Consider the following 71,056-nt stretch of genomic DNA (forward strand, 5'->3'; position numbering starts at 1 on the left):
TTTTTTTTTTAAATAGTTATCAATTCTAAAGAAAATAACAGAGGGAATCATTGGCAAGAAATATACATCACTAAAGTTATAGCCACCGGGGATTGGGGAGGTTTACATCTTCAATCTTCAACATGAGAAGCCAATTTTAATTTCGTCCATACCAGCAATTCTAAAAAACACAGAGAATCATTAATTCTAAAGAAACACAGGAACCATTAACGAAAAAGACATAACTAAAGTTCGGCCATGGATCTTCCCAAGTTAGGGTAGGCTTCCCATTTTTAAAAGTTTCTAAACAAATTTGTGAAAAAATATTGTGGGCAGTGTTTATCACACATACGTTTGCAACATGTTTTTCCCAAACATTATTTCTTATATCCTCGTGATGCCATTTGAGTATTAGTCAATGAGAATAGAAACTAAACAAGATCTTCAACATGAAGCCAAGTTTTATTACCTCACCTCACCAAACCAGAAATTCTAAAGAAACACAGGAAATCATTAATTCTAAAAACACACAAGGAGCTATCAAAAAAAAAGACTAAAGTTAGGCTACCTCTTCCAAGTTAAGGATGCTTCCCATTTCAAAGTTTCAAACCCTACCATTGAATTAGAGTTCCTAAAAATCATCCTTGTAATATTTCAAAGTATTTGAATAAAACAATAATATATATAGCATTAAAATTTATATAAAAAAAAGTTATCAATTCTAAAGAAATTAACATAGGGAATCATCAGCGAGAAAAATCACTAAAGTTATAGCCACCTCTTCCAATTTGGGGATAGGGGAGGTTTCTGTTAGGTTCTAAAAGTTTAGAACAATTGGCAAATTGTGAATACAAACTTGTCTAGATATAAATCTCAAAGTTTATAAGTATTATTAGACAATGCTCAAGGTGATTCAAGTCAAGATTCAAGAACATACAAGCTGCAGGAAGAAAATTTCATAATATATCTGGTTCGATCGATTGAAAGTCGTATCTGCAGAATTTTAATTAAACCCAAACAGCAGTTCAAGCCTATTAAGGATTAGGGTTTCAGATCTACTTCTTCTACTATATAAAGGAAACTCTAAGCACATTTTTATAAGGCTTTTTAGAGAGAGAAGAGAGTGCCTCTTTTGTATTTAAGGTTTTGTTCCTAAAAAGCTCTCTCATATCTTCTACCGGTGTTATTACTTGAAGAATCTCAAGATCCGGTATTGTAGAAGTTGCTGCCTTCTCTAGTCATCAAATGTGCTGATGATCTAAACCTTCAAGGGTAGTCTTGGAGTCACAAACAAGAGAGTTTGTGTTGCTAAACCTTTGAGTGGGATCTCAAAGCCACAAACGTGGGTATTTGTGTTTTGCAAAGGCCAAAGAAAGAAGGAGTCTGTAGTCTCGGAGCTTGCACGTGGTCGTGTCAGTAAGTTTCTACTGGTGGGTAACAATAAGATGTTAGTGATCTAAGTCGTTATTATATCGCTATTGTAAAACTTCAATTCTTTCTAGTGAATTTGCTTTTTACCTTAAGGATAGTTAGGTTAAATCCTCCCCAGGTTTTTTACCGGTTTGGTTTTCCTGGGTTATCATATCGTTGTATTTTTTATTTTCCGCTGCTATACATTGATATGATATATTTCTATCAACCTAGATTTGTTAATTTGACTAAGTAATCACTTAGCTAATTACCTAGGTTAATCTGATTGTGGTTTTAAGGGGTCTAAAAACTATCAGTCTCCATCTTCATTCTTTAACATGAGAAGCTAATGGTCCGTTTGAATTAAGGGGGAGTAGAGTAGATTTAGTCTAAAATTAGCCTATTTTCAGCCAACTCTATTCTACTCCCCTCCATCCAAATGGGCCCTAAGTTTAATTACCTCACCAAACTGGCAATAATAGTAAAAAATACAGGGAATCATTAGTTCTAAAGAAACACAGGAACCATTAACAAAAAACATTTGACTAAAGTTCAGCCACCGATCTTCCATGTTGGGGGGGAGACTTCTTATTTTTAAACAGACTTGTGAAGAAACATTATGGGCAGTGTCTACTCCATACATGCCTGCAACATGCTATTTTTCCCGAGCATTATTTCTTATATATATCCTCAAGACCCCACCTGAGTATTAGTCAACGAGATTAAAAATTGAACAAGACCTTCCTTAACACGAAGCCAAGTTTAATGACCTCACCTCACCAAGGGAATCATTAATTAATTCTAAAGAAACATAGGGAACCATCAAAAAAAAAAAATGACATGACTAAAGCTAGACCACCTCTTCCAAGTTAAGGAGTCTTCCCATTTTTAAAAGACTTGTGAAGAAACCTTATTTCTCATATCCTCAAAACCCTATCTAACTATTTAGTCTACATATACGAGTATAGATATGAAACAAGACCACCTTCAACATGAAGCCTAGTTTAATTATTCCAATTACCATACCAGCAGTAGGTAGCTAGGTGAATTGTCTCAGCCCAAACTTTGGGCCGTTATTATCCGTCTCTTCTCTTCCTCAGAATGTCTATTAAGATGTTCTCGTATTATGACAATATGACCATACGAGAGAGATGGTCTGGGACCATAATTAACTGCCTTGCCTTCCTGTGTTATATTTTCCTTAAATGCAATGTCTGTCCGAGGTGAAGAAAAAAATGGTAGATCAGTAGGTGGAGTGTCCATACTTGTGAATGGTACACCATCTAGTCAAACATTAATACAAGGCATTTAGGCCTTCTTTAGGACAAAATACTTTTTCCGCCAATCACCTCCAAGTTTCCTCTCTTTTTTCTTTTTTTTCCCTTCTTTTTTTTGTTATAAATCTTGTTTCTGTCTCTTTTTTTTTTTTTAATATCAATTTTTATAATTTCAAAAAATTTATTTAGTCCTAGGAAACAAAACATACATTGAGTGAGTTAAATTAGGATCACAATAAAAATTCATAAGCTAATATTTACATAGTACTTCACATTTGGGTCCATCATAATTTACAATTTAGAATTTGTATATCAATGGTTCTTTTATTTTTTTTATTTTTTGATAAATATAATAGATTTTCAACTAAATGCATCCGTTCCATGATTATTACTCTACATTATTGGGCCAAGAAATTAATTAGTTTTATGATATAGGTCAAGTCTAAACCTTAAAAACTCTTATTCAACGACAAATTTTTTATCAATTGAGTTAACTAAAACTTATATTTTGAGCTATTCATTCGTGAGTATCAAGAAAAATAAAGGAATATTGTTAAATTGTTCCGAATTGTTGTTGGTGAGGTTAGTTAAAAACATAAGTGGCTTATAAGAGAATATTGGAAACAGAAAGGAATAGAGAAAAGATCTCAAAATGTTAGGAGTCAACATGCAAACCAACTTCATGAATAAATGTGGCTCCATATCTACCACCGGTTAAAGTGCCTAACCCCAAAGCTCACGTGGATCACCAAATGGCCGTCCATTCAACCTACCTCATTCCGTCTTATATAAACTCTGCCTTTGCTCTTCTTGTCATCTCGTCCCCAAAAACCAAAACACAAACAAACTCTTTCAGAAAATTAATTTCAGTATCACAAGCATCACTTAGAGCTTAAAAAAGAAATTTTAGTCCGATCGAGTTCTTGGTTAACTCGGTCTTTGCTAGCTCTTTGAGAGAGACTAAGATCAAATTCAGGCTGTCACACATGGCTTCGTCTTTGGATGCAATCCGTAAGGCTCAGAGAGCAGAAGGTCCAGCCACCATTTTAGCCATTGGCACAGCCACTCCCTCCAACTGTGTCTCTCAGGCTGACTATCCAGATTATTACTTCCGAATCACCAAGAGCGAGCACATGACCGAGTTGAAGGAGAAGTTCAAACGCATGTGTATGTATTCGCATCTATCATATGTAATATTAGTAATTTAGTACGTACTAGTAATTTTTATGCATCCCACATGCATCCTAAATTATTGTGTAGCAAAGATGAACTAAATTAATTTTTTTTTTTTCATAATTTGATTGTTATAAGCGAGTAACTTAATACTTCATGCTTGTTAGTTATAAAATGCACCGTAGTGGTGCTATTTACTCTTACTAAACAAATCTCCACTTGAAATGGAGTTTATTAATTACTTCTTAGATTATATAAAAAATTTAAATAATTTGTTAGTTTTATACATTTATAGTCTGAAATCATGAAATAAATTAATTTAGAAAAAACCTTGTATAGATCTGGCGTATAAAATTTATGTGAGACTGATATGTAAGCCCACATGAGTTGTATACGCAAGACAAGACAAGACGTCTTATTCATTTCAAATTTAGATGATTTTTTTTTTTTCCTGTAAACTACTAATTTTTCCAATCCATGCACCATTTGTACTAATTACAGGTGACAAATCGATGATAAAGAAGCGTTATATGCACTTGAATGAGGAGATTTTGACTGAAAACCCAAAGATGTGTGAGTACATGGCTCCATCACTTGACGCACGTCAAGATATAGTAGTGGTGGAGGTTCCAAAGTTGGGAAAAGAAGCAGCAACAAAGGCAATCAAAGAGTGGGGGCAACCCAAATCCAAGATCACCCACCTTGTCTTCTGTACAACCTCAGGTGTAGACATGCCTGGTGCAGATTACCAACTCACCAAGCTCCTTGGCCTTCGACCCTCAGTGAAGAGGCTCATGATGTATCAACAAGGTTGCTTTGCTGGAGGGACTGTGCTTCGTCTTGCTAAGGATTTGGCTGAGAACAACAGGGGTGCTCGTGTTCTTGTGGTTTGCTCTGAGATCACAGCAGTTACTTTTCGTGGACCTTCTGATTCCCACTTGGACTCATTGGTGGGTCAAGCACTTTTTGGCGACGGTGCAGCTGCTGTGATTATTGGGGCTGACCCAGATACTAAAATTGAGCGTCCCCTGTTTCAACTTGTGTCGGCTGCACAGACAATTCTACCAGATTCTGATGGTGCAATCGATGGACATTTACGTGAAGTGGGTCTCACTTTTCACTTGCTAAAAGATGTACCTGGGATTATATCAAAGAACATAGAGAAAAGCTTGGTTGAAGCTTTTAATCCAATTGGTATAAGTGATTGGAACTCTCTGTTCTGGATTGCACACCCAGGCGGTCCTGCCATTCTTGACCAGGTTGAGATCAAGCTAGGACTCAAAGAAGAGAAACTTAGATCGACCCGTCACGTTCTGAGTGAGTATGGGAACATGTCTAGTGCATGTGTGTTGTTTATATTAGATGAAATGAGGAAGAGCTCTGCTGAAAATGGAAAAGCCACCACAGGTGAAGGGTTGGATTGGGGTGTTTTGTTTGGATTTGGACCTGGTTTGACTGTCGAGACAGTTGTGTTACACAGTGTCCCCGTGGAAACCAGTCACTGATGATCGATGATGAATATCTGTGTGTGCTCGTGATGAGTGAAATTGAAATTATCTCGATTGGGTTACAGGCAAAAAAATATGATCACTTTCCAATAAAGAGACCGTTACGCTGATTGGTGCTCCTTAGTAATAATATTCTTCTACTACATTATTGTTTGTAATTTGTATTAATTGTTTAGCATTTAAAAAATACAAATGGCCTCGTGACGGCCCAATGGGTTGTTTCACGTTCTTTCAACAACTAGTCAACTACCTTCAATTCTTGTTTTTATTTTATTTTTAATTTTCCTCTCCTTTTCTTTTCTTTTTTGGGTTTATTGTTAATCAATTTACTACTCTAAAAATCAGATCTACCCTTGAATCCATTTCTTCTTACGAATCTCAATATTTGTTGTATGTTTTTACTTTTGTTTATGTGCAGAAGGTTCTTCCACTTTTGGTCATTCGCTTGGTATTTAATTAGTTGAAAAATAAAAATAATAAATCATGACCGTATTTTTCTTGAATATAATGTATTAAATTACACTTTTTGCTTCTTAAAGTTTGGGGTTGTTTTTATTTTGGTTCTTGAAGTTTAAATTTTTTTTTTTTTTTTGGGTCCATCAACTTTTATCTTATTTTCAAAATGATCATCATGTCCATTAAATTAAATAACTAAATTATAGTTGAAATTATATTATTTGATTTAATTAAATAAAATGATTTTTTAAAGAACTTCTACAAATTTAGATTCATCAATCTTGTAATGTTAAAAATTATATATAATTTTACTTCAAAATGAATTATTTATATTATCAAAAAAGTTGACTATCAAATTGAAAAAATAATAATACTAGTGATTTTAGCGACAAACAACTTGAATATTGCTTTGTCTGAGCTGCCAATTCCTATGGGGGAAGATTTATGATTTTAGACTACTATTACTCACCTTCCATTTTAATTTAAAAAATAACAATGTCATGCTTAACATATATTTTAAACGAGATGGATTCAAGTTACATTTTATGTAACTTCAAAAGAGTTATACCTTTTTTGAACTATTATTTACTATTAGGTTTAAAGGTGAAAATATACTCATGGTAATATCATTATTATTTTTTAGAAATTAGTGATTTAGGCATTAACTACTCTTACTAATGAAAAAAAAAAGCATTAACCCTCACTCTCCACGCCATCATCTTTTTCCTTTCTCACATAATCTTCTAGCTCTCTTGCAAACAAATTGTAAGGAAGCAAGACAAATGTTGACTGTATATTTAGCTATTTAGGTTTGCCGTGACCTTCACTGTAGAATTTATTTTGGAGTATGGCAAGCATTAGAGATTGTAGGGCCATATCATGGAAGACATTAAGGTTCAACTCCAAAGTGGTGGTCCTTGGAGTGTTTGTTGGTTATACAAAGACAAATAACGCCATGAAATTAAGTGCTAACATATTTAGCTATAAACCATGATGCTTTGCATATATTGATGTAAGAGAGCCCATCTTTTTTAAGATCTTTCAAGGACCATGGTGGGAGATGATGATATGGCTAAGAGATAGTGTTACGTTGTTAGAGCACCAAATTTTTAAATTGACTTTGGCCATGAGTTCTTTTTATCTTTAGAAATACTCATCCTCAACAATTTTTCTCTAAAAACAATTGTGACTATTTCTAAAATTTTCTAGTACCTCAAGACAATATTGTTAAGAAATCAATGGTGGTGACCTGAAAGTACATAGTGCAAGAAAAAAAAAAGGGATGTGAAAGAGGATGAGAGGAAAAAAATGATGATGTGGAAAAGAGTGGGAGTCAATATTGTGTTTTTTTTTTTCCCTTTAATAAGAAGAGTTAATGCCTAAATCCCTAATTTTTAATTAGAGAATAATAATGACTTTAATGTGAGTGTATTTTCACCCTTAGATCTAATAATAATCAATAGTCCAAAAAAGATATAACTCTAAGTTACACCTAGTGTAACTTGAACTAGATTTAACCCATATTACTAAGCATCAATATACAATAGAGGGAACTGATAAGGATAAAAAATGGGCCTAGCCACGCGAAGCATAAAGCTGACGGATTTTTCGTGCACTCCTTCAGACATAAGCAGATGATGGTGTTATGGCTGACGGTCATAGGTCAGCTAGCTCCAAGGCTGACGGCACTACTAGACCAACGCCCAAAAAACTGAAGGAAGTAAATTGAAGCTGACGGACCGAACATAAGTTTACTTGCTACCCACGTTACGTATAAGGAACTGTCTTGCTTCCCATGCTAGATAATATTCAAGGGATCCCTATAAGGAAAAGATCCCGTAAAATACGCCCAAGAAGACTCCTATAAGGAAAAGACTTCTACTCCAAGGAAAAGAGGGGCAATCCTCGCTACTATAAAAACCCAAGCACCCTCACAAACCAAGGTACGCATAATTTACCCTCTCTAGCACTCTAGAGCAGTGAGAATAGTTCTGACTTAACCTTCGGAGGGTGTTTGGCCGGTACCACACCGGTACTCTCTACTAGGTTCTTCCTTTTCGTTGTGCAGGTGCCATTTGCGACGTGCGAGAAACGTGTGACTCACTGGTGGTATTTTCGGTATCATTAGTTGGCGCCGTCTGTAGGGAACGATCGAAGAATTTGAGTTATCACCTCCCGGACATAAGAGTCGTATGGTACTCACTCACTCAATGGCCACCACTAACAATGCTCAGGAAGACGAGCCACCGAGATCTACGGCATTAGAAAGGCAGGTCCAGACTCTCATGACAGCAGTAGAACGACTCACGAAGCAGAACCACGACCTGGAGAAGCAGCTACGCCAAAAGGACACAGGACCTAACCTTCAGGAGCAAAACCAAGAAGGTAACAGCGCCGAGCGAAGGGAGCAGGAGAGGCCTGAAGGCAGCAATGCCCCAAGCCGACCGAAGCGGAAAAATGTAAGCCTTCCGTCTCTCGTAGATTTCGCCCCACCACCTATCGTCGCGGAGATGCAGGTGATGAAGGAGCAAATGGAGGTCATGATGAATGCCCTCAAGGGACGGGTATCTTCTGATCTCGACGACTTGGTGAACAGAACCGACTCGCCATTCACCGCCACCGTTAACTCCTACCCCTACCGAGTAAGTTCCGCATGCCACAGATAGACAGTTACGACGGAGTCAAGGACCCTCTGGACCACCTGGAGACCTTCAAGACCCTAATGCACCTTTAGGGAGTAGCAAACGCAATCATGTGTAGGGCCTTCCCTACGACGCTGAAGGGCACAGCAAAAATTTGGTTCAGCCGACTGATACCGAACTCCATCAGCACCTTCAAAGAACTCAGTGCTCAATTTACCGCACATTTCATCGGAGGCCATCGGTACAAGAAGTCTACGACTTGCTTGATGAGTATAAAACAGCGAGAAGATGAAACTTTAAGAGCCTACATCTCCTGCTTCAACAAAGAGGCACTCTCGATCGACGAAGCCGACGATAAGATACTCGTTGCGGCATTCACGAATGGCTTGAAGAAGGGTAAGTTTTTGTTCTCCCTATACAAAAACGACCCAAAGATCATGTCGGAAATACTTTATCGTGCCACAAAGTATATGAACGCTGAAGATGCGTTGTTAGCTCGGGAAGAGAGGCTCAGGAAAAGAGAAAGGCAGGAAGACACTCGACAGGACCAAGGCCGAAAGAAGGCAAGAACAGGAGACCGAAGGGACGAGAGGCGCCCTAAACCCCTGGGGGGAAAATTCACGAGCTTCACTCCGCTGACAGCCCCGATAGATCAAGTCCTTATGCAAATGAAGGACGAGGAGGCTCTGACGTTCCCAGGAAAGCTGAAGAGTGACCCCAACAAACGTTCCCGGGATAAGTATTGCCGTTTCCACCGCGACCATGGTCACGACACGGCTGATTGCTATGACCTCAAGCAGCAGATTGAGGCCCTTATCAGACAAGGAAAGCTGCAGAGATTCGTTAGCAAGGAGAAAACAGATCCCCCCACACAAGACCAACACCCCCGACGGGATAATGAGCGACCAAGGCCCTCGATTGGGGACATAAGGATGATCGTAAGAGGAACAGCTGTCACCGGGTCATCCAAGAAAGCCCGCAAGACCTATCTTCGGATGGTACAAAATGTTCAGCTAACGGGAGTTGTGCCGAAGATAGCACAGAGAGAAGGCCCCGTAATCGGATTCTCAGAAGAGGATGCGCGACGCCTTCACCATCCACATGACGATGCGCTCGTCGTCAGCTTGCGGGTAGGAGACTACAACATGCACCAGGTGCTGGTCGACAATGGCAGTTCAGCAAATATTTTATACTACCCAGCATTCCAGCAGATAAGGATCGACAGGGAGTGATTGATCCCGACAAATGCCCCGCTTGTTGGCTTCGGCGAGAGCCGGGTATTCCCACTGGGCGCGGTCACATTATCCGTAATAGTGAGCGATTACCCTCAACAGATAGCCAAGGACGTGACATTCTTGGTAGTTGATTGCTCGTCTGCCTACAACGCTATCCTCAGGCGACCCACGCTCAACTCATGGAAAGCGGTAACTTCCACCTACCACCTGATGATAAAGTTCTCGACTGACTACGAAGTAGGGGAGCTGGGCGGAAGTCAGATGGCCGCGCGTGAATGCTACATAGCCATGATGGAAATGGAGGATCAGGTTCAGGCTTTAAGCATAGAAGAACACCGGACGGTAACGGAGCCGGTTGAGAAGTTAGAAGAGATACCCCTTGACAGTTCCAATCCTGGCCGAACAACCAAAATTGGAACGCTCGTTAACCCCACGATCCGTCAGGAGCTCATAACCTTCCTCAGATGCAATCGAGACGTATTCGCGTGGGGTCATGAAGATATGCCGGGAATAGATCCTTCAGTTATGGTGCACAGGTTGAATGTATCGCCCGCCTTTCCACCTATCAGACAAAAGAAGAGAGTGTTTGCCCCCGAGCGAGACCGAGCCATAGCAGAAGAAGTCAGAAAGCTACAGGAAGTGAGCTTCATTAGGGAAGTATACTATCTCGACTGGTTAGCAAACGTAGTGATGGTCAAAAAAGCGAGCGGGAAATGGCGGATATGTGTGGACTTCACCGACCTTAACAAGGCCTGCCCCAAGGATAGCTACCCCCTCCCGAGGGTCGATGTCCTAGTAGACTCTACGGCCCGACACCAGTTGCTGAGCTTCATGGATGCTTTTTCGGGGTACAACCAAATCCGAATGCACGAAGCCGATCAGGAAAAAACGTCGTTCGTGACCAGCCAAGGCCTCTTCTGTTACAAAGTGATGCCCTTCGGCTTGAAGAACGCAGGCGCAACGTACCAAAGACTCATGAACAAAATGTTCGCACAGCAGATTGGGAGGAATGTCCAGGTCTACGTGGACGACATGCTAGTAAAAAGCCGAAGGGAGGAAGATCATCTAGGAGATCTCAAAGAAACATTCGACACACTTCGCTCCTACAACATGAAGCTCAATCCAGGAAAATGTGCCTTTGGAGTAACGGCAGGAAAATTCTTAGGATTCATGGTGTCTCAAAGAGGAATCGAGGCAAACCCGGACAAGATCCGGGCCATTATGGATATGGCACCACCAAGAAATGTGAAGGAGGTGTAAAGCCTCAATGGAAAGATAGCGGCACTAAATAGGTTCGTGTTAAGGGCAACGGACAAGTGTTTGCCCTTCTTCCGAACATTGAAGAAATCCTTCGAGTGGACTGACGAATGCCAGCAAGCATTCGAGGAATTGAAGGCGTACCTCTCCTCCCCACCATTGTTGAGCCCGTCGCAGCCAGGAGAAGAGCTTTTTCTCTATCTAGCCGTCTCCCTCGCAGCCGTTAGCACGGCCTTGGTCAGAGAAGAAGAGAAAGTACAAAAGCCCGTGTACTACGCAAGCCGAGCGCTTCACGATGCCGAAGAAAGATACCCACCCATGGAAAAACTTACCTTTGCATTAGTTATGGCAGCCCGCAAACTCAAACTGTACTTCCAAGCTCATACGGTGAACGTCCTGACTGACAAGCCCTTATGGCGGGCAATGAGCAGTCCCGAGGCTGCGAGACGATTGGCGTTATGGGCTATAGAACTGAGCGAATTTGATATTCAGTACCGCCTGCGGACCGCCATCAAGGGACAGATCGTCACCGATTTTATAGCTGAATTCACTCATGACGAAGACAAGGGGGCAGCAAAGTCCCTTCAATGGAGCATATATATGGACGGATCGTCCAACAGACAAGCCGCAGGGGCCGGCATTGTGTTACTATCGCCCGAAGGAGACACCATTGAATGTATAGTCCGTCTCGACTTCCCTGCCACCAACAATGAATCAGAGTATGAGGCTCTGATAGTAGGGCTCGACCTCGCCAAAGCAGCAGGAGCTGCGAAGGTAGTCATCTACTACAATTCACAGGTCATCACTAACCAAATAAATGGAGACTACGAGTGCAAGGGCGAAAAGATGAAGAAGTACCTTGATGAAGTAAGGGCGAGAGTGGATGACCTAGAAGCCAAACTCGTCCAAATTCCCAGAGGAGAAAACGAGCGAGCCAACCGCCTCGCGAAGGCCGCTTCAGCAAAACAAATGGTCATCCCTGGTAACGTACTCTCTTTCGTGCAGCTTTCTCCGCTAATAGATCTCAGCAACGTGCAGGAAATATGCTCTGACAGTAGCTGGACAACGCCGTTAGTTTCATACCTGAAAGATGGGGTCTTACCAGACGAAAAGGAAGCCGCAAGGAAAATTAAGGTCCAGGCGGCAAGGTTCGTCCTGATAAAAGACGTCTTGTACAAAAGAGGTTTCTCCCGACCATATTTGAGATGCTTGGGTACGGAAGAGGCAGATTACGTCATGAGAGAGGTACATGAAGGAATCTGCGGAAACCACTCAGGGTCCAAATCGTTGGTACACAAGCTTGTGCGAGCAGGATACTATTGGCCCACCATGCAGAAGGACGCCGAAGCCTATGTCAAGGCCTGCGACAAATGCCAAAGGTTCAGCAACATTATTAGACAACCAACCGAAGAGCTGACCCCGATGACGGCCCCGTGGCCGTTCACACAATGGAGATTAGATATTATGGGACCATTCCCTACAGCCGCACGACAGCTGAAATTCCTAGTAGTGGGCATTGACTATTTCACGAAATGGGTGGAAGCTGAAGCTTTGGCCACGATTACAGAAAAGAACGTGCGAAGCTTTGTCTAGAGATGTATCATATGTAGGTTTGGCATTCCTAGAGTCTTTGTCTCGAACGGGAGGCAATTCCACAACGACCCCTTCTAGGATTTTTGCTCACAGTTAGGAATAAAGAACCACTACTCCTCCCCCGCCCACCCTCAAGCTAATGGCCAGGTCGAAGTCACGAACCGATCCTTGCTCAAGATTATCAAGACTCGGTTCGAGGGGGCAAAGGGTATATGGCCCGAAGAATTGCCAAGTATACTATGGGCATACAGGACGATGGCAAAAACACCCATAGGAGAAACACCATTCCGACTGACGTACGGAGGCGAAGCAGTCATTCCGGCCGAAGTTGGACTCGCACGCTACAGGGTGCACAACCATGATGAGAACAAAAACGATGAGGCTATGCGATTACAGCTCGACCTAGTGGACGAGATCAGAGCTGCAACAGAACAAAGGCTCGCTAGGTACCAAGACCGCATGGCCAAACACTACAACTCTCGGGTCCGACATAAAGACTTCCAAGTTGGAGACCTTGTTCTTAGAAAGGTCATGGGCGCCGCTAGGGACCCTACCCAAGGGAAACTCGACCCCAATTAAGAAGGACCTTACCGAGTTACGTCGTGGCAGAGAAAAGGTACTTACCACCTGGAGACGTTGGAAGGGCAGAAACTACCACACCCATGGAACATCGAGCACCTACGAAAGTATTACCAATAGGAGCGGTAGCATGAAGGCCAACCTCCTTTTTATTCCAGCAAATTTTAGTTTTACTCCTCAGATTTATCATTTACTTTATTTTTTTGCAACAATACTTTTTTTTTAGCCCAAAGGACAGGATTTGGTTTTAATTACTTTTATTTAAATGCATGGCAATAAGAGGAGTTTATTCAGAAATTGCTGAAGTATCTATTTTTTCTACGGTCCACTAAGTTCACAGCCAAAACGACTAAGTCCATAACACACAGACTAAAAAAGCTGACGGTCCAATAGATGAAGCTATCATCATATGGACAAAGTCCTAAAAAACTGACGGACCTACAAAGATGCCAAAGTCATCAAGGTTAAGGCTAAGAAAATGACGGTCCCACAAGGCTAAAGCTAAAAAGCTAACGGTCCAATAGATGAAGCTATCATCATATGGACAAAGTCCTAAAAAACTGACGGACCTACAAAGATGCCAAAGTCATCAAGGCTAAGGCTAAGAAAATGACGGTCCTGCATGGCTAAAGCTAAAAAGCTGACGGTCCAATAGATGATCATATGGACAAAGTCTTAAGAAACTGACGGACCAACAAAGATGTCAAAGACATCAAGGCTAAAGTTAAAAAGCTGACGGTCCAATAGATGAAGCTATCATCATATGGACAAGGTCCTAAAAACTGACGGACCAACAAAGATGTCAAAGACATCAAGGCTAAGGCTAAAAAAATGACGGTCCCGCAAGGTTAAAGCTAAAAAGCTGACGGTCCAATAGATGAAGCTATCGTCATATGGACCAGGTCCTAAAACCAACGGACCTACAAAGATGACAAAGTCATCAAGGCCAAAGATAAAAAGCTGACGGTTTGACCAAAAAATGAGACTTTACTCACAAACAAGGTTCTCAAACCAATGAGCCTGTAGAGATGACGAGCTCATCAAGAAAAAAGGCTAAGATCAAAAAGATAACGGTCTCATCAAATAAATGGGGCCATAAAAATTAGTCTATAAAGGAATGAAACAAAAACATCAGTGTGTACATGTTCAAAGCGACGGATACCAAGTGCCATAAAAAAGGGCAGAGGGGGTTACAAGTAAAAGCCCAATAAACACAAGGGCACTTAAAAACATTGTTCAAAAATTAAAATAAAAGGCCAGGACTAGGTGACAGGAACGTCCTTAGAGGCCCCGTCAGCTTTATCCTTGGCAGTTTGTGCTTTATTTGAAAACTCGGCAGGAGTATTGACGGCAAGCTAGGCTAAAACAACTCCGACATCATTAAGCAAAAGGTCCAGGTTGAGGGGTTCGTCAGCTTTGTCAGCAGCGGTGTCGCCAGTAGGAGTCATCGACACGGAGACATCCATGGTAATTCCAGATAGATCCAACTCCGGATAAACTGACGCTACTTGCTTCAGATAATCATTGAAACCAGTGCCATAATAATCAGCACAGGAATCAATGAATGACTGGGTTGTCTTGAATTTTTGGACCGCGTCAGTCCCAGCCGTCTCTACCTGCGCACGTAAGGACGAAAGTTCCTCCTCAAGCTTCTTCTGCTGATGCCTAGCCTCTCCTAACTTCTCCCTCACGTCCTTCAGATCAGCATTTAAAAGACGGACGGCTTCCTTATATTACGCCTGCTGATCCATCAGGTTGAAGTTATGCCTCCTAACCCGAGCGGCGACGCCCTCTTTGGCCACGCACCGGTCTTGGAGTGCTTTAACACAAACCAAGGCCTGAAGGAAGAACAATCGTCAGCTATTTAACCAAGGCAAGATCAGGATTATTCAAGGTAGGAAGCATACCCGCGCTATATCAAAGAAAGCTGGCGCTCCCAGGTCCTACGTCCCTAGCTGAGCACAAGGATCCAGATCCGTCTGTTTTATAAGAGATTCTACCCCTTCAACAGCATAATCCTTGTGAGTCAACAAGCAACGGGGCTCCTCAATGACGGGGTCGGAAGAGGTCATCACTCCTTTCCCAGCACCGTGACTAGACTTGGGGGACGACTTCTTGGAGGGCACATCCCTAAGACTGACGGCCACCTTCTTAGAGGGAGGATCATCCTTTCTGTCAACCTTCCTCTTAACTGAACCCTTAAAAGCAGAATGAGGGGTTGACGAGGACACTCCTTCCTTTCCCTTGGCCTTCTCTTCCTCTTTCTTATGAGCAGCGGTGACCCTCACCCTTTGCTTAATAGCTTCCATCTTTACGCAAAATAAACTGACAGATATCAGTAAAGCAGACGGAGTAAATAAGTCGACGGATTAAATGAGGCGTCCACTTATGTTTCCGGGAAAATTCTTCCAACTTCCGAGCTTCAGTCGTCGGCTCTGGACCCCCACAATACAGATGAAGAATGTCTAGGGTGATCAAATCCCTACACTTCCGTTGCTCAAGCGGGATGCCAAGTATCCGACGGATGAATTCCCTTTGTTCGTCAGATATTTCCGGGCGAGCGCTAACTAAAACAAAAGGGAATAGACGGTGTTAAAAAACTCCCTGATAAGTGAAAAGAGACGGCAGAAAGAAAGAGAAGGGGCGACCTGAATCCCTAATATGAGCCCAAGTGTTATCAAAATAACCACCGGGCAACGTATCCCACTCATCCAGACGGCACACCCAATCCGTCCCCTTAACAAAGAAAAATCTACTCTTCCAATTCCTATTTGAGTCTGGCATATCAGACACTAATCTTAAGCTCTTCTCACGAGGAGCAAAATGGTATGTCCCATTGGCAGATACTTTATGCTGGGGCCTGTAGCAATAAAGGAACTCGTCTAGCGAAAGGTAACAGTTCCCTCCACTCAATCGACCCCAAAGGATCTCAGCACCAATGAAGATCCTCCAGGCATTCGGAGCAATCTAGCTGACGGACAATCCCAAGAAATCCGCCAGCTGACGGTATAAAGCCGTCAGTGGTAATCTGAGGCCTGCTGCGAACATGGCATCGTACATCCCAACATCTGCAGTCCTCCCTGTATAACACCTCTCGTTTTTTCTAGGGAGACGGATAGGAATGTGATCTGGGATTTGGAAACGGGTACGTAACTCATTAAAAACTCTGTTGCTCATCTTTGGAAGGAATTTATTGACGGCCCACTCCTCCGGAAGAATGAAGGGACGGATACCTCCAGAACTCCCTGAAGTTCCCTCACAGGACTCTTCGTCACCTTCATCCCCATTCCTGTCACTACCAACCTCCTCGTCACCTTCATCCCCATTCCAGTCACTATCAACCTCCTCGTCACCTTCGTCCCCATTCCTGTCACTAACAATCTCCTCGTCTCCCCCCTCGACCTCAATCTCACTTAACACTTTCTCCCTAACTCCCTCAACATGGTCTTCTACGTCAATACTAGGGGATTGGGCTGACATTTCTTTTCCTGACGACTCAGAAAAGCCGTCGGACTCTTGACCTGAGCCAAAAAATTCATCGTAGCCCGCTCCATCGCGGACTGACGATTGGTCACTCGACGTGTCACTCGACGTGTCACTTGACATCTGACTACCTACAAGTAACGAATCCATTCTAAGTGCCTAGACTGACGTCCTTAATGAAAAATTGTTCAGGCAAAGTAAAAGAGCAAGGAAAAAGGGAAGAAGAACTTACAGGAAAAACAGATCTTGAATAGATAAAACAACCTTGGAAGTGACGATGTTGATAGCAGCTGACGGATCAAATCGGAAGTAAGGGCGACGGGTTCTCTCTTGAAAAGTCAGCAAGGATTGAATAGAGAAATGAGAAAAGGGACATGGTATATATATAAGAGGGAAAACGCACGGAAGGCGAGGCGACGCCCGTGCCCAGAAACGAGGCCAACAAAAGTGCGCCACGTATCCTTGCATTTAATGGCCCGCGGCTCGAGGAATCATTCATAATTGGTTTTCTCGCCTCTAAGAACCAAAAGATAGTTAAGTCATAAACTCCACATGCTGACGGTGTGAGGCGTCGAGCACGTAGAGTAGGGGGCAGCTGATGAGGATAAAAAATGAACCTAGCCACGCGGAGCATAAAGCTGACGGATTTTTAGTGCAATCCTTTAGACATAAGCAAACGATGGTGTTATGGCTGACGGTTATAGGTCAGCTGGCTCCAAGGCTGACGACACTACTAGACCGACGCCCAAAAAACTGAAGGAAGTAAATTGAAGCTGACGGACCGAACATAAGTTTACTTGCTACCCACGTTACGTATAAGGGACTGTCTTGCTTCCCACACTAGATAATATTCAAGGGATCCCTATAAGGAAAAGATCCCGTAAAATACGCCCAAGAAGACTCCTATAAGGAAAAGACTTCTACTCCAAGGAAAAGAGGGGCAATCCTCGCTACTATAAAAATCCAAGCACCCTCACAAACCAAGGTACGCATAATTTACCCTTTCTAGCACTCTAAAGCAGTGAGAATAGTTCTGACTTAACCTTTGGAGGGTGTTTGGCCGATACCACACCGATACTCTCTGCTAGGTTCTTCCTTTTCGTTGTGTAGGTGCCATTTGCGACGTGCGAGGAACGTGTGACTCACTGGTGGTATTTTCGGTATCATCAGGAATATTTGTTATGGGGACATCCTTTTCTTCCCATTCCCATAAATAATATGATATGCATAACCTATAATATAATATAATATTATATTTTAATGATTATGTTAATTATAATATCAATAGGATAATTAATTATTTGAGTTTTTTTCTTTCATATTCATCATTTAATATTTGCTCCTATGTTTACTGTTGACGATTCATTCAATTCCTATCATATACAAAAACAAAAACAAAAAACCACATAATTACTAAAATCTCAATTCCTGTTATATACAGATAAAACAAAAGGTATTAACAACATCATAGTAATTTTTTTTCTTTTTTGTCATACTTTTTTTGTAGCCAAAACACTCCCATAAACTTAAAACCATCAATTGAGGTCTCCTTTTCCGCCAACCAAACAAACTTTGTAACCAATTCACAATAAATAAAAATAAATCAACCCACTAAATCAAACTTTGCAACCAAAAAAAAGTAGAGAAGATTTAATTGACAATTACATATTTCCATTATGCTGAATGGGAAAGTAAGGATAACCCAATCCGGAACCAATATCACAATATTTCACTCTTATATTTTCTCACAAAACCAAAGAAACTCACATTAAAAAAAATTATAAAAATAAAAAATGAACCACAAAAAGGGATAATTACACTCCCCTTCCTTGAGGTTTGAGGGTGTGAGGACAAGCAAATCGAGCACGTTCATTGGGTTATGGGCCACATCCGAGAACAAGAAAACATCTGAGAATGGTCAAAAGGTCTATATAGGCCTAAGATAATGGGCCGAGGAGAAAGGAGGAGAATGACGAAGCCACTGAGGCTGTTGAGGAGCCAAGACATCTCAGAAGAGCTTTAGGGAGTTAACCATTTTGGGAAGATAAATTTCAGGGAAAGTAGTAGAACTGGGCCAACAACTCAAAAAGAAATATCTAAGAAGGAGGCTATCACCACCACATTAAATGCATTGCGCCAAATGAATTGGCCACATTTATAGAAGAATGACAGTTGAACAATATCATCCCAGCTCATATCTCCTCACAAAGCTTCCAGGAGGTCCTGATGGGACAAACGTCCAAGGGATTTCTTAAGAAATCAACAGGTGGAAGGCTAAGATGTAAAAAATGAGTGACTATATAAGGGAATAGCCACCACAAAAATGGGGCATGTAGTTAAAGAAGGAAGAAAAAAAAAGAGAATACACTGTACACAGATAAACTCAATCAAATATAAGAACTTCTCATCCTCGGACTTGACCGAGGACTGTTACTCCTATCAATTTGCGCACTATATCATGTTGACATGGATATTATTTGCTAAGGCCCATAACCAATTTGCTAGGAAGTTTTCTTGTTAAGCTCACTCTCTAACAAATTTGTGCAATTCAAGCTAGCCACCCACTAAGTTGATGCCTACAAAGTGTGCCACGACTAGATCTGCCCAAAACCTGATTGGACTACAACCCCAACCACTAGATCAACGCAACCTTGAGGGATTCACAGCCCTAGCCGCTAAATCAACACCCTCGACCACCATTGGTGCCCTTCAGTCGTGCTTAGAGCCTCTAGCCATGAATCGAAGTTTCATCACCACAATTTGCCAAAAGGCCCAAAACCCAACCACAATGAACTAGACTTCAAATACCATTGTGATCCATAATTGCATTGCAACGACCACCTTTCTGAGCAAGAGAGGAGTGGGAGATGTATGACAAGTGTTTAAAGGGGTGTGCGAGTTAGTCAAATTGTAAAATGTTTTACTAAGTTCTTTTTTGTTAAATTTTTTACAAACTTTTATAAAGGGGTTTTACTCTCAACGGAAGATGTTTTCAGCCTTAACCAACATTTTAAAAAAAAAAAAAAAAAAAAAACAAACAAACAATGTAAAATGCTTAAAATATTTTTCAAAAAATATTTTACAACGAAACAAACGGAACAGAGCAATAGATTCATCAATCTTATAATGTTGAAAATTATATATATTTTACTTCAAAATAAATTTTTTATATTATCAAAATAAATTATAATTAATAATTTAATATCTTATGAACTTATTTACGAACTTACTACATTCAATCTCAAATCTATATAAGTTTATTTTAAATATTTATACATATAAACATTTAATATTATATACACTTAAATAGAGTATCATATTCATGAGCTTGTTCTTAAGCACATTTTTATGTTTTGACATGGCTTATTTAAGGGTCAAGTCTAAAATTAGACTTGACTTATTTGCCAAATAAACAAATATAAACAAATTTTTTCTCAAGCCGGAGCCTACTAAACTTTTTTTCTAGTGATACGACCCCATTCATTTACAGCCCTAGTAATCCTTTACGAGCCCAAGCCTCTAAGAACAAACCACTGCATCCTTGATTTCTTCAATTGTTTGGATTTAGGGCCTATCATCGAACAGAAGAGCTACAACCTTTTGCTGAATGTTTTCAACGTCATACTATTTCCCTCAGCCAATTGGTGATTAATGTTTCGTACATGAAAATCTCTTTTGTGATATGATATTAGATATTTTTAATTTTGTTTGTTATTGAAACGACCAAGCCTCCATTTGGAAAACGCATTTTGAGCGTTTCTTAGCAGAAGCGTTTTTTTTTTTTTTTTTTTTTTTTTTTTTTTTTTTTTTTTTTTTTTGTCCTACTGTTCATGAGACCTACAAATACCTTTGTTCAACAACTTTTTCTTTAAAACTGAATTTCACGGCACTATTCACACATTTAAAAATTATTTTACTAATGTTTTCAGTTTTTAGCAATAAGCAATATCTAAACAAATCCCGAGTGCTTGTTTATTTGACAATCAAATTGAGTTTAAATTAATCATATTAGAAACATTTCTTTGCTAGGCAGAGAATGGTACGGTGGAAAGGGGAGGACACAAAAGAGCCATAATATTATACATTTCTTTGCTGCTGTTCGGTTCTCTTTGTCTCTTTAATCATGGAATGCGTCTAAAGAAGCGACTCAACCTCTCAATCTCTGTCCACTTCTTTCATTTGTTCACTTCATTTTTTTTACACATGTTTTTTAATGAGATTTTTTTTTTATATAACTTTTTTCATGATTTGGATTTTGGAATCAATATATTGGGATTCATGCAGAGCCACACAGTTTCTTTCCGTTATAAGAATAGATGAAACATTAATAGAATGTACTAAATTGGTGAAAAAAGTTCAGAAAGTCTGAACATAAAAATTACCCCCAACTAAGAAGAGTAATTTTAGAACTACACAATCTTTTACAACTATTTTATGTAATATATTATGATATTTTACATGAATTCACCATTATTTCTTCACTACTCATAGTTACGTCAAAGTTGTGACACAAAATAGTGACCCTAGATTTTTTTTTTTTTCTTAGAAAGGAAGCAAAAGGCTCCTCCGAATGAAAGATCAAAGAAGCTTGAAAATTTATTCCAAATGGCTTATGGGCCTTCTCAACAGCCCATTCATAGATCCGGTGGGTTAGTTTGAGCCTTCTTTGATAAAAGGCCACTTCTGTAGGCGGATATATATCTTGCAGCCCATTATAAATGCAAGCAACAAATTAATTACAATTCAAGTATATGTCGAGTCATTTTGGTATATGTGAAATCAACAAATTAATGGTATGTCCCCAATTTTTTTCAAGTCATTTTAGCATATTGTTGCTGAGGATGTAATAGCGGCTGACCTTCGAGCTTTGAATACAAGTAATGTTTCGGAATCCCTTAATACCACTTTTATCTCTCTAATACCCAAAATTAAAAATCTAAGGAAAATTTCAGATTTTAGGCCTATTAGCTTGTGCAATGTTATTTATAAATTAATTGCTAAAATGGTGGCTAACCGTTTAAAGAAGTTTTGGCTAAATCTATTCCAAATTCTCAAAGTGCTTTTCTGTCAGGTCGGTTAATTACAGATAATATTCTTATGGCTTTTGAAACCCTTCATTTCCTTAAGAGGAAGACAAAAGGGAGGTTAGGGTATATGGCACTTAAACTGGATATGAGCAAAACGTATGACCTAGTGGAATGGGAATTTCTAGAGAGATTAATGCATCATTTGGACATTGAGGAAAGGACAATAAAAATTATTATGTCTTGCCTACAATCTGTCTCTTATGCAGTCCTTCTTAATGGGCAGCTTGTGGGCAACATCGAACCAACAAGAGGGATTCGTCAAGGAGACCCTTTATCCCCTTACCTGTTCCTATTGTGTGCTATGGGGCTGCAAAGCTTGATGCAACAAGCTGAAGTGGATGGTCATATTTGGGGTGTTGCTATCTATAGAAATGGTCCTCAAGTTTCCCATTTATTCTTTGCAAATGATAGTGTATTGTTTTGCAGAGCAACAGAGACCGAGTGCAAAAAGATTATGGATATTTTGGCAATCTATGAAAGAGGTTCTGGTCAAAAATTAAATAGGGAGAAGACGAATATTTTCTTTAGTTCAAATACCTCGTACCCACTGCAGGCTCGGATTCAACATCTCTTAGGTGTACTAGCAATTCACCAATATGAAAAATATTTGGGATTGCCAACATTAGTTGGTCGAGCAAAAAAAAAAAAAAAAGCTGTGTATTTGAAAGAGAGAGTATGAAAGAAGCTACATGGGTGGAAAAAGAAGTTACTGTCACAAGTTGGCAAGGAAATTCTCATCAAGTCTTTTATCCAAGCTATCCCAACCTGTACCATGAGTTGCTTCAAACTTCCCAAAGGGCTAATTAAGGAACTGGAAATCCTTATTCAAAAATTTTGGTGGGGATATAGTGGTGATTCGAGGAAGGTGCACTGGGTTTGCTGGGAAAAGCTATGTGAGGCAAAAGAAGTGGGTGGTATAGGTTTCAAAGAAATTGAAAAGTTCAACGATGCTTTCTTAGCAAAACAGGTTTGGAGGATGATAAACAATCCGTATTCCCTATGCTTTCAAGTGTTCAAAGCCAAGTTTTTCCCAAATTGTTCCATCCTAGAAGCTAAGGACTCTGTAGTTGGCTCCTATGCATGGAAAAGTATCCTCGGTGCTAGAGATGTGATCCAGAAAAGTATGGTATGGCGAATCGGGAATGGTCAATTGGTGCGTATTAAAGAAAATAAGTGGCTGCCTATGAAAGCTAGTAGCTCTATTATTTCTCCTCTACCTACTATCTTACCCGAGACAAGAGTTTGTTCCTTAATTGATGCTGATCTGAGAGTGTGGAAAGCATAGCTAATTCGGGAGTTGTTTCTGCCTAGTAAGGCCTCTGTGATCATAGGGATCCCTTTGAGCATTAGAAACACAATTGATCGGGTGGTTTGGGCTTATTCTCCATCGGGTGTGTTCACTACAAGCAGCGCCTACAAGCTGCTGGCTGCGACTACCACAGTGACAAATGCTAGAAGTTCCAATCTGGAACCACAAAAGAGATTCTGGAGAGCAATTTCGCACCTGCGTGTGCCCAACAAAATTAAGCATTTTGTTTGGAGGGCATGCAACAATGCACTCCCTACGAAAATGTAATTTGGTTCGGCAGCAAAAGATCATCTCCTTGCAGGTGTGTGGGCTCTGCAATAAAGGTTCTGAGGATGTATTACATGCCTTGTGGAAGTGTAAAGTGGTGGAAGCCGTGTGGAGTACTCACAGTTGGTCCCAGCGAGTCTTAAACCCCCCCTCCCCTAACTTTTGCGATTTGGTTGATTGTTTGCTGCATGTGAATGACGATTTTAGGAAGGAAATTTTTGCTGTCTCGGCTTGGTGTTTATGGAACCGAAGGAATGCTCTTCACTTTGGGCGAGTGGTACAACCTATCGTGAACATCAGCTCAATGGCGTGCAATCTGCTACAAGAATTCCTAGTAGCTCAGGAAGAAGATGACTTGCCCGTGCCTCTGCCCCCAACCCAGCATCAGTGGCGGCCCCCAGAACAAGGCTCTACTTCAAAGTGAATTATGATGCTGCTGTTTTCAAGACTCTCAACTTGGCAGGTATAGGGGTTATTATTTGTGATTGGCGTGGAGAGGCCACTGCTTCTCTGTCAATGCCAGTCCCGTTATCCATGACCATAGCTGACTTGGAAGCTCTAGCCTGCCACCGATCTGTGATGTATGCTATTGAAAATGATCTTCCCGATGCTATTTTCGAAGGGGATTCAGCTTCAGTGATCAACGCCATCTCTCAGGAGAGCGCAGTGTTGACTTCTTTTGGGAATATTGTGGACGATATTCGCGCTTTAGTTTCTATTTTCCAATTTTTCAATTTGTTCATGTCCATTGTACCTGTAATGTTGTTGCCGACGCGTTAGCAAAAAAGGCAAAAAACTTAGTGGGGATTCAGGATTGGTCAGGTTGCTTGCCTGAGGATATCTCTCCCAGCTAGTTGGTTTTGATGTTCCTTGATTTTGTTTTTTTCTAATAAATTCCTAGGCTGAATGTCTGGTTTCTCAAAAAAAAAAGTAAGTATATGTGGAGTCTGTTACTTCTGTCCAGTGCCACCCAGAAATTCACAGCCTTATACAAACCAGGCCTCCAGCAAAACTTCCAGGAAAACAAAAGGTTTCTATCATTTTCCACCCTACAAATACACACAACTATCAAAAATCAAAATGTTGACACTTCCTCGTATTTTCAATAGGAACATCTAAATTCAAATCCCCTTATCCTCAACTATTGAATTATGAAAATAAAAATAAAAATAAAAATAAAAATAAAACTATCAGAAAAATCAAGATAAAAGCATTCATAAATCGTAACCCTCCCCAAAAGAAAATTGCATTTGGAGGACATGGCAAACAGCTAAAAGGGTTATAACCCAGAAAGTGAATGGAAGGTAATTTCCTACTTTAACTCGTTGCTAATCTTTTTAGTATTCACGTCTAGTTAGGTCCATTTTGCTTTTATAAATCCAAAAAAATACATTTTGGTAGAATTTACATTTTTTTTTTCTTTTTTTTTTTTAAGGAAGGGTAGAATTTACTTAAGTCATGTTTTAATATCTATCGTGGTAGCATTAGATCTGTGAATTACATGTCCATGATCTTGCATTCATATTTTCATATGATTTCATCACTAGAATAGTAAATTCCATAATTTGAATATGTCACTTATGCACCCATTGCTTAGATGTGTAGATCCATATGTTTAGGTAAATTATACGAATTATATTTATCACAACTAGGATTTCCTAGATTAAACAATGTGTGCATACATCATTAGAATAAAATTCAAAATGTTTCTTTAGGTTTAATTGCACCACATGAAATCATGAAAAGACGAAAATAAAATTATGTTTTTCCCTTGTTTATTGTTATCCACATATCATCAGGATAGCTCTAAGCATTTTCTTTGCATAGGAATAATGTTGATTCCTTGAAATCGTGTACGATAAGTTAAAATGATGAATTTCCAGATTTGTGTTCTAATCTAAATTTTCATGATTGTAAATGACATATGCTTATTTCTCATATAGAAAAAGCATCTAGGTTTTGCACATTCACATATGTTCATGCATATCCATACATCTAAATCATGTTTATGCATCTTAGAGCAACCACATCAAGTCTTGTATAGTCTTCTAAAATATAAAAAGGTACCCATTTTACACATTTTGAGCAAAAAAACGTGGGTGTAAAAATGTGTAAATATACACGATAGCTACAGTAACCGTATATATTTACACAGCTACTGTAGCTCGTGTATCTATTATTTTATAATTTGTTTCTCTCTCCTATCACCTCACCTCTCTCTCGGACAGAAAACTCTCACTCTCACCTCTCTCTCGTTTCATCTCTCCCTCGATCCACCTATCTCACCTCAGTCCACCGATCTCACCTCAGGCCACCAATCTCACCGATCTCACTCACCACCGATACGATCTCAACAAGCAAACCACAATGCACTAGACCCAGAAACGATGCCGTGGTGGAGCTCTCAGGGACATGATGTGTGGGTTTGGCGGAAGCAACAGTAACTAGGTATTGATCCGTGGGTATTGATCAGGTTGATGGTGGGTTATGCATCCATTGATGTGACGCCATAATGAACGTCAGTGATTCTGACAGATTTGTTCTATTTGATCGTTGATGGTGGTTGGTGGCTGGGTGTGGGTGATTTTGGGTTTGTGTTGGGTCTGTAGCTCAACGGAGAAGACAGCGGCTGGCTGGGTATGGGTGATTTTGGGTTTATGTTGGGTCTGTAGCTCGACAAAGAAGACGGTGGCTGGGTGTGGGTGATTTTGGGTTTGTGTTGGGTCTGTGAGAGAGTTCTAGAGAGGAGAGGGAAGGAAATAATAAAAAATGTAAAAATAATGAATATTTTATTAAATAAATGTGTAGAATAGATAAACTGATGTGGGTATTTTGTAAAAGTGGATGTGTAAAATAGAAAAAATAGTTTTTTTCTTGCAAAATAAACAGAAAATTTGCACGAACTGATGTGGTTGCTCTTTCACCTTTATGTTATTTGTTCAATCTTTCTTTAATGGCTATATCATACCCGTAGTGACATTTGACAGGCTAGTTACTATTCTTGTATACATGTACGGAGTTTCTTCATATTTTTCGCTTTGATATTTTTACCACTTAATTGTATGACAATTTGGTGAATCATTTATATTGGCCAATGGCCTTGTAGCCAAGTAGCACTCAAGTTCCTATGTAAGTTGTTGCTCGAGGGTTCTATCCCCCGCACTTACCAAGCAAAAAAAAAAAAAAAATTATATTGGCCATTGTACCTTGAGAGAACAACTTATGTTGGGTAGGATGGGATGCCTAACATCTTCTCATCTAGTTGCTTAGTCCTTGAACCTAATCTTTTAGACGTGGGATTCCATATAATTTTCTTTCCACTTTTTGCTTAGATTGTGACTAGAAAATTTAGTCTTGCAATATTTATTTTATTAAATCGTATTTAGGACCAAAAACCAGTAATCTTTTAATACAATTCAAGTAATTTTTCTTACTTATCAATAAAAATGTATCCCTTTAGAGGTTTATTTTATTTTATTTATTATTATTCTTAGTATCATTATTTCTATAATCGATTAAGTGGAGACTTCATTTAAGTCCCTTAGCTTAGGGGTACAATCATTAATAGTTGAATCTCCACCTTGAAATTTAAAACTAATGGATGTCTTCTCTAGACTTGTTAAGGAGTAAAAAGCCTAGAAAAAGGTCGAGTCCCCTCCCACTGGGTCTTGGTTCTCATAGTAACATTTTAAAAAGGCAATCACCTAAGGGAGGCATTAGTGGTAGGAGAAATAGGGATAAAAGAAGATGACCAAAATCAAGAAAAACCAGTGGAGAGAAATTGAAAGAAGTTAGCATTGACAATGATAGAGAGGAACCATGTCATTCGAGTGGGATCCCTCTTGATATTTGAGTTGAAAAGTCTTATTCAATCTTTTTTGAAGAAAAACTAAGATGTCTTTGCTAGGTGCCTAGGTCTCATAAGGACATGTCCAGAATAGACTCAAGAGTCATGGTGCACTGGAAAGCTCGACTGTTTGACATAGATGAACCCCAATTTAGTAATGTTAGCTGTGGGGCACTAAGCGTGAGTTTGGATTGGGTATTTTGCTCAATCTGTGCGTTTTGCGTTTTTTTAGTGGCTCTCATGGATACTGTTCACGGACCACCAAACTCAACAAAACGCAGATTTTTAGGTAAATTTAGGTTCCACAACACTATTTACACCTTTAAAAATTATTTTGCTATAGTATTTTCAGCAAATAAGCAGTATCTAAACACACCCTAAGGTGAGGGGGACAATGTTTCACCTTTGACTCTTCAAACTTGTGACATTCACAAGAACAATTTAGAAATCAAATCTAAATCCCAAACCAACAACAATTTTGCTTCTAGGGCTTTTGAATGGAGTTTGTGATGTGCCTTTGTATTAGAACTCATTTCCTTCTCCCTTGTGTATATGTATTTGTTTTAAAATAAAAATAATTATAAAAAATTTAAAAATTTAAAAACAAAAAAAAAAAACAAAAACAAAAACAAAAAAACAAAAAACAAAAAACAATTTAAACATAGAACAAGTTGACTCAGTTGCTATCATTACAAACGCGGTGGAACACATCATCTAAGGTAGCAATACCTTGTTGGATTTCTAGAAAAAATTGCTTGTGGCTCACATTATTATGTTTGTCAGATGTGCTGTTGGGGATTTTAGGGCAAACAATGAAATAACATTAACAAATTTGATAAGGGTTATAGGCAAATTTGTCTCTATATTAATACAACTAAATCAGAATTCTTCAAGTAGCAAACTTGGAGGATGTGAATTTCTCTCTAATGGTGTAAAAGCTATAAGAAAACTGATTCACTGAATATGTAGGCTATATTTATAAACGATGAAGAGATTCATCTGAAAATGAATGAATGTTCACTTTGGTTAATACAAACCCTCAAATCCATGCCTTGGCTATTACTAGTTGCTAGAGACAAAATTCTAAAAAGAAACTTACAAATGTCTCTCCTCCCCTTGTTTTTCAAAAAAATTCTTTAGAAAAAACACTTACTATAACTGTCTTGCTCAAGCGAGCTTCATGATCTAGCTCGAATGTACATCGAATGAGCACTGAGCACTCACTCGAGCTTGCTCGTCCACACTTGTACTTTGACATGTTTTCTTGAGCGGGCTCATTAAAGTGCTTATACTTCAATTTTGTACAACGATCAATGTATTCAATTTCCTGATCACATTCATGTAGCACTAGTCTTGCTTGAGTGAGTGAGTGGTTTGTTTCCTTTCGTCAAAAAAAAAGTCTTGCTTGAGTGGGCTTAAGTCTTACTCAAGTGAGCCATTAAAACTTGGTTTTTCTCTTCATTCTGTTACTGCCAAAATAAGATTACTTAGGTATATTACAACATACATTTGTATATAACTACATATACAACATGGACTCCTCCCCAATCACTATGATTTAGCCTCGATATGGGACCCATGGATAGGGCCACTCCTTATGAGAGAGGGGAGGAGTCTATTTGATGACCTGATAATATCTCCATTTTCAAAGTCTAAATAGTTCTTATCTCATTTCCTTCTTTTTTATTTATTGAGTTTTGGTCCCAAGGGAAAGGGAAAAGAGAAATTTAAACTAATAACCTTACGATACCTAATCTCCAGCTAATTATGCTACTCTTAATGTTATTGCAAAAACAAATATAGAATTTACCTCCAAATTGGTTTATAGAAAAATTTCTCCAATCCACCATGTGGAGATTCATAAACTATGATTTTTAAAACCGGACCGGTCAAAGAACCAAAAAAAAGGTCGGTTCCCTGTTTAACCCAATTCTAGATCGGTTTTTCTCAATTTTGGCCAATTTTTTGCCGATTTTCTCGATTTTGACCAAACCAGTTCTAGGTCTAATTTCAAGTTCAACTAATTGAACCAACTGGTCCGATTCAATTTTTAAAACAACGCATAAAACCATCAATGTGTGCTTTTAGTTACCCTAGCCTATTTTAGAACCCATTTCCCTTTTCGTTTGTGTGTATGTGTGTTTGTTTGTTCCTCAAAAAAAAAAAAAAAAAAGTTACTTGGCCTATTTAATGAGACATATGACTTGTTTAAATAATTTAATAAATCATGTAATTAAATACACATAAATTGTCTCATCAAGATTCACAAAATTGGTTGGAGGTCACCTATCTAGCTTGGAGGAAAAATTTGTCCCCCACATATTTTTGCTTGATCTAGGCTGGTTACCAAGAAAATTGAGCCAAATCAAATTTATTATACAATCTTTGAAAATTTCTGACAATGTAATTGGGTATTGACAAAGTCATGCACCAGTAGAAGTTAAGCAGCTTCAATGAAAATTGTAATTTTTAAGACTCAAGCCCGGGTAACCTTTTTTTATTTATAAAGAAATTCTATTAAAGAAAGAGATGGGTAAACAAAAGGAGAGTAGGAAATAACAAATCCACCTGCCATGCCTAAGGATATAAAAGAAAGGACCAGGAAATACAAAATTACAATCAAATTCAAACTTACGTTTGACAACTAATACTTCATCATTGTACCAAAAACAATGACTGTTGACCAAAACATTCAAAAATAATAATAAAATGTAAAAGAGAGGACACAAAAATAAAAGGCTCTGCTTCTGGCTAAGGTATTAATAATAATTTGATAGATGTCGGTTTTGCATCCGTTTGAAAATTTATTTTTTAGTTTTTATGTACAGTTCTTTAAAACTCTATTTTTTCCTTCTTTTCTCATTTTTACAAAAAAAAAAAAAAAAATATATATATATATATATATCGAAGTATAAATATACTTTAATATATTTTTAGCAGTAAAATAAATAAATTATTCTCAAAGAGACACTTAACACCTGTTTCCAGTTCCGACATTGCAAGAGTGCATCACTGATTATGCTGCGTGAAAATTTTGGAGAAAATAATGTGTGAACTGCTTGATTATGTAGCAATTAATGTGAATAGGAATTAGCATGGGGCCAATTATTCTGCTTTAAATGGTCTATAGCTTATATGATATGAGTTTATGACATCAATCAACCGACACAAAGGCCAGTGGTACATGCCAGTGTGCCACTTTAAGTGAGACCAAGAAGAGAAAAGAAAAGAAAACAAGGCGAAGTTTGGTTATTAGAAAGGATTAAAAATCATTGAGCTACAATAATTTTGGATGTTGACATCTCGTATATTATTAAACCACGGTGGTTACTGCATTATTGTTGTCATTAGTAAATAGCTGTCACAATTTGTATTTTTTTTTTTTTTTTTGCTAGGTGATTACGGGTGCTAGAACCACCCGAGCATCAGGTCATATGGGTACCTAGGTGCTAATAGGCTACTAAGGCCAATGGCAATTTGTATTCTTAGATCTTCCGAAACCAATCATAACCAGGCATAAAATATGTATATGAAAACTCTCTCACACTCCAATTAAATTTCTCCTCCTCTCTTTTTTTCCATAAAAAATAAAGAATTGACATTTTATTAGCCTTTTGAGAGATTATTTCACTCTTTATATCTATAAGACGCTTAAAAAACCTGAAACCTTTTATTATATGTTATGTCCTAAACTAATGATATCACAATTTAAATACTTTGTAGAAGTCATTTTCCCAATTTTGATTGAGATTAGATAAATATCATGTGTTTCGCGTCTAGTTACATAAGATGCGATCATATGTTTCTCAAAAAAAAAAAAAAAAAAGAAGATGTGATCATATTCCCCCATTAATTATTCTCAAGAGCTCCAAATAAAAAATAAATAAAGAAATAAAGAATGACTTTCTATCTATCATGGGGGATACATCTCAAACAATTCAGGCCAGCTCTTAAACTATTGATCATCATCATTATCATCGTAATATGCTAATAGTGCCGAGAATCCGAAGTGTTCAGGTAAGGGAAAATTAAATAAAAATTAAAAAGTAAACAAAAGTGAAGAAGAAAAAAAAGTGTAGAGCCGTAGAGGTAGCCGTTATATTTTCCTTTTCCTTTTAATAATGTATTTATTTATATAATATAATGTATTTATTTAATATATAATATATATATATATATATAAGCAATATTTTTTTATAGATAATATTTAATATAAGCAATATAAAACAGGTGAGTAGGAGCGATGTCAACATAGCTGGCTGGTGGGGATAGCAACCCCACAAGCTACAAACACTTTGGAATCTCTTTCTTTCTTCATCAATCTCAATTCTCAATATCAATATTTTTTTTTAACCAAAAAAAAATAAAAAATAAACAATATTTTATTATTATTTTTCAATTAACAAAAAATAATTCTGCCATACGAATAGTATATCAGTGTAAAGCCAAGCTGGTAGGGGCAACTCTCTCTCTCTTCTTCTCTGTATCTCTCTCTCTGTCTCTTTCTCTCTCTCATATATACTGTGAATCTGTTACAGCCAGAGATGCTCTGTACAGGACACTCTAGAAAAATAAACCCTCTTCAACTTGCAGTATCAGACAACCATTGTACTGCTTTACAGCACACACAACAAACTAAAAATTAACACACACACACTCCTTCTCTCTCTCTTTCTCTTTCCTTGTTGATAAGTTTTTATTCCTGTGCTTCTTCAATATTTTTTCACCTTTTTTTGCTGGTATGGATTTGTTTTTGTTGGTGTCTTTTTGAATCATCAAGAGTATAAAAGGAGTTATTTTTTGGGTTTTTGGGGTTGTGGGGTTTTGTATTTATATGTATAATTTTTGAATTGGGTGGTTTGGTAGAGAGGGGAAGTGGAGTGATTGTGAAAATAAACTCCTGAAAGTGTTGTCGGCGCTATGTCACTTTCTGTCGGCATTGTTTGTATACAACGGTGAACAGAGAGAGAGAGAAAGAGAGTGAGTGAGTGAGTGAGTGAGTGTAAGAAAGCATTACCATTAATTTTTTTATTCTAAAAGTACAACAACAAAGTTTGATAGACAGACAGCTAAGAGAGGCTTCCGGGTTTTCATTCTTGGACTTAGAGAGTAGCTGGTACGTATCTGTATTTATCATCACCCTTTTTGGTATGTCTGTATCATCGCCCACTGAAGAAGTATATTGATTTTGGTTGGACATAGTACACTGGGACTTGAAGATTTGGTCGTGATCCCAACTGGGTTTCATTGATTTTTTTTTTTTTTAAGTAGGATATATTATTTGGGGTATCTTCTTGATTTCATTGTTGGGTTTTGCCTTAAATAGAGCATTCATTTTCAATGTTGGGAATGTGGGTGAATACTGATTTGGTCGTTAGTAGTGGTATTTAGAAGATTCATTTCACTTTATCATTGGCAAATGAAGCTGCGGTTCTTAGAGATCTGGCTGCATTACTTCCCTAGGAATTCAGGTCTGGAATCCCTTTTCCTCTCTATGCTTTTTTAATTTCAACTGGTTCAAAAGTTTCAGATAGTGATTTGAGTTTTGGTTCAATACCTTACATTAGATGCATCTCTGAATTGAATACAAAGCATGCAATTAGAGTCTCTGAATGATCATATTTAGCCTTGTAACTATGTCTGAATTGAACTGGTATTTGTAGACTTTATTTAAGTGGTTAATTCGCATAATCAGTCATGATGTCAGTTTTTCTATACTCATTTCAACATCAATGCAAGCTTTCTGCACTTTTAGTCATGTTCTTTGCAGTTCTCTTTGGGGGTAAAAACAGTCAGTTTTGTTTTGCATACCCTATGTTTGGATGGGGGGGATGGAGGGAGATGAGAAAGAGAGGGGAAGGTAGCTTAAATATACTAAAAATACTGGAATCTACAAGTTTTTTAGTTATTTGAGCCACTTCCCTTCTCTCTCTGTTCCAAACTGTTGAATATGTTAGATGGCCATATTATTCACTTACCTTTGTAGAACCGATTAAGCACTTGCCGGATCTTTATCTTTGCTTGCTTTACAAACTCCTCCTCATGACCTCTACTGTTCTTGGAGCACCTTCTTGTCACTGGAGAGGATACTATAGTCTCTTTCATGATTCCCCACGCTCCAAGTTCTAGAGTACTCTTGATGGTGTCCCTAGAGAGAGATGACTTGCTTAAGGGAGCACTTAGAAACTGTAAATAAACTTTAGTTCTCACAATTTCTCTCTGTATTCATACTTAGATGACTTGCTTGAGAGAGCACTTAGAAATTGTGAGTACACTTTAGTTCTCCCAATTCCTCTCTGTAATCAGACTGTTGAAGCAGTATTTAAATACAAATAGGGATAAACCCAGTATTAGAATGAGTGATCCTATAATCACCCAACCACTCATTGTATATCACTCCACGATCAGTTTTGAACTCAACTTTAAATCCACTTATCAGATAACCCATGTGGATGATCCATGGGCTGTGGGTTATACTCAGGTCAAATCCAACCCAATTAATAACATATACATTCCCTACTTCTGAATATTGTTTCATGTTTGGATTACTCAATTTCAGAAATTTTGTAATAGACTTGCCATCTATGTTTCTGAATAATTATCCACTCTTGATTCAGGGTTATCATTGCTGCCCAATGTGTTTCTACTATCCATTTGCGTATAGAAATTTAATAAGCATGAATGCTGCTCGCTTTTTATTTTTTGCCCCTTTTCTTTCCCCAGTAGATTATGATTCTTTTTCTTGTGGTATCCTTTGTATTCCAGGTTCAATGCATAACTATTTGTATCCCAATTATACTGTACAGCTTAGCTGAAGTGCTTCCCATACCAGATGTCAAGGCATCTTGCAGCAATAATAGGAGCTGCTGCAGGAGCCGTGGCATTGGTGGGGATAGTTATCTTCTTTATATGGTTCTGCCTCTCTCACAAAAGAAGTGTTTCAAGAACTTCTGAGACAGGATCCTCTGATCCGTCTGTTCAAGGTAACTTTTACACCATATACGTTTCTTTGAGGTTTTCAAAAGTGGCAAGCTCAATGTAAAGAACAATCAGTTCATAGTCTGTTATGATAACCTGCAGTGGGAAGACATGTTGGAGTTGAGTTGTCATTTCGAGAAACAAGGCGCTTCGAGATGGAAGAATTGTCTCTTGCCACAAAAAATTTTAGTGATAAACAATTAATCGGGGAAGGAAAATTTGGGGAGGTATACGAGGGCTGGCTTAATGATGGGGTGCTTGTGGCCATCAAGAAGCGATCTGGAGCACCTAGCCAGGAATTTATCAATGAGGTAATCATCACTTTCCTCCCAGACAGCTAAACCCAGCAACAAAAAAATGAAATCATATACATATTAGGGAACTGCTGAAGCGGATTAAAAAAACATATTCTAGATGCAAAAGCACTTTTCTTTTGAATCTCTGAAATCTCCCTATTATATTTAAGGTTCACTTTAGATGAAATCATACTTAACAAACTTTCCTAGGATTGACTAGCAAATATGAACATTTATCACAAATAATGCTTTCCTTTTTATGCTTCTTAATAGTAATCAATTTTGCTTCCACCATGACATGTCATGGTATGGTACGGGCTGCCTTTATTTTTTTTCTATTTCTCTTCCAAATTCCTTGTTCTGGATGATTGAAGCAGTGCCTTGCTGATGTTGATCAGTGCTTGTCACATGAGAAATCCTTTGGTCTATAGCGTAGGCTCGGTTTTTTTATTTTTTTATTCATTTATATTTTATATTTACTACTTTTTTTTTATTTAATATTAATGTGCTTTTATTATTATCTATTATCAATATCAATACTATTTCTTATTTCGAGGTGAAATGCCTATAAAAAATTAAAATAAAAATAAAAAATTCATGGGTGGGAAGGTTATAGTAGCAAAAGCCATTGGGGTTTTTATTTTATACATTGGAACTGCAGAATCCGGTAATGAATTATATACAACTCAAAGTCAACTCCGCAAAGTCTTCTCCCAGTTAATTGGTGAGATGTTGATTAATCCTTTGCCAATCTGCCCAGCCAATCTAATGTCATACATCATGTCCATTCTCCCTTGTTATAAATTGAAAAACAAGTCAGTTCAAACTGAAGAACGCCTTTTCCGGGCTTCTTGGAGTCGAATACACTAAAACATTTAAAAAGAGTTTCTTATCTTTTCCTGCTTTTCTTATTTCATGAATCTAATGGACTGGTATATGGATTTACCTAGTATCTTTTTCCTCGGTTTTCCTGTCATGTTTTTGTACTGCAGTAAATCTCTTAATTTAGTATTTTTCATGGCTGGATCTAACAGCACTGACTTTAACTATCAGGTACGCTACCTTTCACCTATTCGGCATCGAAATCTTGTGACTCTATTGGGCTATTGTCAGGAAAATAATCTGCAGTTTCTTGTATATGAGCACGTACCTAATAAAAACATTTCCAGTCACTTGTACGGTAACTCTCTATCCAGTCACCATATTTGCTTTTATTAACTTCAGTTAACTAAAGTATTTTGGTGAAGCTGACATTTCTTAACTGTATCTTTTCTCCATACAAAATTTTATCCATAGATCTTCACCTTAAACAGCATCCAGTATGTAACCAAAACTATGGTATATATATAAAATACTGTTATCAATATAACATTTCTTCTGTGTTCTAGATATCAGCTTAGTATATACATAGACTTTGCCCTCTGCAACATTTAATTCCGATCCATGTTGAAGAATTGATTTTCCCTTTGCAGGCACTGGCCAACTTCCGAAAGAATTGCTAGAATTCAAGCTTAGACTTACAATAGCCCTAGGTGCAGCTAAAGGTGATCCTCTGCAAAATCAGTGAGCATTTGTGGCTTTCCTGGTATCCGTTTTTCTATTCTTTAGATAAAATATCGAAATATTGATATCAGTCCCACAAATTCTTTTGTAAGCTACTGTAAGGCTTTCAGTTATTTGAAAGTTCCTCCTTTATATGCAAAAGGTCTTGAAGCACCTGCTACCTTAGTCATTAGATCTCATTGATCCTGTTGTCTTTGTGCAGGTTTGGCTCATCTTCACTCCCAGTCTCCCCGTTTGATACATAAGAATTTCAAAACAGCCAATGTTCTTGTAGATGAAAATTTTATACCTAAGGTTGCAGATGCAGGACTTCGTAATTTCCTCGGAAGAGCTGATATTGCGGGCCCATCTTCTCAAGTGCAAGCAGATGAGATATTCCTCTCCCCGGAGTAATACTCCATAATTTTCCATTTCTTTATTTTCCAGACTATTACACTTTAATTGTCCTTGTTTTTTCATAAATGGCCCCAAAAAGGGGTGGGGGAGTCATCCTTGTGACTTTCACTTCATGAGGTGTGGTCCTCAATTGCTACGCTACTCTCAGGGTTAACTCTTTAATTTCATGTGTTTCTTATGACTGATTAGATGATACATTGTTAATCACTCGATCTATATTCTGTTCACTGATGCAGAGTGCTAGAGTTCAGACGATTTTCTGAAAAAAGTGATGTATACAGTTTTGGGGTATTCCTTCTGGAGTTAGTAAGTGGGCGGGAAGCAACTGAATCACCTTCTTTTGACTCAAATCAGAACTTGGTTGAATGGGTACGCGATTGTCTTAATACAATAATGAAGGCTTCTATAAGCTTCTCTAAATCATATTTTGATCACTAGATGATTGTGTGTTTATGGGTCGGTCACAGCAGATATCATCATGGTAGCTCATTCAAAAAGAAATATGTGCATTTGCTTGCGCATGTTTATGTCTTTGTAGCCTTCAAGATTTTAACTGTCCTATGCAAGCTTTAAGTGATTTTTTTGAAGCAAATTGACAATATGGCTATAAAGGCAGTAGCTTTGAGGTGTTTGTTTGATTGGAATTTATTTGGAGCTAAATTTTTTTTTGTTGTATTTTTCCTTTAAGGTGCAAAATAATCAAGAAGATAGCAAGTTTTCCAACATCATTGATCAAAGATTGGACAATACCTTTACAGCTGAAGGCATGGAAGAGGTCATACAACTGATAGTCCAATGTGTCCAACCTTCAAGTGAGAGGCGACCTACCATGAGCTATGTGGTAATGGAACTTGATCGAATACGAGAGAAAGAGATCAGCTTGACGACAGTCATGGGGGAAGGAACCCCACACGTGGCCCTTGGAAGCTTCTTATTTAAAACAACAGAATAAAATATATTTGTTTGCAACCATAATGTTGAGAGTGATATTTGTTACATACTTTTTTTTTTACTTTCTATTTGTTATATTTTTCTTTTTTGAAACATGAGAGAAGAAATCCAGCTGTTTGATAAGTGTATAAAGAACAGCTGTATTTTTTTTTTTCCATAAATGTATGAGAAACCTTGATGTAACCATTATTTTTGTTAATATCAAAGTGAAGCTTGGGGTGGGCTTGATTTTTGTTGTGTCTACATTAGATGCTTCGATCACTTTCTCTGGTCGGGTTGTGCTTGATTTTAAATAATGCCGGTTTCTTCTGAGGGAAAAAGATTGTAGAATTAGAAAGCTTGTAATGGTTACTTCTCTTTACACAGTTATCACTTGTTTAAAAAGTAGAAGACATCACGATCTTATGTTTGAAGGTTGTCTCAGATACTTCAGAAATGAAAACGATTCACTGGCATTTTTTCTTGTCTTGCAAATTCTGTTTCAGGGCTTTCGAAATCTACAAAATTACAATTAAGAAGGGTTTTTCTTCTTCATATTCTAGATGCAAAAGCACTTTTCTTTTGAATCTGAAGTGACAATTTTGTGTTTGGATAAAGGTTGTCCCTTTTGAATTTAGTTGCTCAGGAGAAATCAAAGTATTGAGGCTTCTAAAGGTTCATTTTGGGCTGGTATAGATCATGATGCATGTTTTTTGCTACCATCAATTCTCAGCCCCTCTTTTTGTCTCTTGTCAGGCACCTCTGCCCAACTTGGCACGAACCTAAATGGTCCGTTCGTACTCCCATTCTTCTTTTCTTCTTAATCTTCTACTTCCCCATTTATTTTTTCACCTTATACACACATTGGATCTAATATTTGTATATTAGCATTTTGTTATTCATTTTTAGCTATCTTACATAATGCTAGCTTCTTAGTGCATAGAAGCTTCTAACAAATAACAAGGCATTTAATGATTTAATTATTGACATTCTTATCAAGAATAATTTTACAGAAAACTTTATATAAAAAAAAAAAAAAATGAAAATCATTTTAAAAATGGTTTTGACATACGAATTTTGTTTGTACTCTTCTCTGCTTTTATTATCTTCTTTTTTTTTTTTTTGTTCTTTTTCTAGTGCCCACTTCTGAATATTAGTTACTGTCCTGGATCAGAAGATGATTTGTCTCACGGAAAAAATTTGATAAGAAAAATAGTTTTCCCATGTTTTGTTCTTTCTCCTTGCAATAATTATGACCCTTTCTAATCCAGTTTGATAAATAACTATGACTCTTGGATGGAAGATTGATGGTGTAATTCAAATTCCGGAAACTCTCTATCTCGAGCCAACTGCTCTAATAAAACTGGTCGAGCCCACACAGTAAGAGTAGCTGGTACAAAGAGAACAGAGATTGGATGCAATTTGTTCACAAATTGAGTAGTGTTTTTTTTTTTCTTGGGTCTGAATATTAGCTTTTATTGCGTGGGCCTTAAAGAGAACTAGTTTGGACATTTGAAGCCCCCCCACAAATCAGGACCGGGTTAGTTATTCAGAAACGGGTAGCCAGTATGGTTTAGATAATTTAGATCCTTGAACCTTTTCTGAGCAATTTCTGATTTTTTGACTTTGTGACTTGTGAGAGAAGTAGAGAACGATACGTATCATGATGTAGTAGTTGTATCTTGTATGTAGTCCACGGTCAAGACTGAAGAAGAGGCCTAGTCAAAAACCCTATCTCTGCTTTCTTCTTATGGTAATTGAGAATTGGGAATCAAATTCAATAGTACCCAAATCCACAATCAAGATACCAAAAATGCTTCAGTGTCTCTCACTCAAGTCTTCATCATCATCATCATCAAAAACTTCCTCTGCTGCACCACCGGCACCACCGCCGCCGCAGAATTTTCAAGATAAGCTTAATCTGCATCAAGTTTTCTCAACGCACACCACCTGTTTGTCTAAATGCGCTAACCGGTTTTTTCGTTTTTGGTGTACAGGGAATTCCACGGAGGCCGTCTCACCTCAACCCTCACCCACTAACATCAACTTCAGTCGCGAATACACCCGCACCGTCCAAACCAATTCCTTCAGCTTAATGCGTTCCAAAATTCATCATTTGCAATCACAATTACACGAACAAAACGGTGAGATTCACCACCACAGCCACAGCCACAACCATGACCATTACCAGTTACTATTAGCAGAGTTACTTGACCCCAACAAAGAATGCGTAGAAGAGGCACTTAGTCATGCCAAGACTAGCCCCTTCACCACTCTTGTCAAAGACTACTTTGATCATAGCGAAAACACCACCACTCTCTGCCTTTTCTTACACTTTAGTGTCATTCGCGCACGTGCCCTTTATACTCCTCTTCAAACCCTCCTTGAAGATCTTAATCTAGGGTCTTCCCTCTCCCAATCCCAATGCAATCACATCTTCAACTCATTAGTTAAATTTGATCGCCTCGACAACCCTTTTCCATCCCCTGACTCTCACAACTTCAACCAAATGCGCCAATGCTATTCCCAGCTCAAACCACAGCTTGCTCGCCGCCTCCGCAAATCCTGCTCTAGAATTCACCTCATCTGCCACGCCACAACTGGGTCTGCCTTCTGTTTCATCTGCACTGCTGATGGAGTTGATCACAAAGAAGTTGCTGGTGTAGCGCAGCTTGAGGCTGCTACTAGGGGCACTTTTAAATTGGACGAGGAGCTTGTCACCATTAAGTGCCTCGTTGATAGTATCATAGGTGCAGTTGACAATCACAAGTCCCTCATTCGCATTGCATTGGAGAGGGGCAACGAAAAGCATCCCATACAAGAGGTGATGAAACGCCTCCAAATAGACCAAGTCAGTTTCCAGCGCAAGCTTGAAGAGCTTGAGGAACATATAAACCGATGCTTTATCACCATCAATAGGGCCCGAGCTCTGCTCCTCCAGGAGATCTATGGTCATCAATATTGTAATTCCCGATGACCCTTTTGCTCACATGAATATTTTTATTTTGTTGTCAATGTGTATATTTTGTTTTGAGTAACATTCTTGCTAATCCTGATAAACAAATAGAGGATTGACTCCCTCTTATGATTTCTGATTGTACTACAATGGCTCTAAAGTTGCCAATCCTTGATCATTTGTGATTATAGGTGTTTTAAGCTTCACTTCAAAGTTCAAACACATGAACAATGACACTGAATCATTCTTCATGAAACATTCTCTTTTTTTATCTTCTATTGAATCGTATATGTTGTGTAGAAGCTGATTTTTTTTTTTTTTTTTTCTTGAGGAATTAGAGGTCCTTTGTGATGTGATGTGATGTGATCATGTTGCTTTGGGGCAATTTCATGTGCAACTCTTTGTCTTTGGCTAGAATTGTGTCCATCAGTTGTATTAGTGTGCAATATTAGCAAAAGACTCTAGCCCTCTTGCTTAAAATTCAATGGCGGCTAGTGATTCTTAGTATTTAAAAGGTGGGTGTGGCACTGCTCAATCTCCCGTGGATCAGAGAACCAAGGTTTGAATCCCCCCTTCCTCATTTGTTATAAGCACATTTATGGTATTTAAAGGTGGGTATTCCATGATTATGTAAATTTAATTACCAAAAAAAAGTACACCTAATTTGGTTTTGTGTTTGATAAGAAGTTGGAAATTCTTAGCTTCCCTCAAATGACATAAAAATATTAGAGAAGTTGAATTTCATGAGCTCTGTGGGCCATTATAATGACATAACAAGATAATTTCATGTTGGTTGTATTCAACTGTTACAGTGAAAATGTTTTTTGTTTTGTGCTTGATTTTGGGTTGGTTTCCATGTTGCTGGTACTAATAGTTTCTATTGGCAGCAATGTTGAGAGATTGCAGGCATAGACAAGGAGCTGACTTAGCTACTAACTCTCATGAAATATTTGTATACAGTCCAGGCTGAAGCTTCAACTGTGGCTTTAAGGTTACTCACTTGAACAGAAAATTCTATTATTCCATCTATATTTTATTTGCTCGTTTGAACCTTTTCAATGATTGACTAATTAATGGAATAAAATTATTAGAAACAAATTAGTTTTTTCCCCCTCAAGCAGGGTAAGGCTAGAATTCTTTAACACTTCGACTTCATAGTCAACATTGATGATCTTCGTAGAGGTTATGCTTTGTGTATTCCAAGATTTCAATCATTTTGTGTATACTTTGATGGAGTTTTTACACATTCCATGATGAAGTTCATTGTGAATTCTGTTGTTGCATTGCTATATAAAACTGTATTTTAGCACTTCCTATCTTCTTCTTTTTGAAGTGGGTAGACTAACAGTCTATCCATGCATGCATAGCCAAGAAATCTCCACCATGCTTATCACGCTAATGAATAATTTTGCAGTGACACAATCACAAAGTCTGAAATGTGACATCTTCTCAACTACTAGTTGTATAACTTATAAACTTATCTAAGAAAACAAATGTCCCCCCCCCCCCCCCCCCTTCTCTCTCTCTCTCTCTATGAAGGTGCAAAACTGTCAAGATATTCTAGTGATATTTTCAACTTCATTGATCTGAGAATGGCTTCATACCATTATCTGGTCTATGTGTCCTTGTATTGGGAGACAACCAACTATGAGCCTATGTGATTACAGAACACAATCAGATACTTGATAGAAGATATCGCCAACAACACTCACAAAGGAAGATGCCCAATTGTGATCTCGAACAAAATCAGATACTTCAAATATCAAAGTGAGTTGTGGCTATGACCCAGAGAATGGAGGATTTTAAGATATCAGGCCGACAAGAATCTTGGAGGAAGATAACAATTTGCCCTATTTGTGACCTTGGAAGATGGCTATTAAAGAGATCTGTTTTGCATCAAAGATGTTAACTCTGAATTTAATGAATTATTGATCTTTCATAAGAGATATCCAAGTTTTTGTAAGGTTATAAAGAACAGCTTCATTATTTTAAAATGATAACAATGTGTTTGAGACTGTTGTTAACCATTATTGTAAATTTAGAAGTGAAAGCTGGGGGCTGTTCGCTGACCCACTAGTCAGATTTTGGTTTTATTTTAAATTTTGTTTTCTGTTTGGTTATTGGTTGCAATTTGTTTGGGGTGGATGGTTCTTTATCATTGATGCTGATTTCTTCTTGAAGAGAAAGATAATAAATTAGAAAAGGTTGCATAAGAGTGAAGGAGGGTGATATATCACGAAGTGATTAAGGTGGTTTCAACTTTCAAGTGTCACAATTTCATTGTAATCCTTGGAAATAATCTGAAGTGGTTTCTCACTGCCCCTTTTTAATTTTCTACGCAATGGGATGGTCATTTCCTAAGTTCCTTCCAAATCTCCTCTCCTGTTGTACGCGGTAAACTTAGAGACCTTCCCTTCGTTAAAATATAATCTTTTTGTATTATTTGAGGCTTGAAACCTCTAATTTTCGAAAGAGCCACTACAAAGAGTCAAAGCTGAAGACTTTTTCTTTAGTCAAATTCTTTTTGGTAAAACTTGGGTGCTCACCAGAAGATGACCATTCCACAATAATAATAATACTTATTAGTCTTTGATACGTGTGCCATAGCTATCTTGGGTTGGTTTAGAAGTTATTGTCATCTAGCTTGAGAATAGCTTATTTAGAGACATTGAAATTTTTTTTTGCTTTAAGTGTAAGAAAAAAAAGTTAAAAACTAGTTGAATAGTACAATGAAGAATAGTATCAAAAAGTGCAATGGAATTCATAAATAGTACCAAAAATAAGCTAAAAACTCAAATAAGTTTAAACTTATAAGCTCATGCCAAATGGGCTCTAAATCTCTCAAAGAACATTTAAAAAAGAGAAATTTTATATTCATAATATTTCCACCACAAATTCTAGCTAGTGGATTGTTATTGTGGGCAACAAAGTAATTTTGATTGTGGATTAAAATTAGAACCAGTAACAGTTTACCATCTAAGATCTTTTTTAAAAATATTATAGACGTAACACTTCTCTTAAAAAAATACGGAAAATTAATAATAATAATAATAAGATTTTGATGTGTCATGGGCTCATAGCTATCTTATGTTAGTTTTGAAGTTATTGCCATCTAAAATTTTATGTTAAACTACAAAGTTTATTCTCCAAACATTGGAAAATGCTCAACTTGATCTCTTAAATATTAATTGTATGATTTGTATCAATTTAGCACTACAGTTTTCAAAATCAAGTAAAATGCCATCCTTAATCTTCACTTCATTTAAATTTTAACAAAATTAATAGTTGGAATTGAGATGATTTATAAATTTTACAATTTCCTTAATAACCTTTTAATGTGTACTTCGAGTTAATTTTGTTCAATTTTAAGTGATTATGAAATTTTAGATTTTTTTTTTTTTTTGATAAATAAAATCTTAGAATAAAAATTGCTTTGATTTTGAATGTTTAGGGACTAAATTTACACAAGTATATTTGAAAACTAAATTGACACAATCAATAATCGATAGAGTAATTTTCTTAGTAGATATGATAGATTTTAAAACCTATATTATCTGTTCCATAATGATTTTTCTTTACCAACAAGTTAAGAGACCAATAATTTTTATTTTATTTTGTGTACCGGATTTAAATCCCTTATTTTAGGACAAAAATTTTTATCAATTTAATTAATTGAAACCACGATTGAAGGACCTTTTTTTTGGAGAAAATGTTAGAAATTTTATTCACAAAACTTAAAAAAAGGGGAATGTACATCATTTGTTGAAGCAACAACAAAGCAAGAAGGGGTATGTTATCCAAACAAACATTAACGTTACAACAGGATCCGTTTGCCATCAATCTAGCCACTCTATTCCCATCTCTATGCACAAAAGCAAACTCCAAGCAATAATAGTTATAAGAAGCCACTAGATCTCTTCAAGCAAGTGACTATACAAGACTGTTGGGTAGTGGCCATATTACATGATTCAAACAAACTCAAGATCATTAACTTTGAAAAGAAAAACAAATATTAAGGAAAATTTAAAAAAAAAATATATATATATATATATATATATTAGAAAGAAGAAAAGACAAAGAACAAAATTGTGAAGAAAAATGAATCCAAAAGAAACAAAATGGAATCAAGAAGTTCTGTAATTGCTAGAGGGAATTGAATGATCATAGTTTGTACACATCAATAAGATAAGAAACTCTTCAAATCGCTACTTAGAATGAGAGATATTCTTGAAAAGAGGTGACTTTGATAAGAATTTTTGGTAAAATAGACATGCTAACTGAAATTAAGAAATAGGAATGACAACAAGTCCAGCATGGAGCATTTTTTTTATTCCTTGCCCACGCCCCACACTAGCTTTGAGGCAAGGTTTTTTCCCCACCTCATTCTAACAGGTGAGTACCCATCTTGCCACATAAATTTTTTTTACATATACAATTTATTAAAAGTTTGAATACATTAAATGAAACTCATAAAACATTTTTTTTAAAAAAACAAGTTATAATATTACAAAACATTCTCAAAACATAACAATACAATGATTCAGGTATTACGAAACACAAAAACGATTTAACATAACAATACAACAATTTAAATATATAAACAATTTAAATCTTAAAACATAAAAGTATAAATTCAACAAGACATTAAAAAAAAAATCATAAATTTAAAGTTTGAAAGCTAAAAAAGCATATATATATGCATACTACCTTATAAAAAAAATCCTATAAAAATACTTTTTAATTGTTTAAATATAGACGAGATGAGTATGGGGGAAAATATTAATCCCAATCCCCATCCCATTTGTTATGCGAGGCGTGTAAAATCCATTCAATAAGGGCAAGTGAGACAAGTACCCACAAGGGCAGGTTTAAGCTCTCAACCTATTGAAAAATAGGAAATTCAAAACAAGGGTTCAAATCCTCCCAATTATTGAAATTCATTTTTACAAAAACATATATAAAAAATTAAATTTAAAAAAAAAAATAAAAAAAAAAAAAAAAAGGCTAGGGGGACCGTTTCACACACACCAAAGGCCCACTCATACAATTTTCTTTTTTTTTTTTGAAGAACCCACTCATACAATTTGGATTTCAAAGTTGAAATACAAAAAAATAAAAAGAAAAAGCCCAAAAGCCTAAGAAAATTAGAAGTTCAATAGAACACACCCACCGCGAACACCCTTTCCAAATAACCTTACTATGGTAATAATTTCTTTAGTTTCCCGTTTTTGAAATAATATGTGAAACTAGCATCTCAAGTTTCTAAAACTAGAGATCCAATTAGAACTTGAGCTTTTAAAATTCGTTTTGCCCGGTTTGTTATTACACTTACGTGGACAAATTTTTCAGGTGGACGAAATTTAGCCACGTAGAAATCGAGTTTAAAAGACTTGAAATCTGTACAATATATCAATCTAACATTTTCAAACACTCTCTCTCAATTCAAACACTCTCTCACTCAGTCTCTCAAACACTCTCTCTCAATCTCTCAAACACTCTCACTCAAACACCCAAATCAGTCATCCTTAACCCCTCGGCATGCAACAAAAATCACCCTCACCCTCAAACACTCTCTTTTTCCTCACAATTGGCTTTAGACTTGAAAATTCCTTTTCCTCACAATCAGCTTCATCCTCACCCATACCTTGAAAATCCCTTTTGCCCCTACCAACAGAAATTCAGATTTTTTCAAGTTTGAAGGTATGTGTTTTCTTATAAAAATTTGAGCTTTTTAAATAATTATTCCATCTAGGTTTAGCCCAAGTGTCCGTGTTTGATAATTTCCCTTGTTAGTGCTTTAGTTTTTCTTGTTAGTGTAAGATTTAAGTTAGACGGATTAAATAAAGAGATACTTCGAATTTTAAATAAGTTTTGAATGTCCAAATCTCATTTAAAAGATGATTTCTAAGCTAAACTATTTTCCGAAAATAATTGAGTTTCAATGTAAGTTTTCTAAAAAGGTTCTTGTTCTTTAAGTTTGTTTAAAACCAAGTGATTTCAAAGTCATATTCTTATTTTTCAAATGGTATTTAAGATGTTTCTTTTAGCAAATTGGGTTTTCAAACTTATTCAAGAATTGTAAAAATATTTATATAAACTCTTCAGTTCTTATTCATTTCCTAAGAGAGTCAAGCATCCTTTGATTTATGTTCAATTCGATATTGTGACCTTCGATATGCCTCTGTATTTGGAATAATTGTTAATATCAAGTAAATTATTATATTTTGTATAAACTTTACTTTTGTGATATGTGACTCAAAAATAAGTGTTTTTTTAGAATTAATCAGATATATCAGATATGTGTAAATCCGCTCACAGGATTGTATGTGAGAATATGTGTTGATCCCTCACCAGCAGGGGTTAGATGTTGGTATCCGTTCACAGGATTGTATGTGAGAATATGTGATGTGTATATGAGACATGGTGCTCTGATCAATTATGTGTATGTGTTTTCTAATGATTTTAATATGTGATTTCAATTATATTAAGTGATCCATTATATGTTTTGGAAAAAATTATTTTTGATATCATTGAATGAGTTTGTGAAAAATCAAAATACTCGTGCCTGGCTTAACTCTATTCTGTTGTATATTCTGTATAATTACTTACTGGATGTATGGCTCACCCCATCAATTACTATTTTTTTAGATTAAAGTGTAGTTGAGAATTTAGAACCTTTGGATCGCTTTATAAGGTGCAAGGTACAGCACGGAAGTTGTAGGCGATTTCAGTATTACTTGAAGACTTATAGAATTTTAACTACTTTTATTTTGTAATTCATGTTTTATATAGTGGAGATTATTTCCTATTTGTGGAGTTTAGATTTTTGTAAGAGGTTTTTAAGAGTATTCTTTCTTTGGAGTATTAATTTATTTTGGATTAATTTTGTTTATAGAGTTATATAAGTTTAGCAGGTTAGTCATGCATCCGAATTCATGTTCCATGGATTTGGGTCATGACAAATTTTCTTTCAAAAGCAAGAAAAAAGTACTTTCAAACCTCTTTAACAAACCTCTTTTTTAAGGTTCACCAATTTTGCGTTTTTTAACCCTCGTGTAATGTTTGGGCGAGGGAGGAGGCTGCAGGGCATCATCCTTAGGCTCATCATTATGCTGCAAAGACATTAGATGCATACAATCAATATTCGGTGTAATGATAAGAATAAAGTAAACTACAAAATATATATCATTACAAGCAAATTAATGTTATCATACCATAGAACTGCCTCGATGTCCTATTTTGTATCCACCTGTCTCACAAGTGGGTGCTCTTCTAGTGCATTGCAATCTACCTTGTGAGGGTGATGGCTGATGAGGGGGATGCTCGTCCAGTACACCTCTATGTGGCTGTAGAGTGTCAATCCCATCTGGAGGTCCTAGAGGGTCGGATGAGGATGAGGTAGGTGGGTAATGATGCTCTGTATAGAGGCCAGGAGTGGGTGCACTAGAGCTAGTGGGTGGGTATGAGGGTGTCTTGGGGAGAATAGGAGGGGTCAAATTTTGATCAATACCGAGATCAAAATTAGGCTGCGAAGGTGGGGTGGGTGAAGGGACCTCGGGTTGAGGAGATGCATCTACCAAGGGTGGAGAGACCTCAGACTAAGGAGATGCATCTGAGATGGGTGGAAGGATCTCGGGCTGAGGAGATGCGTACGGGATGGGTGCAAGTATCTCAAGACTAGTTACAACCCGAGGAGTTGTTGCACGCTGACCACGGCCCCTACCTGCACTTGTGCTTGGGCTTGTTGTAGCAGGTCGACCACGGCCCCTAATTGCACTTGTGCTTGGGCTTGCAGTAGCTCACCGACCACGGGTCAGTGTACTTACGGGTGCTGCACTTGTACTTGAGGTTGCAGTAGCTGCTGATTCAGTTTCATGCCCATTGTTTGCCTACTCATTTGCTGTAGGACCACCACCAAGCCTAGCCACATTATTTAGGACGCACCGGACATGGTTGTGTTCTCGGCTTCCTACAGGAAGCATCTCCAACAACGCTAAATGGCTTTCAATCTGAAACAGAGAAAGAACCAGTATAATCAGATTTGAGACATTTATGTATCAATTATAAAATGGATAATATAGTACTTATTAATCTACTCAAATACTCAACTAAGAACTAAAAGTTTTATTAGAATACTATATATAACAGAAAGTCTTTTTCATTGGATGTTAGTCAAATCAAACCAAATTTGCTGAGAAAAGAAATCAATGGATTCTACGTTCATACATGTACTGAAGAAAAAACAACCCAGGTAATAAAATCTAATTATAACACGTTACCATCATATCTAATTTAGCGCTGTTGCGGTCAACATACTTTCAAATGACTAGACGATACTAGCGGTAATAGGCATGATCGCGGGGCATCTCACTAATCTGAAGAGGTGCATGGCAAAGTCATTGTTGTCTCATATCCCATGTAAGGATATACGGTCCATGCTCCTCTTTCCAATTCTTTTCCACCTTCCCATGCCAATCTATTCTATATAGTCTATCATCGTACACAACATGGTCAGGCCGTTCCTGCACCAACCCAAACTGTCGAAGGACACGATTTGGGTGGTGTGTCTCTACCATGCAAAAACACACAAGTGGCATCCTTGTCGTTCACGTATCCCTCCCTGCAACGCAGAAGTCAGGAAGGTGGCTCAAGTCTACCTCATATGGCTGCCACATAATCTACAATAGAAACAAAAAACAATTATCTTAACATCTTATTAACATGATCACAAGGGAGAATACATAGATAAAGGGAAAAACAAAAATTAAAATAGAAGATATTTTAAAGCAATGATTTTAACATATTCTTAAGGAAAATTAACATAACCAAATAGGATTTTTGTATATTATTACCTGGTCCGGCTACATTCTAACTAATTGTTCACGATAGTGGATCAACGCGATGCCAGATGGCCTACTCTTCGGGCTTGGCACCCGCACCCACCTACAATTATGAGCGAATAACATAAAATAAGATAATTACATAACACACTAAATATCAGGAAAATACTTAATTAAATGCAAGTGGAGCTTTTGGCCATAGGCCATAATCACATCCAGGCAGGGGCTCTATCCTCGGGCACAAGAATGGCAACCTCGCCCATGCCCAATACTGGACCAATTGCAACGCCCCACCAATCTACGATGCCTCTTTATCGCTTGCCCAGCACAACTCTCTGTACAACCATGCCAGGCAACCACTACCCCAACTATACTGTGGCGGATCATGAAGGTTTCGCAAGAACTCCAAGAACATCAGATGCACCCTATCTCCCAACTTGTCCAAGAAAAGCTCATCCCCTAATAGCGCTAAAATATAGCACCAGGCATACTAATGTATCTAAATCTCCGTTGCATCATGAGGCAGTGGCTTTGCAATAGCATCAACATGGTAGTTAATGAGAATTCTTTGGCCCACCAAAGTTTTGTTGTCATTCACCAAAGTAAACCAAGCAACTCCATGCACAGTTGCCTCCAATCCCCATCCACCATAGCAGTCAACCCAACCAAGACCTCACCATCTATAGGAAGTCCAAAAATGACCTCCACATCTTGTAGGGTAATTCACATCTCACTATGTGAAAGATGGAACGTATGAGTCTCCGGCTTCCATCGCTCAACTAGGGCCGATATTAGGCAATGATCTATCTCTTTGGAAGGGGCCCTAAACAATCCTTCTAGCCTTAGCAACCTGATAATGTCAATCGCCCGATTATCTCACATTGTTATGTTTGCCATCTCCTTAGCACGACCACGGCACGTAAGTGGGCCTAGGTCCTACAAAATCGATAAAAATTATAACGGTTATTAGAACTAGATATACAACTTTGAAATAACTTGCTAAAAGTCAAAAGCAACGTAAAAATTAAAGCGGTTGTTAGAACTAGATATTTCATCTTGCCATTCCAAATGTCCTCTAATCGATGATATCATTGTCGTGTCAACAAGAATCATCTTCTAAACCAGGGCGCACGATCTCTGGCTCCTCATCAATCCGAGGCTCCATACTGCAAAGAGTGCTACTGTGAGATCATTAATAGTGTAAGGGCAAAGGAATGTTATTCTACATGCAAGGAAAATCTATATTGAAGAGCAGCTTATTGGCATTATTTAAAAAAGGATGCTAAATGAATGGAAAGCAAGAAGAAGTACATCTATAACTCAGGATTAAATAGAGTACTCTGCTGTAATTGGGGATTCAATCCAACCTTGATCTTTTCTGTTCCTATGTTTACCTATTCATTTGAGTTAAGCTAAATGGTATTGAGTTTGTACACTAAAGATTCATTGTTGAACACTAAAGATTCATGTTGGTTTTTTTTTTTTTTTTTTTTTCAGTGAGAATCATGTTGGGTTTGTGTAAAACTAAGTCTTTACAAAAAATTTCTCAAGAAAAAAAAAAGTCTTTACCAAAAAAATTTCTAAAAAGAAAAAGAAAAAAGGCCTTTACCAAAAATCAAGTGGAAAGAAGAATGGCAAGTGGAAAGAAGAATGAGCATCCAGTGATTTCGCAATAGGCTTCTGTGCAAGAATGCAACTATAAACTAACAAACTGTCTAGTTCTTCCATCAAACAGTACTTTATGATAATTATTGTGTATGAGAAACAAGAGTGCAAAGATTCCAGGAAAATAATTATTTAATTTTATAAAAGCAAATAGCACAACTTTCCAACCAGAAAACCTACTCATTCTTCTATGAAGCATTACCTTGTTTTATATATGTAAGTAAAGAGAAATTAAATGAAGCACTACCTTTTAAGCAACTTTCAAAAAGTTTCAAACAAAAAGATACTTTTAGATTTTATGTCTGGTTCCAGTTGAAGTTTCAGAAATACAACTATAAATGAAACCACCTTCATTCCTTGGAGGACTTGAAATTTGAAAAACTACCAACATACTCTTATTCTTGAAAATAGAAAATGGAGTGAAAAATTGTTCATATTCATTTCTCAAAAATACAAATCTTCCATTCTATTGTTTGCATTCTTCTAACAATCACCAATTTTTGAATGCATAAAAATCATATCAGCACAAAGCACATATGGAATTGGCACTAAAGTTTGTTTACACAACTAGGTTACTTCTACAAAAAGTCCCAAAACTATCAGCTTCATCCATTCGTGTATGTTGTATCAAGTGCAAGCTAAAAGCTCTTTTTCAAAAATAAAACCTGTGTACTTACAAAATTTAGGAAATTGTGTATTAAATCAAAATCCCCACCAAAATTCAGAAATTTTCAAATGACAAACTACACTCACTCTCCTATCAATTAAACTTTGCAAACAACCACCAACTATTATTTACTATAGCATTAATTGGAACCAAAAAAGCACCATACAAGAACAACGAAGTTAAGCCACATTGACTTGTAAAGGCAAAGAGAAAAAGAGAGAGAAGAGGAAATTGAGTAGAAATAAAGTATTCAAATTTAGACAATAACAATTACACACATTTTATCAAAAAAAAAAAAAATTAGACATGTAAACCATGTCTTTTTGTGCCTTACTCAATGATGTCTTGAACAATAATATTCTCTAGATTTTACAGCCAACTTTTAGCCAGTGGTATGGTCATCAGGTAGGGTTTTCTCAAAAACCAAACATGAATCACCAAAACCCAAAAAGATCCGAAATTGAAAAACGAAAATCCATCCTTAGCACAGTTTAGGATCTATTAATTATTCTATTTTCTAACAATAGGTTTTGCAACAAGTTTCAATAAATTAATTAATCTAACAACAAGTTTCACAACATCTTCTGTTAATCAACTAGTTTAACAATAGGAAATAAGCATAGTAGCATGGCTCATATTTGTTACTTATATCCTAGTCCAGGAATAGATCAGCAAAAGACATGAAACAACAACCAGACCAATAATCTAAAAAAGTGTTGCTCCACTATTCTTTACATTATAAACTGCATTTTCATACAATGAAAGACCATCAAACATCAACAATGTTTGCCTCAAAAGTGAATCAAAGTTCCAAAATGCCATCTTTGAATCAAATCCAAAAATGGGTACTTGGGTTTCCTTGAAATAACACATTTTAATTTTAATTTTTTTTTTTAAATTCTAACAATCACATAAAAACTAATGTCATTGCCAAAACACAACCATATTCTCAGAACACCAAAAAAAAAAAAAAAAAAAACCCAAAAAGATCCAAAATTGAAAAACGAAAAACCCTAGGTCACATCATGAAATTCCAAAATCTAAAATTGAAGAAAGAGAGAGAGAGAGAGACAGAGGAGTCTAAGAACCAAAAACAACAACGTATTGAGTAGAGAGAGAGAGTACCTTCGGCACGGTGGGCTACGATTGCTTGAGAGTGAGTACCTTTGTGACAATGGGCTACGATTTTGCTTCAGCACTAGGCTATGATTGCTTAAGAGTGAGTGAGTGAGTGAGTGAGTTTGAGAATGAGTTTGAGAGTTTGAGTGAGTTCGTGTTTCTGTGTTTGAACTTTGAGGATTTTGTAATGAGCCATTTGAAAGTTTTGTGGTTTTGTGATTTGGGTAAAAGTGTGCAGATTTCGAGTCTTATACACTCGATTTCTACTTGACTCCACGTGGAAAATTTGTCCGCGTAAGGGTATCACAAAAATAGTGAACTCGAGCTTTTCTCGAGATTTAAAAACTCGAGTTCTAATTAAATTTCGAGTTTTATAAACTTGAGATGCTAGTTTCGCATATACTTTCAAAACCGAACAACTAATGAAATTATTAGAATATTAATGTTATTTGGAAAGGGTATTCTAATTTAGATCCTTGAACCTTTTCTGAGCTATTTCTGATTTTTTGACTTCGTGACTTGTGAGAGAAGTAGAGAAGGATAGTATCATGATGCAGTAGTTGTATCTTGTATGTAGTCCACGGTCAAGACTGAAGAAGAGGCCTAGTCAAAAACCCTATCTATGCTTTCTTATGGCAATTGAGAATAGGGAATCAAATTCAATAGCACCCAAATCCACCATCAAGATACCAAAAATGCTTCAGCGTCTCTCCCTCAAATCATCATCATCATCAACAAATTCCTCTGCTCCACCGCGGCCACCGCCGCCGCAGAATTCTCACGGTAAGCTTAATCTGCATCAATTTTTCTCAACGCGCACCACCTGTTTGTCTAAATGCGCTAACCGGTTTTTTCGTTTTTGGTGTACAGGGAATTCCACGGAGGCCGTCTCACCTCAACCCTCACCCACCAACATCAACTTCAGTCGCGAATACACCCTCACTGTCCAAACCAATTCCTTCAGCTCAATGCGTTCCAAAATTCATCATTTGCAATCACAATTACCCGAACAAAACGGTGAGATTCACCACCACAGCCACAGCTTACTTGACCCCAACAAAGAATGCGTAGAAGAGGCACTTCTTCGTGCCAAGACTAGCCCCTTCACCACTCTTGTCAAAGACTACTTTGATCATAGCGAAAACACCACCACTCTCTGCCTTCTCTTACACCTTAGTGTCATTCGCGCACGTGCCCTTTACTCTCCTCTTCAAACCCTCCTTGAAGTCCTTAATCTAGACTCTTCCCTCTCCCAATCCCAATGCGATCACATCTTCAACTTATTAGTTGAATTTGATCGCCTCGACAACCCTTTTCCTTCCCCTGACTCTCACAACTTCAACCAAATGCACCAATGCTATTCCGATCTCAAACCACAGCTTGATCGCCGCCTCCGCAAATCCTGCTCTAGAATTCGCCTCATCCGCCACGCCACAACTGGGCCTGCCCTCTGTTTCATCTGCACTGCTGCTGGAGTTGATTACAGAGAAGTTGCCGGTATAGCGCAGCTTGAGGCTGCTACTAGGGGCACTTATAAATTGGACGAGCACCTTGTCACCATTAACTGCCTCGTTGATCGTATCAGAGATGCAGTTGACAATCACAAGTCCCTCATTCGCTTTGTATTGGAGAGGGGCAACGAAAAGCATCCCATACAAATGGTGATGAAACGCCTCCAAATAGACCAAGTCAGTATCCAGCACACGCTTGAAATTCTTGAGGAACATATAAACCTATGCTTTATCACCATCAATAGGGCCAGAGCTCTGCTCCTCCAGGAGATCTATCGTCATCAATCTTGTAATTCCCGATGACCCTTTTGCTCACATGAATATTTTTATTTTGTTGTCAATGTGTATATTTTGTTTTGAGTAACATTCTTGCTAATCCTGATAAACAAATAGAGGATTGACTCCCTCTTATGATTTCTGATTGTACTACAACGGCTCTAAAGTTGCCAATCCTTGATCATTTGTGATTATAGGTGTTTTTAGCTTCACTTCAAAGTTCAAACACATGAACAATGACACTGAATCATTCTTCGTGAAACATTCTCTTTTTTTATCTTCTATTGAATCGTATATGTTGTGTAGAAGCTGTTTTTTTTTTTTTTTTTTTTTTTTTTTTTTTGAGGAAGTAGAGGTCCTTTGTGATGTGATTTGATCATGTTGCTTTGGGGCAATTTCATGTGCAACTCTTTGTCTTTGACTAGAATTGTGTCCATCAGTTGTATTAGTGTGTAATATTAGCGAAAGACTTTAGCCCTCTTGCTTAAAATTCAATGGCGGCTAGTGATTCTTAGTATTTAAAAGGTGGGTGTGGCACTTCTCAATCTCCCCTGTGGATCAGAGAACCAAGGTTTGAATCCCCCCTTCCCCATTTGTTATAAGCACATATATGATATTTAAAGGTGGGTATGGCATGATTATGTAAATTTACTTACCAAAAAAAGTACATCTAATTTGGTTTTGTGTTTGATAAGAAGTTGGAAATTCTCAGCTTCCCTCAAATGACATAAAAATATTAGAGAAGTTGAATTTCATGAACTCTGTGGGCCATTATAATGACATAACAAGATAATTTCATGTTGGTAGTATTCAACTGTTACAGAGAAAATGGTGGTTGTTTTGTGCTTGGTTTTGGGTTGGTTTCCCTGTTGCTGGTACTAATAGTTTCTATTGGCAGCAATGTCAAGAGATTGCAGGCACAGACAAGGAGCTGACTTAGCTACTAACTCTCACGAAAACTTTGTATACAGTCCGGGCTGAAGCTTCAACTGTGGCTTTAAGGTTACTCTCTTGAACAGAAATGTCTCTTATTCCATCTATATTGCAGTTGCTTGTTTGAACCTTTTCATTGATTGACTAATTAATGGAATAAAATTATTAGAAACAAATTAGTTTTTCCCCCCTCAAGCAGGGTAAGACTAGAATTCTTTAACACTTCGACTTCATAGTCAACATTGATGATCTTTGTAGAGGTTATGCTTTGTGTATTCCAAGATTTCAATTATTTTGTGTATACTTCGGTGGAGTTTTTGCACATTCCATGATAAAGTTCATTGTGAATTCTGTAGTTGCATTGCTATATGGAACTGTATTTTAGTACTTCCTATCTTCTTCTTTTTTGAAGTGGGTATACTTACAGTCTATCCATGCATGTGTAGCCAAGAAATCTCCACCATGCTTATCACACTAATGAATAATTTTGCAGTGAGACAATCACAAAGTCTGAAATGTGACATCTTCTCAACTACTGGTTGTATAACTTATAAACTTATCTAAGAAAACAAATGTCCTTGCCCCCTTCCCCCTCCCACCCCCCTCTCTCTTTATGAAGGTGCAAAACTGTTGAGGATTCTAGTGATATTTTCAACTTCATTGATCTGAGAATGGCTTCATACCATTATCTGATCTGTGTATCCTTATATTGGGAGACAATCAACTATGAGCCTATCTGATTACAGAACACAATCAGATACTTGATAGAAGATATCAGGCCAACAACACTCACGAAGGAAGATGCCCAATTGTGACTTCAAACAAATTCAGATACTTCAAATATCGAAGTGAGTTGTGGCTATGACACAAAGAATGGAGGATATTAAGATATCAGGCCGACAAGAATCTTGGAGGAAGATACCAATTTGCCCTATTGTGACCTTGGAAGATGGCTATTATGAGCTATGAGATGAAAGAGATCTGTTTTGCATCAAAGATGTTAACTCCGAATTTAATGAATTATTGATCTTTCATAAGAGATATCCAAATTTTTGTAAGGTTATAAAGAACAGCTTCATTATTTTAAAATGATAACAATGCGTTTGAGACTGTTGTTAACCATTATTTGTAAATTTAGAAGTGAAAGCTGGGGGCTGTTCACTGACTCACTAGTCAGATTTTGGTTTTATTTTAATTGTGATTTCTGTTTGGTTATTGGTTGCAATTTGTTTGGGGTGGATGGTTCTTTATCAATGATGCTGATTTCTTCTTGAGGAGAAAGATAATAAATTAGAAAAGGTTGCATAAGGGTGAAGGAGGGTGATACATCACGAAGTGTCGAAGTGATAAAGGTGGTTTCAACTTTCAAATGTCACAATTTCATTGTAATCCTTGGAAATAATCTCAAGTGGTTTCTCACTCTGTCCCTTTTTACTTTTCTACGCAATGGGATGGTTATTTCCTGTTCCTTCCAAATCTCCTCTCCTGTTGTACGCGGTAAACTTAAAGACCTTCCCTTCGTTAAAATATAATCTTTTTGTATTATTTGAGGCTTGAAACCTCTAATTTTCGAAAGAGCCACAACAAAGGGTCAAAGGTGAAGACTTTTTCTTTAGTCAAATTCTTTTTGGTAAAACTTGGGTGCTCCCAAGAAGATGACTATTCCACAATGATAATACTTATTAGTCTTTGATATGTGTGCCATAGCTATCTTGGGTTGGTTTCTCACTCTGGCCCTTTTTACTTTTCTACGCAATGGGATGGTCATTTCCTAAGTTCCTTCCAAATCTCCTCTCCTGTTGTACGCGGTAAACTTAAATACCTTTCCTTCGTCAAAATATAATCTTTTTGTATTATTTGAGGCTTGAAACCTCTAATTTTCGAAAGAGCCACAACAAAGAGTCAAAGGTGAAGACTTCTTCCTTAGTCAAATTCTTTTTGGTAAAACTTGGGTACTCCCAAGAAGATGACTATTCCACACTAATAATACTTATTAGTCTTTGATATGTGTGCCATAGGTGTTGGTTTAGAAGTTAGGGATGGTTTAGATACTGCTTATTATCGAAAACTGAAAATATTTTAATAAAATAATATTTAAATGTGTGAATAGTGTCATGGGACTCAGTTTTAAAGTTATTTTTACTGAAAAAAAGTACTTGCGGGTCTCGTGAACAGTGCACGGGACCCACTAAAAAACACACGGTGCAACACAAATGCAAACATTGAGGAAAAAACGCTGTATCCAAACTAACACTTATTGTCATCTAGGCAATGGAAACAGCTTATTTAGGTGAAAGCCTGAAATTGAAAATTTTTTACTAAAAGTGTTAGAAAAAAAAAATTAAAAACTAACTGAATAGTACAATGAAAAATAGTTCCAAAAAGTGCAATGGAACTCATGAATAATACCAAAAATAAGTTAAAAACTCAAATAAGCTGAAACTTATAAGCTCATGCCAAATGGGTTTTAAATCTCTCAAAGAACATTTTAAAAAAAGAAATGGTATATCCACAATATTTTCAAAACAAATTCTAAGTAGTGGATTGTTATTATGGGCAACAAAGTAATTTTGATTATGGATTAAAATTAGAACCAGTAACAGTTTATCACCTAATATTTTTTTTTTAAATATTGTGAACGTATCACTTCTCTTAAAAAAAGTATCAAAAATTAATAATAATAATAACAATAATAAGATTTTGATGTGTCATAGGCTCATAGCTATCTTGTGTTAGTTTTGAAGTTATTGTCATCTAAAATTTTAGGTTAAATTACTAAGTTTAAAAAAATGCTCAAATTGATCTCTTAAATATTAATTGTATGATTTGTATCAATTTAGACTACAATTTTCAAAATCAAGTGAATGACATCCTTAATCTTCTCTTCATTTAAATTTTAACAAAATTAATAGTTGGAATTGAGATGATTTATAAATTTTACAATTTCCTTAATAACCTTTGAACTGTACTTTGAGTTAATTTTGTTCAATTTTAGGTGAATATGAAATTTTAGTTTTTTTTTTTTTTATAAATAAAATCTTAGAATAAAAATTGATTTGATTTTGAAAGTTTAGGGACTAAATTTACACAAGTATATTTGAAAACTAAATTGACAATTAATAATCGAGGGAGTAATTCTTTTAGTAGATACGATAGATTTTAAAACCTATAGTATTTGTTTCATAATGATTTTTCTTTACCAACAAGTTAAGAGACCAATGAATTTTTATTTTATTTTGTGTATGGGATTTAAATCCCTTATTCTAGGACCAAAAATTTTATCAATTTAATTAATTGAAACCACAATTGAAGGACTTTTTTTTTTTTTTTGGGAGAAAATGTTAGAAATTTTATTCACAAAACTTAAAAAAAAAAAGGGGGAGTAGGGGGGGGGAATGTACATCATTTGTTGAAGCAACAACAAAGCAAGAGGGGGTATGTTATCCAAACAAATATTAACATTACAACAAGACCCGTTTGCCATCAATCTAGCCACTCTATTCCCATCTCTATGCACAAAAGCAAACTCCAAGCAACAATAGTTATAAGAAGCAACTAGATCTCTTCAAGCAGGTGACTATACAAGACCGTTGGGTAGTGGCCATATTACATGATTCAAACAAACTCAAGATCATTAACTTTGAAAAGAAAAACCAAACTAACGAAAAAAAAAAAAAAAAAAAACATATTAGAAAGACAAAGAACAAAATCGCGAAGAAAAATGAATCCAAAAGAAACAAAATGGAATCAAGAAGTTCTGTAATTGCTAGAGGGAATTGAATGATCCTGGTTTGTATACATCAACAAGATAAGAAACTCTTCAAATTGGTACTTAGAATGAGAGATATTCTTGAAAAAGATGACTTTGATAAGAATTTTTGGTAAAATAGACATGCTAACTGAAATTGAGAAATAGGAATGACAAAAAGTCAGGCATGGAGTTGTTTTTTTATTCCTCGCCCATGCCCCACACTAGCTTCAAGGCAGGTTTTTTTCCCGCCTTGATCTAGCGGGCGAGTATCCATCTTGCCACATCAATTTTTTTTTTTTTTTACATATACAATTTATTAAAAGTTTGAATACATTAAATCAAACTCATAAAACTTTTTTTTTAAACAAGTTATAATATTACAAAACATTCTCAAAACATAACAATACAACAATTCAGGTATTTAGAGACACAAAAACAATTCAAACATAACAATACAATAATTTAAATTTATAAAGAATTCAAATCTTAAAACATAAAAATATAAATTCAACAATACATTAAAAATATCATAAATTTAAAGTTTGAAAGCTAAAAAAGCATATATATATATATATATATAACCTTATAAAAAAATCCTATAAAAAATATTATTTAATTGTTTAAATATAGACAAGGTGAGTATGGAGAAAAATGTTAATTCCCATCCCCATCTCATTTGCTATGCAAGGTGGGTAAAACCCATTTAGTAAGTGCAAGTGAGACAGGTACCCACAAGGGTAGGTTTAAGTTGTCAACCTATTGAAAGAGGGGTAAGAGGAAATTCAAACCAAGGGTTCAAATCCTCCCAATTATTGAAATTCATTTAAAATTAAAATAAAAAATAATTTTTTTTTTTAAAAGGCAAAAAGCTAAGGGGACCGTTTCACACACACCAAAGGCCTACTCATACAATCAGTGTCGGCCCTAAATATTTTGGGACCTAAGACGAGAATTAAAATGGGATCTTTTTTTTATACTTATGTATTAATTAAATTAATATTTATTTAATATTTTTATATTATAATATATTTCATTTAAAATCTATTTTTCTTCCTACTAATAAATCTCTTAATTTTGTGTCAATATTTTTCCAATTACCTGGATCATAAATATTTGAAGGAATGTAATTCAACATGTCATTATTATTTTCATTTTCTTTTAGTTGAACATCATTATGGTGAATTTGTTCATTTGTGACATTTTCATCATTATTTTCATTTTCTTCTAAATTCTTTTGAAGTTCATTATCAAGATTTGTTGTATTGCAAAATTGAACATCATTGTTATCTTGTAATTGTATCATTTCATTATCTTCTAACTTTTTTTGGTGAATTTCTTGCCCATTTGTGATATTTTCATCTAAATTTTGTGTTATATTTTGTTTATTACTAATATCAAATTTATCCATTGATCATTTTTTAGACTCAATTAATTTTTCTTTTTCTTTTTTTATGTTTTTTATATCCAGATGCATATTTTCTAGTAGACATTTTTAATCAAACAATATATTTATAAAGACTAAAATAAAAAATAACTTTTAAGTGTAGAGCAAATGAGAAATAGAATCTAATTTATGTAAAAAGTATTATTGTAATTTCACCGAATAATAACAAATTTTTAGCCATCTCAACCTGCATAAATAAAGATTTATTCATTATATTACCAATAACTAATATATTTATATATATATATATATATATAAACACAAGATTAAAAAAAAAAAAAATTAACACAGCACTGTACAAGCCCAGCGCCCCAGCTTAACCTAGAAGATGCCTGCCAAGAAGGCACCCACAAAAAACATAAAACAAATCCTATTGCACCTATAACACAACACACCCCACACCCCACACGCGCACCCCCCAACACCCCCCCCCCCCCCCCCAAAAAAAAAAAGAGGAAGCTTGAAGGCCCAAACGTTCAGCCCAAGCTTAAGTCTTTAACAAATCTAAAGAGGAGTCTAGTGAAAGGCAAAAAATCAGAAATCCCAAATACCTCAAAAGTCAAAACTCAAAACCCATTCAGCCATTCTTAAGTTCTGCAGAATCAAAACCCAAACGCAGCAGCGGGAAAAAAAAAAAAAGAAGAGATCGGAGGAAGCTTGGTCTAGGGCCGGCCCTGACAGTGGGAGTGGAGAGAAAGAATGAGAGAGGCGGAGAGCAAGAGTTGAAAGAAAAAGCCCAAAAACCCTTAAACCCTAAGAAAATTAGAAGTTCAGTAGAACACAACACACCCACCGCCTTGTTCTCGTTGAAACCAAAACAAAACCTCCACACCCGAAGACAGAGCCTCCTCCTCGAATTTGAAAAAAGGAAAGATGAGAGTGAAAAAGCAGAAGCGACATAGGAAGAGTGTGAGGTTCTACACAGCATGCTTTGGGTTCAGACAGCCATTCAAGGTCTTATGTGACGGTACTTTTGTTCACCACCTCGTTTCCCATGCCATTAAACCTGCCGACAATGCCCTCTCCAACATTCTGTCTGCCCCTGTCAAACTCTTCACTACCAAGTATTTCTTTTCTTCTTCTTCTTCTTCTTCATTTCTTTAATGTTTGAGTTTTTTTATTATATCATTAAACCCCCCCTATTTGTTTTTACTTAGGTGTGTTATTGCTGAGTTAAAGGGACTTGGCATCTCGTATTCTGAATCTCTTCAGGCTGCTCATCTCCTTGCTCCTGCCAGGTCATCTCTCTCTCTTTTAGACACTTCATTTAATGGCTTAAAGAACAAATGACTATAAATGTGGCCTACTCTGATTAATCTGTTGAGGATTTGTAGCCGACCCCAGAAAATTTGGGTCTAAGGTTTTGTTGTTGTATTTAATGGCTTAAAGAACAAATGACTTTGGATAGTATAGAATAGAGGAAAATAATAAATGTGGCAGACTCTGACTAAATAATTTGGACTAAGATTTTTTTTTTTTTTTTTTTATATATATTTAATGGCTTAAAGAACAAATGACTTTGAATAGTATAGAATGGAGGAAAATAATAAATGTGGCCGACTCTAACTAATCTGTTGAGGATTCATAGCTAACCCCAAATAATTTGGGACTAAGATTTTTTTGTTGTTGAATTTATTGCTTAAACTTTAGTCTGTCATGTTTCTATAAGGACTTTTTTTCTTTTCTTTTTTTTTTTTTTGGTTTTTCTTATCTGGAATCAAACTTGTATGACAGATGTGATCATGAGAATAGTACAAGTGCTGATGCTTGCATCAAGGATATTATTGGACAAAATAATTCCGAACACTTCTTTGTTGCTTCTCAAGACGTTGATTTGCGGAAGAGTTTGCAGGAGGTTAGTCTGTTTTGTTTTCTGTTTGACCCGATAGCTTGCTTGATGTTTTTATTTATTGTTATTGATTTATTATCTATTTGAATTCTTATGCTTTTTTTTTTTTTTTTTTGATGCACACAATGCAAGTATAGAAATGTGCTCTTTATATGCTTTGATTATCACATTGTCTATTCAATTGCAGATTCCAGGTGTTCCGGTCATATATGGTTTAAGAAAAGCCCTTTTCTTAGAGCCTCCATCTTCATTTCAACGGGAATTTGTCAAAAACTCTGAAGAAAAACGCATGCATATGACTGAGTTGGAATATAAGATGTTACGGAAGAGGAAGAATAGGTCGGCTGATGAGGAAACAAATGATTCTCCCGATGAAAATGATGATTCAGAGGATGACAACAATGGGATGGGGATTGAAACAAAGCCAAAAACTGCAAGAAAAGGAATAGATGTGAAGGATAAAGTTCAATTTAAGAGAAAGAGGGCAAAGGTTATCATCCACGCTCATTTCCTTTTTGTTTTTCTTGATTGCTTCAAGCTTGTTTCTTGTTGATTAATATTCCTTACATTCTCACTTGTCTGTACATCTTAAACTTGATTTGAAATGTTAAAATTATTGTAGACATAGAACCTTCAAAACCTAGAGTTGGCATGGAGGTTCTAAAGAAGGATAGGAAGTTTATCATAGGGCATTCATGGTGTTAATATGAAGAGCCTTGTTGAGTGCTTCAACTAGAGATAGAGCTTTTGATAAACTGGTATTTGAAAAATATTTGTCAACCCAAAATCATGAAGGTATCTTAAATTATTACTGAGCTGAATAATTTCTAGAACTTTATGTAGCTATATTGGGGGTATATATCTTGATTGTACCTTACGAGCTGCTACCATCCTTGATTCTTCAGAGTAAAGATACTTGTACTTGTATCTGATGTGTGGTATAATCTAATTTAGCTAATCATATAAAAATAATATACTTTGCAGTTTGTGCTAAAAGATGCATAGCTGAGCTGGAAGTGCATAAAAACCTTATATAACCATGCTCAAGTACAAATCTCAAATGACAAACATGATTGTTGAGAAATGATATTATTATAAAGCATTGTCAATTTTTGAGCACATTGTCATGATAAGCTAGCCGATGCCAAAGTTTTGGGACTAAGGCTTTGTTGTTGGCGTTGTCATGATAAAGCCAATTTCTACTTGTTCTAATGCACTGTTCTACCTACGTAGGTCATCAATGTCTCACTACCTCTCAAATTTTGAAAGGTGCTTAGGATTAAAAATAGCAAGAAATTATTTTCTTATTTTGGGATAGAAAATGAACAGTGCTTGTATAAGATCATTTAATTAGAATCATGTAACAGGATATTTGAGACCAGATTTATAGAGAACTGCTTCAACTTTCTAATATCACCATTAACTCTTACAACTCAATGTGTTTGACATTAATTATGTCAGTAAAAATTGAATTGACTGTGGTGTTTTGAATGTTGCTATAAAATGGACCTTTTCTTTTTCATAATTGTCATTGATGCTAATGGGCTTACGCTATCTTGAAAATTGCAGGGCCCAAACCCACTTTCGTGCAAGAAGAAGAAGAGCCAAGACAAACCAAATCTTGTTCCAGAGAGGGTGAGCTTTGCATTATGATTTTTTAATGCTTCTACACTTTATTTTTAATGTTTCTGTGTAAAAAAAAAAAAAACTTTATTCTCTTTTTGTGCTTAATTTCTTGTTTATGATAGGTAAAGAAGTATTGAGCTTCCACTATTTGATTTTGCTAGGCTGAAGAAAAATACTACTTTCTTGATTTTTTTTTTTTAACTCACTCCTGTGATTGAAGCATTGAAGTTTCAATACAGGAAAAGACAGATGGCGAAAATTCTATGAGATCCAGGGGCAGGCAAAGGAAGAGAACACGCAAAGGAAAAAAGATAGATGGGTTAGTGTCAATACTTTCAACGGCGGATCTCCCTTAGGGCCAAGGGGGGCCATGTTTGTTGTCCCCGCTAAGTTTTGAAAATATGCTTTATCCTTACAAGGGACAAGGGTCCCTCTTTCTATATTTATAGTTTGGCTCTCCAAGTTTCATAGAGAACTTACAATTGGCTCTAGAGCTACACATATCCTTTCTTCTCTTATTATTACTATTTTTTAAATGAAACATAGAAATGTTGGGTAACTTTGAGATTATGTTCTTGTCACAGAGTATGAATCTTACTTACAAGGTTAAATGTTTGTGGATTTTAGTCTATTTTTCCCCTCTTTCCTTTAAAGCTTCCTTAAGTAATGTTAATGAAAACTTATGCCTTTTTCACTATTGCCTTGGCCTCCTTTTTCTTGAAGGGGTTATTCAAACCACTTACATTCCACATCATGAAATTCATAGAGAAATATTTGGGGATGTTGAGAACTCACTTCCTTTCCTTGATGATTCACCTCTCTCCCATGTATTGCTCCTTTCTTTGTCGTAACACTCAATTTTGGTACTACTTATAGAGCCTCATCAATAATAATTCGCCACTGTCAGTTTTAAGCCTTGATGGGGCTTGCAACAATCCACATGATTGGTTTCTTACTTTCTTCTTTTCTATGCAATATTTTCATCCGGAGTGGGGCTTGTAATTGCATACCTTTTTATGACTTGAGGTGTTTCCACAATCTTCTCTACAATATGTTTATTTTAGTCTCTGCATTTGGATTGGCAGTGGAAACTACTTTGTTATCATGATTCTTTGGACTCCATACCTTCCTCTTTTCTTACTCTGTACCTTACCCACATTTACTTACAGAGTGGCCTAGATTCCATAAATTGTTAGCATAGAGATTAATGAGGCTTACTCGCCCCACTGGCTACATGACTGAGACAGGTTGGGTCCAGTACGCAATTGGGAGTCTCTTGATCTTGATTTAGATTGGTATTTTGCTCAAAAATATCAAGTAGCTGCATTCCTGATTGCCGTTTACATAAGATCAAACATTCATTTGCAATGTGCCAGATCTGTGCTCTGACAACATTATCCTTGCATCTCAAATCACCAAATTTAATAAGATATAAGCCATTCTCAAGAGAGAATACCTCCACTGAACCATATAGACTCCATAGTGCCACAATGGTTTTCTTGACCAGTGTAGAAGGAAGAGGTTAACCTTGAAATTGGCCTACTTAATTGGCTTCCCACTTACATGTGCCCTTCTCAACTGCCTCCTTTGGTCTGACTGCCACAGTTCCTTTGATCTTCTATTGAGCATGGTACTCTAACTGCAAGATTTCTCTCTGTTCTGTCTGGACTAAGGTTCTTCAATCCTGTATGTATGGGCATTGTGTCCTATCCATCTACCTCCACATTTATATAATCTCTATCCATAACAAATCTTTCCGAGCTTCCAGACCTGATGATTCCAAGGCCTCACCCTCTTTAACGTTTCCCCTTGATGCTTCTCCAATGGAGAATTTCACATGATATTCGTCATTCCGAACTGCTTCCATCTCATACTTTCTTTCAATGGATTATCTTTTATTTCTTGAGCTGTGATGTGTCTTTAGATGGGTTCCCGGACCGTCCACGTCCCCTACCATGACTTCCCTCCTCGTCATGTCACATGTACAAGAAAGCTTAAACTTCAAAAATCATAATGTCGAACCGTGAGCTATGCCATTCCACCTCAAAATCAATTGGTGATGAGGAAAACACACTTAAATCTTTTATGGCATTTGACATCACACCACACGGGCCTATTTTTAGAGTGGTTATAGGGAGTCAAATTGTGGTCCTCTAACACATAAGATGCCAGACTAACCTAGAGGGAAATAGAAAGCAATTGTCTTACTTCAGTTGTGTTATTTTTTATTCTCAGTTGAAGAGATCTTGAAAAGTTACAAAGAAATCTTCAATGAAATGCAATTCACATATAAGTACTAGCTAATGTGATTCAAGCTCTCTCCTTCTCTTAGATATGCCTTATACTGTTGTACATCCATATTCTACCGTTTGTCTTGTTCTCTCTACTATTTTTCGAACCTTTGAGGTTAGAGGCCTTCAATTCTATGAAGACAATGTGTAAGATGCAAGTTTATTCGACTTCCGCCATTCTCACCATTATGATATGGGATATTTTCTATAACATACACATACAAGATTGTTCATATTTTCTCCAAAAGAAAGGATTTATTGGAGGCTAAACTTTGCACTTTGAGCAAAACATGAAGGCGAGAGGTATAGTTCCATACAGAACTTTCTACTGAAGGAAAGCACAAAGAGAACAGTAGGTTATATCTCCAAGAAAGTGGTATTTTGCCGAACTCCTCAACCCAACTTCGACAGCAAAGATTATTGGTTTATATTAACCACAATGATTGAGATCTGGGCAAAACGTGACGCAAGAGAATATGGGGTTGTGGAACTGGAACTTATGAAACCAATTATAAATAATTTTTTTGGTGTTGGTGCTGCACTGTTCCTTACTATTTTTGCAATCATCTTTGCGTGGTTCGTAATTCCGTATAGCGACAATCTAAACTGATGTTCTGAGTTCTGACTCATTTATCTTCATAGTTATAGTGGGAGCCTAACTTCTCTCAAGAATTATGACAATTTGATCATTCTCAAAAATTATGATGATTTGATCAGGAAAGAAGTGAGTTTTCCATATTCTTTTGACTTCAAGACGGAGAGACAGGTGGTGAAGTAACATCCATCTTTATATTAAGAGTTATTCCAAGACCAACATTTACCACATTATGGCAGTAACTCGCTACTTATCACTTTCATATATACTTATCACTTTTACATATATCCAACACTCATATTATGTCACATCAAAGTTGTGGCACAAAAGATCGTGTACTAAATTTTCTTTTATATTAATAAATTTTATTATAAACTAACACCCCATTTTATTCCAAGTGGGCCCTTTTCTGGACCTTGATTTTGCAATGAGCACTTTAGCTGTACTTATTAGTCCTTAAGAGCATCAGCATTGAAGAATGCTACTCTATCCTATTTTATCATCCTAAAAAGCTACTTTATCAATTATACCATATCATTTTATAATACACCCTACATCCAAAAACTCTATTATTTTACTTTTTCATTAAAATATTATTTTTTAATCTTTCTTTATTATTTCTTTCACATCATCACTATTTTTCAGTTAAGGATCTGATTCCAACGGAAAAGTGGTGGAATAAAAAAAAAAATATATATATATATATATATATATTTTTTTTTTTTTTTACCATAGTGCTACAGTACAATTCTAAGTTTAGAATTGTACTGTAGCACTATTGCAAAAAATTTTGCAATAGTGAGGTATACCATTTTTTGATGCAAAGGTTTTTGAGCTATGAAATGCCAAAAAGGCCTTAGATATAGCATTAGCATTCTTCAATGCTAATGCTCTAAGCCTATTATTACCACAATTGGAAGTGACATGTTTTGCCTTGTATATTCAGCTAGTTGATATTTTGGAATTAATATCCGTCTTTGTGTTGAAAGTTGTGAAGTGTCATCTTTGTAATGTATAATTATCTATCAAAATCTGGCCAAGTCTTCCATCAAAAAATAAAAATCTGGCAAGTCTTGCCTTCACTTTTTGGCCTCCAATCACAGCTGCTCACATTTATGTTACCACTCTGTTCTAGCTAGTGCCCGTTTGGCATTGTTGTAAGAACTAGTAAGTAGAACTTTACCCATAAAGCTTTAATAATAGAGTTCTTGTCAAATGAGCTTTTACTGAAAAGCTCTTAGGGTTTTGAGTGTTTGACCAATTATAGTGAACAGTGTTTTAAAGTTTTACATTGTGACATCCTTTGTGGTACCTATCATGCCTGATGTTTGTGGATCAAACCTCCCTTTCCCCACTATCTATCAATCAAGAAAGAAATTTTTTGGATTTACTCCAAATTTTATAGTCTTTTAAAGTTGTTTTCAGCTTTAAGGGTCCCCTTAATGTTCTTTAACAATTGCCATTTTCAACTTAAGAGCTTAACCCTTGAGCACTTCTCTACCCCTCATTCCTCACCAACTTCGAAAGTTCTGAAATACATGATAATCGGATAATATATATTGGATTCACTTTTTCCTTCCTACTTTTGACTGTTGCACCACTTCCTTTTGTATGCAATACCATGTCAACCAACTATAGGTCTATAAACAACTATTAAATAGACATGGTTGACTTCTTTTTCTTCTTCTTTCTCCTTTATTTTAGGGTTAGTAGTGACTAGTGAGTACCGACAGGGTTGACTTCACCTCTACCTTGGCCAACAGTTTTTAGTTTTGCCACTTTTTGGTGGGGTTTTTGACTTTTTTTGCCTTTCCACAAGGAAAAGATGATGCAATGGTAGGATATTCTTTTTCCATGTGGAAAACCATCGCAGATGTGAATACAGAACATAGATAGTGACATGCACCAAAGCCCTATTTTTCAGTGTTGTTTTAGGAACCTTTATTTACTTACATTCCCTAATATTTTGTGCTTTCACTCATTATGCTTGTCGCACTACTGACCCCACCCCACCCCACCCATGTCTATCATGGATGTACGGCAGCCAAATAAATCTTCCATGTCTATCATGGCTCATGTGCCCTTAATGTTGATAATATAAATCTTGTTAGGGAGCACTAATGGTTAGTCCTCCCATTTAGAGACAACCCTCAAAATCTTGTTTTAGCATGAAAAAGGAGATCCAAGTGTTATTAGTATTTAGTAAGTATGGTCCATCCATGTCAATTTTGATCCATTTAAAACCATTTAAAAATTGACCACTTTTCCAACCCAAACCAACCCTACACCCCCAATTTTTTCAGACACTCTCATAGGTACACAAGATTAGTGGTCTACTCCTTCCCTTATTCCATTTTCTTTCTTCGAACTACCAAATTCATAACACATCCCTTCAAAAAGATTAGGTATAACACTTGGCGTGCACATGGCCCTGGTCTGTGTTCATCCAGCATTTTTAAGATGAAAAAACAAAAAGGTGGTCTAGTTGCATTTTGCTTATTCTTTTTCAGTTAACAAAAGGAAATTGGAGAAAAGTAATACAAAATTTTATGTGAGTTTCAAGCAGAGTGCATGGTTCTTGCCCAGTTTTTGATGAGCCTGAAGCAAACAGGCCCCATTCGATAAGTATGTGAAGGCCAATTTATAAATATTACCAGTTTTTTTAAAAACAAAGGATAAAGTACCTGAAGAACTTGGGCCTTCTTTAATTTTATCGAATGTTTATTAGTCATGGTATGCTACTTCTTTCTCTAAATATTTTCGAGAATTCATGAAAGAAACTAATGAAATGGAAAAGATTTAAATATTCATCTCTCTTTTATTTGAATGTTTGGAAAGAAAAATAAAATGGAAAGTAACAATGAAAATCAATTATTTTAATACCCTCATTTTCTTTCAAGCATTTAAGAAAGAAAATGAGGGTATTATGAGGCTTTCAATAAAATTTATTAAAATCCATTCACTCTATTTCCTTACGGCTTGTTTTGGATTAAAGGAACAGGAATGGATGAAATGAAAAGAATATTTAATTTTCTTATTTGGAAGTTTAAAAATAGTATATTCCATTCCATTCTTATAAGTTAATATTTTTACAAAAAAAACAAATGGCATAATAGTAATGTTTAGGCATGTGCATTAACCCACTCAATCCACCCAATTCGTCTGACCCATTCTATCTTGCACTCACCACATGAGTAGGACATTGATTTTCAAGCAAGTTTGGTGTGTTTAACTATTAAAACGAATGATACTTTCACAACATATTCGTAAACATATACAACGACATGGGTATGGTACTCATACATTTTTTTTTTCTTTTAAGAAAAAATTTAGAGAGTACTCATAGCTTAAGACATGTGTTCTTTGATTTATGGAAAAGTGGATCACTTCTAATGATTTTCTTCAATGGTTTCTAGAAGTTGTAAGGGGGTGGGCTGTGCTAGTGGTATTGGGCTGCCTCTTGCTGCACTAAGTCCAAGTTTTCTGGATAAGAGAGTTGGGACCGGCTCAACTTCAGCTTAAGTTGGTCCGGCTTGTGCACAAACTAGGCCAAATCTGCTAGGGACGTGCTCACGGCAGGCAAAACTGTTTCAGACAAATTGGGCAGGCAGACATAATAATAATAAAATAAACAGAAAAAATCTAGCCACTTTTAATGGGGAATTGACCGAATAGCCCTTAACATCAATTAAAATAACAACACTATTTGTTTTCCTTTTACGGAAGAGAAGGAAAAAGAATAACAGAAAAACATCAAATGTTTATAATCATGGGTTAATCGAAATACTGGAGAAATTCGACCGGAAATTCAATCCGCAGTAGTAGAGCCACAAAGGGGAGAACGTCCCTCCTCAAAGCAGTCAATCTCTCAGGAAAGAATCCTACCGTAGAGGTTAACAGCCCTGAGAGAAACGAGCCTAAGTGGTCTTCTATGTAGGTACCTTCGAATTTTTTCTTACAAAGGGCCGGATTTCATGAGGGAGAGAAGGGATTGATTTATCGGTGCATGCCCACCTTTCTAACTCTCACTATTTCTTTCTTTTTTCTCCCTATGTTTTCCTTTTCTATTGCTTTTAAATTTTCTATTTCCTTCTCTAAGTTCTATTCCTTCTTTCCTATTCACGGCAAGACCCTCCTTTTATAGTGCCTGCCGTGACCCGATTTTACTGTTTTAACCCTTAATTCCCTTTGTCTGGTCTAGTTGTACTGGCTGACCATCACTGTGCCGTCTATGTGTCGCCCTCCCATCGCCAGACAAGGAAGAGTAT

General features: G+C 36.7%; 5 protein-coding genes across 19 annotated transcripts; all 5 read left to right on the forward strand.

Annotated features, from left to right (window-relative positions):
* The first annotated feature begins 3,470 nt into the window (after window positions 1–3,470).
* On the forward strand, window positions 3,471–5,648 carry LOC115976336 (chalcone synthase). The gene is made up of 2 exons (XM_031097546.1): window positions 3,471–3,833; window positions 4,341–5,648. Exons 1-2 carry the CDS (start codon window positions 3,653–3,655, stop codon window positions 5,342–5,344), a joined length of 1,185 nt encoding a protein of 394 aa, XP_030953406.1. The 5' UTR covers window positions 3,471–3,652; the 3' UTR covers window positions 5,345–5,648.
* A 25,883-nt stretch (window positions 5,649–31,531) lies between these two features.
* Window positions 31,532–37,519, forward strand: LOC115976337 (probable serine/threonine-protein kinase PBL3). Of its 4 annotated transcripts, XM_031097549.1 has the most exons (9): window positions 31,533–32,218; window positions 32,429–32,573; window positions 33,868–34,085; window positions 34,183–34,391; window positions 35,430–35,556; window positions 35,849–35,920; window positions 36,142–36,328; window positions 36,572–36,704; window positions 37,024–37,519. In XM_031097549.1, the coding sequence occupies exons 3-9, from the start codon at window positions 33,935–33,937 to the stop codon at window positions 37,285–37,287; spliced, it is 1,143 nt and encodes a 380-aa protein (XP_030953409.1). In that variant the 5' UTR covers window positions 31,533–32,218; window positions 32,429–32,573; window positions 33,868–33,934; the 3' UTR covers window positions 37,288–37,519. The 4 variants fall into 4 exon arrangements, with proteins under 4 accessions (XP_030953410.1, XP_030953409.1, XP_030953407.1 ...); XM_031097550.1 differs by having other exon boundaries at window positions 31,532–32,573; window positions 36,241–36,328; XM_031097547.1 differs by having other exon boundaries at window positions 31,533–32,573.
* Window positions 37,520–38,572: 1,053 nt separating this feature from the next.
* LOC115976338 (UPF0496 protein At3g19330-like) lies at window positions 38,573–42,303 on the forward strand. Of its 4 annotated transcripts, none has more exons than XM_031097551.1 (3): window positions 38,573–40,228; window positions 41,109–41,212; window positions 41,761–42,303. In XM_031097551.1, the coding sequence occupies exons 1-2, from the start codon at window positions 39,016–39,018 to the stop codon at window positions 41,189–41,191; spliced, it is 1,296 nt and encodes a 431-aa protein (XP_030953411.1). In that variant the 5' UTR covers window positions 38,573–39,015; the 3' UTR covers window positions 41,192–41,212; window positions 41,761–42,303. The 4 variants fall into 4 exon arrangements, 3 of the variants coding, with proteins under 3 accessions (XP_030953411.1, XP_030953412.1, XP_030953413.1); XM_031097552.1 differs by having other exon boundaries at window positions 38,575–40,228; window positions 41,889–42,303; XR_004088300.1 differs by lacking the exon at window positions 41,761–42,303 and adding an exon at window positions 40,560–40,780 and having other exon boundaries at window positions 38,581–40,228; window positions 41,109–41,201.
* A 10,655-nt stretch (window positions 42,304–52,958) lies between these two features.
* On the forward strand, window positions 52,959–56,401 carry LOC115976339 (UPF0496 protein At3g19330-like). Of its 8 annotated transcripts, none has more exons than XM_031097556.1 (4): window positions 52,959–53,295; window positions 53,383–54,312; window positions 55,198–55,301; window positions 55,726–56,401. In XM_031097556.1, exons 1-3 carry the CDS (start codon window positions 53,145–53,147, stop codon window positions 55,278–55,280), a joined length of 1,164 nt encoding a protein of 387 aa, XP_030953416.1. In that variant the 5' UTR covers window positions 52,959–53,144; the 3' UTR covers window positions 55,281–55,301; window positions 55,726–56,401. The 8 variants fall into 8 exon arrangements, with proteins under 8 accessions (XP_030953416.1, XP_030953417.1, XP_030953418.1 ...); XM_031097557.1 differs by having other exon boundaries at window positions 55,852–56,401; XM_031097558.1 differs by having other exon boundaries at window positions 55,949–56,401.
* Window positions 56,402–60,924: 4,523 nt separating this feature from the next.
* LOC115976340 (rRNA-processing protein UTP23 homolog) lies at window positions 60,925–64,528 on the forward strand. Of its 2 annotated transcripts, none has more exons than XM_031097564.1 (6): window positions 60,925–61,491; window positions 61,585–61,665; window positions 62,162–62,282; window positions 62,464–62,766; window positions 63,846–63,911; window positions 64,123–64,213. In XM_031097564.1, exons 1-6 carry the CDS (start codon window positions 61,301–61,303, stop codon window positions 64,126–64,128), a joined length of 768 nt encoding a protein of 255 aa, XP_030953424.1. In that variant the 5' UTR covers window positions 60,925–61,300; the 3' UTR covers window positions 64,129–64,213. The 2 variants fall into 2 exon arrangements, with proteins under 2 accessions (XP_030953424.1, XP_030953423.1); XM_031097563.1 differs by having other exon boundaries at window positions 60,927–61,491; window positions 64,142–64,528.
* Window positions 64,529–71,056: the final 6,528 nt, after the last annotated feature.

This window comes from Quercus lobata, chromosome 2, assembly GCF_001633185.2.
Source record: "Quercus lobata isolate SW786 chromosome 2, ValleyOak3.0 Primary Assembly, whole genome shotgun sequence".
NCBI classification, from domain to species: Eukaryota; Viridiplantae; Streptophyta; class Magnoliopsida; order Fagales; family Fagaceae; genus Quercus; species Quercus lobata.

Coding starts and splice junctions, on each gene's coding strand:
- LOC115976336 (XM_031097546.1), top strand. CDS start 3,653: ATGGCTTCGTCTTTGGATGCAATCCGTAAGGCTCAGAGAGCAGAAGGT. Junction 3,834..4,340: donor GGAGAAGTTCAAACGCATGT/GTATGTATTCGC, acceptor TACTAATTACAG/GTGACAAATCGATGATAAAG.
- LOC115976337 (XM_031097547.1), top strand. CDS start 33,935: ATGTCAAGGCATCTTGCAGCAATAATAGGAGCTGCTGCAGGAGCCGTG. Junction 35,557..35,848: donor CATTTCCAGTCACTTGTACG/GTAACTCTCTAT, acceptor TTCCCTTTGCAG/GCACTGGCCAACTTCCGAAA. Junction 35,921..36,141: donor AGCCCTAGGTGCAGCTAAAG/GTGATCCTCTGC, acceptor GTCTTTGTGCAG/GTTTGGCTCATCTTCACTCC.
- LOC115976339 (XM_031097555.1), top strand. CDS start 53,145: ATGGCAATTGAGAATAGGGAATCAAATTCAATAGCACCCAAATCCACC. Junction 53,296..53,382: donor GCCGCCGCAGAATTCTCACG/GTAAGCTTAATC, acceptor TTTGGTGTACAG/GGAATTCCACGGAGGCCGTC. Junction 54,313..55,197: donor GATCTATCGTCATCAATCTT/GTAATTCCCGAT, acceptor TTCTATTGGCAG/CAATGTCAAGAGATTGCAGG.
- LOC115976338 (XM_031097551.1), top strand. CDS start 39,016: ATGGTAATTGAGAATTGGGAATCAAATTCAATAGTACCCAAATCCACA. Junction 40,229..41,108: donor GATCTATGGTCATCAATATT/GTAATTCCCGAT, acceptor TTCTATTGGCAG/CAATGTTGAGAGATTGCAGG.
- LOC115976340 (XM_031097563.1), top strand. CDS start 61,301: ATGAGAGTGAAAAAGCAGAAGCGACATAGGAAGAGTGTGAGGTTCTAC. Junction 61,492..61,584: donor GTCAAACTCTTCACTACCAA/GTATTTCTTTTC, acceptor GTTTTTACTTAG/GTGTGTTATTGCTGAGTTAA. Junction 62,283..62,463: donor TGCGGAAGAGTTTGCAGGAG/GTTAGTCTGTTT, acceptor ATTCAATTGCAG/ATTCCAGGTGTTCCGGTCAT.